The 71580-nt window shown below is 44.2% G+C and overlaps 2 protein-coding genes across 2 annotated transcripts; both read left to right on the top strand.

The window, feature by feature from the left end:
• Positions 1-4737: 4737 nt before the first annotated feature.
• Positions 4738-26124, top strand: C4H1orf158 (chromosome 4 C1orf158 homolog). Its single transcript, XM_027568338.2, has 4 exons — positions 4738-5058; positions 12787-12900; positions 23409-23586; positions 24739-26124. Exons 1-4 carry the CDS (start codon positions 4945-4947, stop codon positions 25023-25025), a joined length of 693 nt encoding a protein of 230 aa, XP_027424139.2. The 5' UTR covers positions 4738-4944; the 3' UTR covers positions 25026-26124.
• An 8860-nt stretch (positions 26125-34984) lies between these two features.
• Positions 34985-38381, top strand: LOC113909423 (melanoma antigen preferentially expressed in tumors-like). Its single transcript, XM_027570532.1, has 3 exons — positions 34985-35010; positions 37062-37382; positions 37817-38381. The coding sequence occupies exons 2-3, from the start codon at positions 37096-37098 to the stop codon at positions 38379-38381; spliced, it is 852 nt and encodes a 283-aa protein (XP_027426333.1). The 5' UTR covers positions 34985-35010; positions 37062-37095.
• The last annotated feature ends 33199 nt before the right edge of the window (positions 38382-71580 follow it).

Raw genomic sequence — 71580 nt, forward strand, 5'->3', positions numbered from 1 at the left:
TATGGGGCTCGATCCCAGGACCCTGGAATCATGACCTGAGCCAAAGGCAGACACTTAACAACTGAGCCACCGAGTCGCCCCTTGACTTATTTCACTTAGCATAATCCCCTCCTGTTCCATCCATGTCGATGCAAATAGTGGGTATTCATCCTTTCAGAATGAAATTCTGACATGTATTACACCATGGATGAACCTTGAACATATTAGGCTAAGTGAAATAAGCAAGACCAAACCAAACCAAACCAAACCAAACCAAACCAAACCAAACCAAACAAAAACCCTGTATGCTTTCACTTATATGAGGCACCTGGAACAGGAAAATTCATAGAAATGGAAAGTAGAACAAGGATTACCAGGGCCTGGGGGAAGTAGAAATGGGGAGCTATTGCTTAATGGATGGGCTAATCAAAAAGCTCTAGATGTGTGGAGTGATGGAAACAAACATACATACCGATGGGGAGAATATAAATTGACATTTTGGACAACTGTTTGGCACTATCTAGCAAAGTTGAAGACACACATACCTTATTACCCAGAAATTCCACTGCTATAGGTACATATCTTAAAGCAGAGGTTTCCAAAACAAGATCCCTGGAGATCCTCAAGCTTCCTTCAGGGGACCTGCAAGGGCAAAACCATTTTCTTTCTTTCTTTTCTTTTTTTTAATTAAACAGGTTTATTTTTTAAGATTTTATTTATTTATTTGAAAGACAGAGAGTGAGAGAGAGCATGAGAGGGGAGAGGGTCAGAGGGAGAAGCAGACTCCCCACCAAGCAGGGAGCCCGATGTGGGACTCGATTCTGGGAACTCCAGGATCATGACCTGAGCTGAAGGCAGTCGCTCAACCAACTGAGCCACCCAGGGGGCAAAACTATTTTCTTAATAATACTAAGAGGTTATTTGTCCCTTTTCACTGTGTCGACATTGGTACTGATAGTGGAGAAGCAGTGGTGGGTGAAGCAGCTGGTGCCCATGCATGATTCAAGGCAGGGGCACCCGTGGGGCTAGAGCCATGTTCTCCACTGCCACACACTTGCAGTAAAATAATTAATAATAATGATGATGATGATGATGATGATAATGATGATGCTAGTTTCACTTAAGGTTGTCCTTGATGAAGAAGTAAAAATTATTAATTTTATTAAATCTTGACCTTTGTGCTGTGTGATGAAACAAAAGGTAGGTGTGAGTAAAACTCTGCTGTTGCATACCCAAGAATGATATTCTCTTGAAAAACAGTACTGAAGTTGTAAGCAGAAGTAGGTAGGTAAATACTGTTTTTACTTGAAGACATGATGGGTAGAAAAACGTGATTATTCAAATTGGAACATCTGGCAGATATTTTCTTAAAAATGAATGAAGTAAGTTTGACACTTCAGGGAAAACTGGACATTAGTTGTTGCCGATGACAGAGTTTTGAGCTTTCAAACTAAAACTAGAATTTTGGAAAAGTTGTATCCATCACTGTGAGCTGGTCAACTTGCTAATGCTTAAAAGCTTTTCTGATGAAACCACTAGTGGTATTAGCAGATGCAATTTTTAAAATATCATATAATATTCAACATTTGGAAGATTTGTAAGGCTCAGTATAATACCAATGTATTTCAAATGACCACCATGATGTTACAAAATCACAAATAACTGAAAGATCTACTCAAAGCACAAGCTCAACCAGTGGATTTTAATGTAACAGAGCTCAAAGAGGTGACTGAATAGTTTCAGATTCCACACTGTAACTAACCTTTAAGAAACTACCACTCATTGAGTTTTGCTGTAGCATCAAAGAATATCAACAATTAGCTGCAAAGCCTATTAAAATATTTCTCTCTCTTCTAACTACAAATCAATACGAAATTAGATTTTCTCCTTTACACAAAACAATATATCACAACACATGGAATTTTTTTGAAATCAACAAATCATAATATATTTATATTAATCTATTGGTTTTGCCCATTTTGTGGTATAAATATCTCCACCATGAATGATTTTGAGCTACCAACGTGATTTTACAGAATGTAATATTGGGAAGAGATGGGCACCGTTGGCTCTCATGAGCTGCTATGACCTGGCTCCAGACCCCAGTACAATTCATATTTTAAAAAGCCCTATTGAGATACCACCTTACACCAGTTAGAATGGCAAAAATTGACAAGGCAAGAAACCACAAATGTTGGAGAGGTTGTGGAGAAAGGGAACCCTCTTACACTGTTGGTGGGAATGCAAGTTGGTACAGCCACTTTGGAAAACAGTGTGGAGGTTCCTCAAAAAGTTAAAAATAGAGCTACCCTATGACCCAGCAATTGCACTACTGGGCATTTATCCCAAAGATACAGATGTAGTGAAAAGAAGGGTCACATGGACCCCAATGTTCATAGCAGCAATGTCCACAATAGCCAAACTGTGGAAAGAGACAAAATGCCCTTCAACAGATGAATGGATAAAGATGTGGTCCATATATACAATGGAATATTCCTCAGCCATCAGAAAGGATGAATACCCAACTTTTGCATCAATATGGATGGAACTGGAGGAGATTATGCTAAGTGAAATAAGTCAGAAAGAGAAAGTCAATTATCATATGGTTTCACTTATTTGTGGGACATAAGGAATAGCTTGGAGGACATTAGGAGAAGGAAGGGAAAAATGAAAGGAGGGAATCGGAGGGGGAAAAGAACCATGAGAGACTGTGGACTCCAGGAATCAAACTGAGGGTTTTAGAGGGGAGGGGTTGTGGGGATGGGTTAGCTTGGTGAAGTGTATTAAAGAAGGTATGTACTGCATCGAGCACTGGGTATTATACGCAAACAACGAATCATGGAACACTACATCAAAAACTAATGATGTAATATATGGTGACTAACAACATAATAAAAAAAAATCTGAAAAAAAATAAAAATAAAAAATTTAGGACCCCTTTGGGTCCTAAATTTTAAGAAACTAGAAATTTGAGAACAACAGCCCTAGAGAAATGGCTGTATCTGGGATCCAGGAGACATGTACAAGAAAGTCAAGGAACCACAGCTACATGCAACATGAGTGAATCTTAAAAATATTAACTATAGGGACACCTGGGTGGCTCAGTCGGTTAAGCGTCTGCCTTCAGCTTAGGTCATGATCCCATCGAGTCCCACATTGTGCTCCCTGCTCTCTGGGGGGAGTCTGCTTCTCCCTCTCCCTCTGCCTCCTCCCTCCACTCATGGTCTGTCTGTCTCTCTTTCTCAAATTAATAAAATCTTAAAAAAATATTAACTGTATTGAGGAAAAGAAACCAGATTCAAATGAATACATCCTATACAGTTCCATTTATACCAACTCCACAAACAGGCAAGGCTAAGCATTAGTGTATACGAATGCATCCTTTGGTGCTCAGCATATTAAAAAAAAATAAGCAAGGAAGTGACAGCTACGGAAGTCAGGTTGGAAAAGGAGGAGGTGTGTGTGGCACTTCTGGGGTACTGGTAGTGTTCTGCTTATTGACCTCCATGCTGATTTTGTGGGGTTTTGCTCTACTGTAATTCATTTATCTGTACATTTATTTTTAATGTACCTGTTCATACTGTGTTACATTTTATAATTAAAAGTTTTTAAAAATGGAATTATACAGAACACATGACTCCCCTGTACTTGGATCAGACGGACATCCCCCCCTTCCTGGCTCTAGCCTGCCCAGACCATTGTCCCTGCCAAATAGAGGTTTGCCATGCTCTGTGGTGTGTCTTCATGTCCTTTCCCCGCCACATGGTTAGTTTCAAGAGGGAACAAATACTTTCTTGGAGTTCCTCTACTTTTGTTTAAAGACTGTTGGAAAAATACATTCTCTGAATTGCCTACTTGAAATTGGATGTCTTCATTTGTGGCAAGTGAGACTACAGCATTCTACTTCTTTAATTCAACCATATTAGAGACACCTTTCTCTGTTAGCATTTTTTAACAACTACAGAGTATTTCATTATATAGATGTACCATAATTTATTGAACCAGCCTTCCCTCAATAGATAGGTTGTTCCTAATTTTTTTTGCTTAGTGAATAAACAAAATAATGGCCTTTCTCCCATTGGACCTCAGTGGGGTCCCTCTGTGGGAATGGGACCCTGGTCTAGTCACTGATGGATTACACACACAGCTCAGTGCCCAAGATGTAGCACGTGTTCAATAAAATGATTGTGAGGTGAATGAAGACTAACCAAATGAACCACATGGTATCAGTTTGAGCACAAAGATAGGATTCTTTGTGGAAGCCCCTTGGGCAAAGGGGCAGATAAGCACTGAGTGGAGCCCAGGGGTCTAGGCCTGAATCATAGTGGATTCAAATCCCAACTCTCCCACATGGGTAACTTTAAACAGCTACTTAATCTCTCCTTGCTTCACTGCTCTCATCTGCAAAATAGGTATAATAGTGGCATCTGCTTCATAGGGCTGCTCTGAGAATTAAATGAGTGACTACATGCAAATGCCTCCACATGGGCCTAGCACATCAGCACTAGAGTAATAGAATTAGTAATAGAATGTGATCATCTCAACTCATCCTCATAAAAGTACCCCAAGGATGATGCCTCTCACAGGGTGACAACACGAAAACAAGGTCCTTCTGGCCCTGCATTTGCGGTGGTTATTTTTGGTTTGATTTGCTTCTATGGGGTTGGTTTTGCTCCTGAAGAATCAGCTTCCCCCTTAAGGAGAGTATTTATACGCACAGCCTATCACCATGGAGACAGTCAACAGTAGGGAATCCGAGATCAAGTCACCTCTCCTTGGAGGCTGAAGATAGACTCTCGGGCCCATTTGTTTTGTGAAACTGGCAGAGTGTCATCATCTATACCCACTCAGAAGGGTGTCTGGAAAGATGAAAAAGACACCCTAAACTCAGCAACTGCGTAACATCTCCCCACTCCTGAAACCTGAAACTGTGGCAAGTCAAAAGACTCAGGGCAAACACTTACCATGCAGTTTTTGACTGCAGTAAGTCCACAGTCCTTCTCTACCCCAAGCTGGAAGGTCGAGAACAAGTATTCAACCCGAGTGCTCACTGGAAACTGGGTGGAAGAGAGAATGAAGGTAAGGAATGGGAGAAAGTGGACAGAGGGCTTGGGGTGGCCTGGCAGGCAGAGATAGGAATGGGGTCATTACTATTTCCAAATTAAGGGTCACAGATGGTTACATCTTAAGAATGTGACATTAGGGTGTCTGTGCTCTTCATAGGGGAGTTACATTCAAGCAATCATCAAGGTCACCATTATATCTTGAAAATGGCATAGCAGAGGTGTCAATATAATTGTGCCTCAGCATTATTTTCAGCGGAGTGTTTCTAGGCTTCTGGTGTTCCCATCCCTAATTGCTCTGCACCTTGATTTGAAGAACATCTGCTATCTCTGGCCTGGCTCTTCCCAGAGTGGGGTACTTGCCAAGGCAGTCTTGCCACTCCCTGCACTGATGTCCAGTGATGACCTGCTGCTCTCTGACACCCATTCCACAACCTTGCCCTGCCTGTGAATTTCAGTTTTTACTTTCAAAACAGAACAAATGGGCTCTTGGTGTCCACATGTACTTTAAAGGCCAACACAAAAATACTTTGCCTGAATTGGCCTACTTGAAATTGAGTATCTTTATTTGTGGTGGCAATCAAGACTGAGTCACTTACATTTCTGCGGAGACATGGAGATATCCTCATGTCTTCTTGGGAAATGGGCAAGAGGACGATATACAATTGGCAATTTTGGTGGGAAAGGGTGGTGGTGACTTCTGAGAACTGGAAAAGGCTGTTTTTGGGGAGAACATTTGCATTCACCACCCCTCTGGCTAGATTTGGTCTGTGGCCATTGTTAGTTCTCATTGCACTTGGCCTTATTTGGGGAGCAGGTGTGTGTAAGAGAAGGTCCAAGGGCAAGAAGAACTGGCTGAGCAGTCCCTCCAGGCTCCTGTGGGCGAGATAGTACCCAAGGATACTATGGGCTGGTCCTACGCCTAGAAGAGATCATATGAAGAGAGCAGAGTTGGAGTGATATGAAAAACACAACAGACTAAGAAGCCCCAGCTCCTTACTCTGACACAGAAATACTTAAGAAACAACTATAGCCTAGCTAAAATAACTATAGAAGAGTTCTGAAAAGCAGTCAGAGGTCCACAGCAACCGAACAAATGCCCAATTTGAAAAAGTCACATTCAAAATGGTAGTAAATTCCATGGTATTTTTACTTGCTCTTTTCACATTTTCTCCTTAGAACAGCATGGTGTCATGTAAGAGAAGCAGTGGCTCAGCTCCCAGTTCCTTCCCTTGAACCCAGAAATAGTGGAGCAACATTTTAATCTGTCTGGAGGCTGCTTGTGGGATTGGTCCCTCTGCTTTGCTTAACTCAGAGTTCAGATAGGGAGAAGTGTCATAGTTCATGTTTCAGGCTAAGAAAAGCAGTTGAAAGCAGGGGTGGTTATAGCTGGTGAAAGCTTCTAGCGGACTACAGACCTGTGAAAGTCTGAGGCCGGAGGTTACAGGTGGAGAAATGCAACAGAACATAAAAGACCTTGAGAAGAAGCAGGGGAGACACTCTTTGGGGAATTAAGGCATTTTAAAGTAGCTGTGTATATAGACTAACTAAAAACGCACACACCGCACACCCACACACACCCACCCACCCACACACACACACACACACACACACACACACCCACACACACACACACACACAGGTTCAGGCAAGATGCATGCTCAGAAAACTCCTGAGAACTTAAGACTTCATTCACCCTGGAACATGTCCTGTTAGTTAGTGGAGATCTTCCCTTAAATGGACTGGACAAAAATCTTAAAACAACCACCTTGAATATGCATAAAGAGCTAAAAGAAAACATGAACAAAGAACTAAAGGAAATCAGGAAAATAATATATGAACAAAATGAGACTATCAATAAAAAATAGAAATTATAAAAAATCAAACAGAAATTATGGAGCTGAAAAATACAGTAACTACATTGAAAAAATTCACTAGAGGTGTTTCACAGTGGACTTGAATAGGCAGAAGAAAGAATCAGAGAACTTGAAGAGAGATCATTTGAAATTTTTGAGTCTGAGGAGACAAAAAAAGGAATAAAGAAATGAGAACAGAGTCTAAGGACTTACGGGTCACCATCATGCAGACCAGTATACACATTATGGGAGAAAAAAGAAAGGGGTAGAAAGAATATTTGAAGAAATAGTGGCTGAAAACTTCCTAAATTTGAAGACATGTGTTTACAAATCCAAGAATCTCTGTGAACTCCAGTAGGAAATATCCAAAGAGACACCCACAAAGACATATTATACTCAACCTGTTGAAAGTCAAAGACAAAAGAATTTGAAAGCAGCAAAATCAAAATGACATATCATGTACAAAGCAGCCTTTATAAGATTTTCAGTAGATTTCTCAGCAGAAACCTTACAAGCCAAAAGGGGGTGGGGTGATATATTTAAAGTGCTAAAAACAAAACAAAACAAAACAAACCATAACATTTATCCACTGAGAATACTATAGCTAGCAAAACCATCCTTCAAAAATGAAGGAGAAACTAAAGCACCCCCAGATAAACCAAAGCTGAAGGAGTTCATTACCACTAGGTCTGCGCTACAAGAAATGGAGCAATGCTAGACAGTAACTAAAAGCCATAAATGAAATAAAGACCTCTGGTAAAGGTAAACATATGGACAAATATAAAAACCACGATTGTTGTAATTTTGGTTTGTAACGCCACTATTTTTATAGGATTTAAAAAACAAATGCATAAAGATAATTATAAATCTATGTTAATGGGTACAAAATATATCAAGATGCAGTTTATGATGTCAGTAACATAAAATGGGAGATGGCAGGGCTGTAACGAAGCAGAGTTTTTATATATGAGCTAAGTCAAGTTGGTGTCCATTTAAATAGGTTGTTAAAAAGATTGTTATAACCTTAGGATGTTATGCGCAATCCCCATGATAACTACAAAGAAAATATGTCTAGAATATACACGAAAGGAAATGAGAAGGAAATAAAAACGTGTCATTGAAAATAATCAACTGAACACAAACAAAGGTAGTAATGGAGGAAATGAGGGACAAAAAAAATGCTGTAAGAAAACAAATAACAAAATGGCAAAAGTAAGTCCTCCCCTGACAGTAATTACTTTAAATGTAAATAGATTAACCTTTCAATCAAAAGACATAGATTGGCAAAATGGTGGGGGGAAACCCAAAACCTACGACGCAACTATATGCCATCTATGAGACTGTCTTTAGATCTAAGGGCATGCATAGGTTGAAAAGGAAAGGACAGAAAAAGTTATCCATCCAAATAGCAACCAAAAGAGAGTGGGTTGGCTATACCAATATCATTTAAAAAATAGACTTTAAGTCAAAAATTGGTATAAGAGCCAAAGAAGGACAGTATATATTGAAGAAAGGATCATGAAGAAATAGAAAATCTGAATAGATCTATAACAAGTAAGAAACAAAAACACCTCTAAAAAACAAGTCCATAACTAGATGGCTTTACTGGTGAATTCTACTTAGCATTTGACTACTATAACATAAAAAAGGCCATATATGAAAAGCCACAGCTAACATCATACTCAATGGTAAAAGACCAAAAATCTTTTCCTCTAAGATCAGGAATAAGACAAGAATGTCTGCTTTGCCAGTTCTATTCAACATAGTATTAAAAGTTCTAGCCAGAGCAATTAGGCAAGAAAAAGAAATAAAAAGCATAGAAATTGGAAAGGAAGAAGTAAAATTATCTCTGTTTGCAGATGACAGGATCTTATATGTACCAAACCCTAGAGACCACACATACACAAACAAAAGAAACAAAAAACCCAGAAAAAAACTGTCAAAACTGATAAATGAATTTGGCAAAGTAGCAAGATACAAAAATCAACATGCAAAACTCGGTTGCATTTCTATACACTGACAATGAACTATCTAAAAGGGGGACTAAAAAAACAATTCTATTTATAATAGCACCAAAAAATTAAAATACTTAGGAATAAACTTAACCACAGAGGCAAAAGACTTATATAATGAAAACTACAAAATATTGTCAAAAGAAATAAAACACAATGTCAATAGATGGAAAGATGTCCTATGTTCATGGATTGGAAGACACAATATCGTTAAGATGTCATACTACCCGGGACGCCTGGGTGGCTCAGTCGGTTAAGCGGCTGCCTTTGGCCCAGGTCATGATTCCAGGGTCCTGGGATCGAGTCCCACATCAGGCTCCCTGCTTCTCTCTCTCTCTCTCTCCCCCTCTGCTTGTGCTCTCTCTGTCAAATAAATAAAATCTTAAAAAAAAAAAGATGTCATACTACCCAAAACGCAATCCCCAAAATCGATTTCCAGTTTCCAAATGGGAAATCAATGCAATCCTTATGATTTTTTTTTTGCAGAAATTAAAAAATCCACCCTAAAATTCATTTGGAACCTCAAGAAACTGAATAACCAAAACGATCTTGAAAAGAAAAGAAGTACAAAGTTGGAGAATTCACATTCTCTGATTTCAAAAATTATTATAAAGCTATAGTAACCAAATATTGGGATACTGGCATAAAGGCAGACATATAAACAAATGGAACAAAATAAAGAGCTCAGAAGTAAGTCCTTCCATATCTGGTCAAACGATTTAAACAGGGCTGGCAAGATCATTCAATGGTGAAAGGACAGTCTTTTCAACAAATGGTGCTGGGAAAACTGCATATCCAAATGTGAAAGAATGAAGTTGGACCCTTACCTTACACTACATATAAAAATTAATTCAAAATGGATCAAAAACCTAGATGTAAGACCTAAAACTGTAAAACTCTTAGAAGAAAACATAAGAAAAAATCTTCATGACATTGAATTTGGTAGTGACTTTTTGTATAGGACACCGAAATCATAGATAACAAAAGAAAAAGAAATAGACAAATTGGACTTTCATCAAAATTGAAGACTTCTTTCATCAAAGAACACTGTCAACAGAGTGAAAAGGTAATTCATGGAATGGGATAAAATGTTTGCAAATATTATATATAATAAAGGATTAATATCCAAAATATATAAAGAACTCCTACAACTCAACAACAACAAAAAAACAAGCAATTAAAAATGGGGAAAAAAACCAAAGAAGACATCCAAATGGCCAAAAGACACATGAAAAAGTGCTCAACATCGCTCGGCATCAGGGAAATCCAAATCAAAACCTCAATGAGATACCACCTCACACCCGTCAGAATGGCTAAAATTAACAAGTCAGGAAACGACAGATGTTGGTGGGGATGCAGAGAAAGGGGAACCCTCCTACACTGTTGGTGGGAATGCAAGCTGGTGCAGCCACTCTGGAAAACAGTATGGAGGTTCCTCAAACAGTTGAAAATAGAGCTACCCTACGATCCAGCAATTGCACTACTGGGTATTTACCCCAAAGATACAAAGGTAGGGATCCGAAGGGGTACGTGCACCCCGATGTTTATAGCAGCAAGGTCCACAATAGCCAAACTGTGGAAAGAGACAAGATGTCCATCGACAGATGAATGGATGAAGAAGATGTGGTATATATACACCATGGAATATTATGCAGCCATCAAAAGGAATGAGATCTTGCCATTTGCAACGACGTGGATAGAACTGGAGGGTGTTATGCTGAGTGAAATAAGTCAATCAGAGAGAGACATGTATCATATGACCTCACTGATATGAGGAATTCTTAATCTTAGGAAACAAACTGAGGGTTGCTGGAGTGGTGGGGGGTGGGAGGGATGGGGTGGCTGGGTGATAGACGTTGGGGAGGGTATGTGCTATGGTGAGCGCTGTGAATTGTGCAAGACTGTTGAATCTCAGATCTGTACCTCTGAAACAAATAATGCAATATATGTTAAGAAAAAAAAAAGAAGAAGATAGCAGGAGGGGAAGAATGAAGGGGAGTAAGTCGGAGGGGGAGACGAACCATGAGAGATGATGGACTCTGAAAAACAAACTGAGGGTTCTAGAGGGGAGGGGGGTGGGGGGATGGGTTAGCCTGGTGATGGGTATTAAAGAGGGCACGTTCTGCGTGGAGCACTGGGTGTTATGCACAAACAATGACTCATGGAACACTACATCAAAAACTAATGATGTAATGTATGGTGATTAACATAACAATAAAAAAATTTAAAGAAAAAAATGGGGAAAAAACCTGAACAGATATTCCTCCAAGTTATGCAAATGGCCAATAAGCACATGAAAAGATGCTCAACATCACTAGTCATTAGGGAAAAGCAAATCAAAACCATAAGATACCACTTCACACCCATTAGGATGGTTATGATAAAAAAAAAAGAAAGAAGAAGAAAGTAGCAGTGTTGGTGAGGATGTGGAGAAACTGGAACACTTGTGCATGATTAGCGGGAATGTAAATGGGGCAGCTGCTGTGGCAGACAGTATGGCAGTTGTTAAAAGCATTAAACATAGGGGCGCCTGGGTGGCTCAGATGGTTACGCATCTGTCTTCGGCTCAGGTCATGATCTCAGGGTCCTGGGATCAAGCCCCACATCGGGCTCCCAGCTCAGTAGGGAGCCTGCTTCTCCCTCTCCTTCTGTCATTCCCTCCATTTGTGCTCTCTGACTCTATCTCTCTGTCAAATAAATAAATAAATAAATCTTAAAAAGAAAAACATTAAACATAGAATGACCATATGACCCAGCAATTCCGTTTCTGGGTTTACACCCAAAAGAACTGAAAGCAGGATTTTGAAGAGAGATCTTCATACATCCATGTTTGTAGCAGCATTATTCACAGTAGCCAAAAGGTAGAATGGATAAGCAAAATGTAGGATATGCCTACGGTAAAATATTACTCAGCCTTTAAAAGGAAGAAAATTCTTACACATGCTACCATGTAGATAAACCTCAAAGACACCATGTTAAGTGAAATAAGCCAGGCGTGGAAAGACAGATACCGTATGATTCCACTTGTATGAAATACCTGGAGTAGTCAAATTCATAGAGACAGAAAACAGAATGGTGGGTGCCATGGGCAGAGGGCGGGAGCCATTTAATGGGTTCAGAGTTTTAGTTTGAGAAGATGAAGAAGTCTTGGAGACAGGTGATGATGATGGTTGCATAACCATATAAGTGTACTCAATGCTACTGAACTGTAGATGTAAAAATGGTTAAAATGGTAAATTTTGTTATGTCTATTTTACCACAATAAATTTTTTAAAAAATGAACCAGGAGGGCGCCTGGGTGGCTCAGTTGGTTAAGCGACTGCCTTCGGCTCAGGTCATGATCCTGGAGTCCCGGGATCGAGTCCCGCATCGGGCTCCCTGCTCAGCAGGGAGTCTGCTTCTCCCTCTGACCCTCTTCCCTCTCGTGCTCTCTGTCTCTCATTCTCTCTCTCTCAAATAAATAAATAAAATCTTAAAAAAAAAAATGAACCAGGAAACATAATATAATGGGGCGGAGTGGGGGAAGAGTGGAACCGGGAAGAGGTGAGGAAAACAAAGAAGAAAAAGAGAGGAAGGAGGCAAGCAGGAGGGGGGAGCAGGGAGAGAGAAGACAAAGGGCACAGGTGCAGAAGGTGAGAAGTGGTCAGGCGACACAAGTAACAGCTTTCCTGAGGTGTGGGATGCCAAGTGCCTGAGCACGGTCCTTTCCAAGCTCTGGAAGGGAGGGGGCAAAATTAAGCTTGCATTGTGAGGATGCCCTGGGCTCTGTGTCTACCCTTTCTCTGCTCAGCTTTCCCTAGCCCAGGAGGGAAAGGGATGCTGCAGCAGTGGGAGAAGCTGCATCACAGAAGTTACCCTGACCATTTCATCTTTCAGTTCACCAAAGCCACGGAGAAAACACCTCAGTGCGTTTACAGAAAAGAGTACGTCCCCTTCCCAGGCCACAGACCAGACCAGATCTCCAGGTGTTATGGCAAGAGGAGAATTGAGGTAAGAGGGAGTGGGGTCCCCACGCCCAGGCCTGGGCTTCCCCCAGTGCTCAGGAGCCACCACCTGCCAGCTTCTTCTAAGCTCAGTTCCCCCCAGGGGACACAGGAGTTGTCTTGTGAGCACTCTCCCCAACCCAGGGGCTGCAGATGGCGTCCACCTTTATTTACAATCTGCCAAATCTCAAACTGGTAGCATCCCCACCCCCCCACCCTGTATCCCAGCACTGTCCTGGATCATTTCCCAGTTCCTCCAGGTTCTCCCAACAGGATGTAGGCAAAGGGTGTGGGAAATAAACAAGCAAGGTAAATACTGAGTTAAGGGGAACATAGAAGTCACATAAGGTCCTCCAAAAGCAAGTAGCGGTGATGCTTGGATGACAGTATTTTGTATCATCTATGCCTCAGCTTCCTGTTCTTTTGTATAAAAAGTCAGGGACCATTCTGCCCTCTCTCACTCATTGAGTGCATGCCCTTGTGTTGCAGGTCCCCGGAGCAGAAAGCAGGGCACTGCGACCTCAGGACATGTCCCCCCACCCGCACCCCCCAACCCCATACCTGCCTAAACTCAGGGTGGGGGCACAGAGTGAGGGGTGGGCACTGTCAGAATGGGAGCATTTTGGAGCTGGAAGGGTTCCAAGAGATTGTTCAGCTCAGCACCCTCACTTGCAGATAAAAGGCGCCCCGGGTGTGGTGAATGTCTTGTCCAAAACTGTGTAGCTGGTTGGTAAGAGACTAAGCAGGTGGCTGATCTGTAACTCAAGCAAGTATCCTCACATCCCTCTTCATTATCTGCTGGAGTGGACTCTGTCTTCTGCATTTGGGAGTCATCTCTGTATAAACAGCACCACATTTTCAGCTCTGTGTTGGCATCCCTGGATTGCACGGATATCCCTGGAGTACACTGGCATCCGCAGACGATGCTGACCCTCTGGGGCTGCTAATTGTTGCCATTAGTGTGCACTGAAGACCGAAATGCATGTTCATAGAAAGAAGTCAAAATAAGAACCCATGATCTGGGGTTCCTGGTCCCCAATCATCAATATATATGAGGTACTTAGCCTAGTTCTCAATACACATTCATGCCCTTCTTAAAGACTTTTGGACTCATTACAAACCCTGATGAAGAGATAACCACACACACATGCACACACACACACACACACACACACAATCTGGTTAAGGGGCCCCTGGGTAGCTCACTCATTTAAGCATCTGATTCTTGATTTTTTGCTCAGGTCATGATCTCGAGGTCATGAGATCCAGCCCGGAGTTGGGCTCTGCGCTTGGCTGGGAATCTGCTTGGGGATTCTCTCTCTTCCTCTCCCTCTGCCCCTCCCCCTGCTCTCTTTCTGTCTCTCTGAAATAATAAATAAATAAATCCTTATGTAATCTGGTTAAAATTAAGAAGCCCTCTACCAACATATACACAAAATAGAACCAAACAATCCGATATCCATTTCCAAGGACTCTGTTCAAATCTCCTGCTTCTGTGCGGGGACCCTGGACATAGCGCTGCCCCACACAGCTGCTTCAACCCATCAGCTCTTTCGGGTACTTCCTCCTGCTCTTCCTCCTAGGACAGCCAGCTCCCATCCCCACTTCACATGTCCTCATTCTTAGACAAATGCATACCTGCTCTTTCAACTGACTATGGATTGATGGGATTAGCATTTCCCAGAGAGGACCCCGCTTTCTGTGCTTTTCCATTAGGGAGGTATATTCGTCGCATTTTTTTTTTGATGTAGTGTTCCATGATTCATTGTTTGTGCATAACACCCAGTGCTCTATGCAGAACGTGCCCTCTTTAATATCCATCACCAGACTAACCCATCCACCCACCCCCCTCCCCTCTAGAACCCTCAGTTTGTTTTTCAGTGTCCATCATCTCTCATGGTTTGTCTCCCCCTCCGATTTACCCCCCTCCATTCTTCCCCTCCTGCTATCTTCTTCTTTTTTTTTCTTAACATATATTGCATTATTTGTTTCAGAGGTACAGATCTGTGATTCAACAGTCTTGCACAATTCACAGCGCTCACCATAGCACATACCCTCCCCAGTGTCTATCACCCAGCCACCCCCTCCCTCCCACCCGCCCCCCCCCACTGCAGCAAAACTCAGTTTGTTTCCTGAGATTAAGAATTCCTCATATCAGTGAGGTCATATGATACATGCCTTTCTCTGATTGACTTATTTCACTCAGCATAACACCCTCCAGTTCCATCCACGTCGTTGCAAATGGCAAGATCTCATTCCTTCTGATGGCTGCCTAATATTCCATGGTGTATATATACCACCTCTTCTTTATCCATTCATCTGTCGATGGACATCTTGTCTCTTTCCACAGTTTGGCTATTGTGGACCTTGCTGCACGTACCCCTTCAGATCCCTACATTTGTATCTTTGTGGTAAATACCCAGTAGTGCAATTGCTGGATCGTATGGTAGCTCTATTTTCAACTTTTTGAGGAACCTCCATATTGTTTTCCAGAGGGGTTGCACCAGCTTGCATTCCCACCAACAGTGTAGGAGGGTTCCCCTTTCTCCACATCCCCGCCAACATCTGTTATTTCCTGACTTGTTAATTTTAGCCATTCTGACGGGTGTGAGGTGGTATCTCATTGAGGTTTTGATTTGGATTTTCCTGATGCCGAGCAGTGTTGAACACTTTTTCATGTGTCTGTTGGCCATTTGGATGTCTTCTTTGGAAAAATGTCTGCTCATGTCTTCTGCCCATTTCTTGATTGGATTCTTTGTTCTTTGGGTGTTGAGTTTGATAAGTTCTTTAAAGATTTTGGATCCTAGCCATTTATCTGATGTCATTTGCAAATATTTTCTCCCATTCTGTCGGTTGTCTTTTGGTTTTGTGGACTGTTTCTTTTGCTGTGCAAAAGCTTTTTATCTTGATGAAATCCCAATAGTTCATTTTTGCCCTTGCTTCCCTTGCCTTTGGCGATGTTTCTAGGAAGAAGTTGCTGCGGCTGAGGTCGAAGAGGTTGCTGCCTGTGTTCTCCTGTAGGATTTTGATGGACTCCTGTCTCACATTTAGGTCTTTCAACCATTTGGAGTCTATTTTTTGTGTGTGGTGTAAGGAAATGGTCCAGTTTCATTCTTCTGCATGTGGTTGTCCAATTTTCCCAAAACCATTTGTTGAAGAGACTGTCTTTTTTCCATTGGACATTCTTTCCTGCTTTGTCAAAGATGAGTTGACCATAGAGTTGAGGGTCCATTTCTGGGCTCTCTATTCTGTTCCATTGATCTATGTGTCTGTTTTTGTGCCAGTACCATACTGTCTTGATGATGACAGCTTTGTAATAGAGCTGGAAGTCCGGAATTGTGATGCCGCCAGCTTTGCTTTTCTTTTTCAAGATTCCTCTGGCTCTTTGGTGTATTTTCTGGTTCCATACAAATTTTAGGATTATTTGTTCCATTTCTTTGAAAAAAGTGGATGGCATTTTGATGGGGATTGCATTGAATGTGTAGATTGCTCTAGGCAGCATTGACATCTTTACAATATTTGTTCTTCCAATCCATGAGCATGGGATGTTTTTCCATTTCTTTGTGTCTTCCTCAATTTCTTTCATGAGTATTTTATAGTTTTCTGAGTACAGATCCTTTGCCTCTTTGGTTAGATTTATTCCTAGGTATCTTATCGTTTTGGGTGCAATTGTAAATGGGATCGACTCCTTGATTTCTCTCTCTTCTGTCTTGTTGTTGGTGTATAGGAATGCCACTGATTTCTGTGCATTGATTTTATAGCCTGTTACTTTACTGAATCCTGTATGAGTTCTAGCAGTTTTGGGGTGGAGTCTTTTGGGTTTTCCACATACAGTATCATCTCATCTGCAAAGAGTGAGAGTTTGACTTCCTCTTTGCTGATTTAGATGCTTTTCATTTCTTTTTGTTGTCTGATTGCTGTGGCTAGGACTTCTAATACTCTGTTGAATAGCAGTGGTGAGAGTGGACATCCCTGCTGCGTTCCTGACCTTAGGGGGAAAGCTCTCAGTTTTTCCCATTGAGAATGATATTCGCTGTAGGTTTTTCATAGATGGCTTTTATGATATTGAGGTATGTACCCTCTATCCCTATACTCTGAAGAGTTTTGATCAAGAAAGGATGCTGTACTTTGTCAAATGCTTTTTCTGCATCTATTGAGAGGATCATATGATTCTTGTTCTTTCTTTTGTTAATGTATTGTATCACGTTGATTGATTTGCAGATGTTGAACCAACCTTGCAGCCCAGGGATAAATCCCACTTGGTCGTGGTGAATAATCCTTTTAATGTACTCTTGGATCCTATTGGCTAGTATTTTGGTGAGAATTTTTGCATCTATGTTCATCAAGGATATTTGTCTGTAATTCTCCTTTTTGATGGGGTCTTTGTCTGGTTTTGGGATCAAGGTAATGGTGGCCTCATAAAATGAGTTTGGAAGTTTTCCTTCCATTTCTATTTTTTGGAACAGTTTCAGAATAGGTATTAATTCTTTAAATGTTTGGTAGAATTCCCCTGGGAAGCCATCTGGCCCTGGGCTTTTGTTTGTTGGGAGATTTTTGATGACTGCTTCAATTTCCTTAGTGGTTATAGGTCTGTTCATGTTTTCTATTTCTTCCTGGTTCAATTTTGGTAGTTGATACATCTCTAGGAATGCACCCCTTTCTTCCAGGTTATCTAATTTGCTGGCATAGAGTTGCTCATAATATGTTCTTATAATTGTTTGTATTTCCTTGGTGTTGGTTGTGATCTCTCCTCTTTCATTCATGATTTTGTTGATTTGGGTCATTTCTCTTTTCTTTTTGATCAGTCTGGCCAGGGGTTTATCAATCTTGTTAATTCTTTCAAAGAATCAGCTCCTAGTTTTGTGGCTCTGTTCTACTGTTCTCTTGGTTTCTATTTCATTGATTTCTGCTCTGATCTTTATTATTTCTCTTCTCCTGCTGGGTTTAGGCTTTATTTGCTGTTTTTTCTCTAGCTCCTTTACGTGTAGGGTTAGGCTGTGTATTTGAGACCTTTCTTGTTTCTTCAGAAAGGCTTGTATTGCTGTATACTTTCCTCTCAGGACTGCCTTTGCTGCATCCCAAGGATTTTGAACGGTTGTGTTTTCATTTTCATTGGTTTCCATGAATTTTTTTAATTCTTCTTTAATTTCCTGGTTGACCCATTCATTCTTTAGTAGGATGCTCTTTAGCCTCCATGTATTTGAGTTCTTTCCGACTTTCCTCTTGTGATTGAGTTCTAGTTTCAAAGCATTGTGGTCTGAAAATATGCAGGGAATGATCCCAATCTTTTGGTACCGGTTGAGACCTGATTTGTGACCTAGGATGTGATCTATTCTGGAGAATGTTCCATGGGCACTAGAGAAGAATGTGTATTCTGTTGCTTTGGGATGGAATGTTCTGAATATGTCTGTGAAGTCCATTTGGTCCAGTGTGTCATTTAAAGTCTTTACTTCATTGTTGATCTTTTGCTTAGATGATCTGTCCATTTCAGTCAGGGGGGTGTTAAAGTCCCCCACTATTATTGTATTGTTGTCAATGTGTTTCTTCGCTTTTGTTATTAATTGCCTTATATAATTGGCTGCTCCCATGTGAGGGGCATAGATATTTACAATTGTTAGATCTTCTTGTTGCATAGACCCTTTATGTAGGATATAGTGTCCTTCCTCATCTCTTATTACAGTCTTTGTTTTAAAATCTAATTTGTCTGATATAAGGATTGCCACCCCAACTTTCTTTAGGTGTCCATTAGCATGGTAAATGGTTTTCCACCCCCTCACTTTCAATGTGGGGGTGTCTTTGGGTCTAAAATGAGTCTCTTGCAGACAGCATATCGATGGGTCTTGTTTTTTAATCCAATCTGATAGCCTGTGTCTTTTCATTGGGGCATTTAGCCCATTTACATTCAGGGTAACTATTGAAAGATAGGAATTTAGTGCCATTGTATTGCCTGTAAGGTGACTCTTACTGTATATTGTCTGTGTTCCTTTCTGGTCTATGCTGCTTTTAGGCTCTCTCTTTGCTTAGAGGAACCCTTTCAAGATTTCTTCGAGGGCTGGTTTCGTGTTTGCAAATTCCTTTAGTTTTTGTTTGTCCTGGAAGCTTTTTATCTCTCCTTCTCTTTTCAATGACAGCCTAGCTGGATATAGTATTCTTGGCTGCATATTTTTCTCGTTTAGTGCTCTGAAGATATCGTGCCAGTCCTTTCTGGCCTGCCAGGTCTCTGTGGATTGGTCTGTTGCCAATCTAATGTTTCTACCATTGTAGGTTACAGTTCTCTTCTCCCGAGCTGCTTTCAGGATTTTCTCTTTGTCTCTGAGACTCATAAGTTTTACTATTAGATGTCAGGGTGTTGACCTATTTTTATTGATTTTGAGAGGGGTTCTCTGTGCCTCCTGGATTTTGATGCCTGTTTCCTCCCCACATTAGGGAAGTTCTCTGCTATAATTTGCTCCAATATACCTTCTGCCCCCCTCTCTCTTTCTTCTTCTGGGATCCCAATTATTCTAATGTTGTTTCGTCTTTATTATCGATTATCTCTCGAATTCTGCCCTCGTGATCCAGCGGTTGTTTATCTCTCTTTTTCTCAGCTTCTTTATTTTCCATCATTTGGTCTTCTATATCGCTGATTCTCTCTTCTGCCTCATTTATCCTAGTAGGTAGTGCCCCCATTTTTGATTGCACCTCATTAATAGCCTTTTTGATTTCGACTTGGTTAGATTTTAGTTCTTTTATTTCTCCAGAAAGGGTTTCTCTAATAACTTCCATGCTTTTTTCAAGCCCAGCTAGTATCTTTAAAATCATGATTCTGAACTCTAGGTCTAACATCGTACTAATGTCCGTATTGAGTAGGTCCCTGGCAGACGGTACTACCTCTTGTTCTTTTTGTTGAGATGATTTTTTTTCATCTTGTCATTTTGTCCAGAGGAGAACAGATGAATGAGAGAACAAAACGCTAACAGGTTAACAAAGTCCCCAGAAAATATACTCTAAACAAATCAGAAAAGACCTGAAACCAGGGGAAAAGAAGGGGAAGAAAGAAAAAAGAAAGAGAAAAAAAAAGAGAGAGAAAGAAAAAGATAAAAACAAAAACAAAAACAAAAAAGCAGAATATGATCAGGCTGGTGCATTGATCAGTGCCACACACTAGATTTTGGGTGTATTTTGGTCTGTTAGAAGAAAGTGCCTCCTAACATTTTAAAGAAAGAAAGACTTAAATATGTACAAAATAAAGGTTGATATGATGAAGGGATGGCAGATGACTGTAAAGATGAAAATTATAAAAAATTTTTAAAAAGGAATTGATAAGAAGGTGTTTGAAAAAAGAAAGAAGAGGATAAAGAAAAAGGAAAGAAAGAAAAAAAGGGGGAGAGAATGTGATCAGGCAGGAGACTAGAACAAAGCCATACACTAGAGATTTAAGGTACATTTTGATATGTTAGAAGGAACTGTATCTCAAAATTTTAAAGAGAGAACCACTTATATATATATGCCAAAAATAAGGGTAACTACTATGAAGGGATAGAATATGACTCTAAAAATGAAAAATAAAAATTTTTTTTTAAAAAAAGGGATTGATAACATGTTGGTTAAAAAAGGGAAAAAGAAAAATTCAAAAAAAAAAGACAGTTAAAAAAATTAACTTTGAAAGACTAATGAATCATGGTAAAAAAGCCATGAATTCTATGTGCAGTATTCCCCTAGCGCTGGAGTTCTCCCGTTCTCCTTGATCAGTAAACTTGGTCTTGGCTCGCTGGCTGTTCGTGCTGATCTTCTGGGGGAGGGGCCTGTTGCCGTGGTTCCCAAATGTCTTTGCGGGAGGCGGAAGCTCCCCGCCCTTGTCGGTCCGGGCTAAGCAGTCTGCTCGGGTTTGCTCTCAGGAGATTTTGTTCCCTGCAAGCTCTCGGTACAGCTTTGGAGGACCAGGGTGACAATGGTGGCCTCCCAATCTCCGCCCAGAGGAGCCGAGAACTCGTGGCCCCGCTCCTCAGTGCGCCCCCAGAGAAAAGCAGTCACTCCCGTCTCCCTGGTCTCCGGCCGCACTCCGTGCTCACCCGGCCTGTGACCGAGCGTTTCTATCTCTGGCACCCCACCCCGTGTGGAGTCTCCAAACCCAGCAGATCCCTGCGGTGCGCTCCCGCGCCGCTCCTCCCGGGGGAGGAAGGGGAGTCTCCCCGGCTCTGCCGCTTGTTGGGTCCCTGCTGGAGGAGCAGTGGCCCGACTGGGCCGCGGATCACAGTTTATGGCCACCCCGAGCTGAGAGCCCGCGCCTCTGCTCTGTCTCTGCAGCCGGCTTCCCCGCTCCGATCCCTGGGAGCTCTGCCGCACTCAGGCTCCCCCGGTCTTTCTGTGACCCCGAGGGTCCTGAGACCACACTGTCCCGCGAGGGTTCCACCCCCCGCTTAGCCACTGAAGCGACATCCCTCCGCGGAGCCGACTTCTAAAAGTTCCGATTTTGTGCTCCGCGGCTCTAGCACTTGCCAGAAGCGGCCGACGGAGGCCCCCTCCCCCGCCGTCTATCCTCCCAATATCGCCTCGGATTCACTTCCCCGCACGTCCTACCTTCCAGAAAGTGGTTGCTTTTCTGTTCAGAGAGTTGTTGCTATTCTTTTCCTCGATCTCCTGTTGAGTTTGTAGGTGTTCAGAATGGTTTGATCCCTATCCAGCTGAATTCCTGAGACCAGACGAAATCCAGGTCTCCTCCTCCTCCGCCATCTTGCTCCCTTCCCCTCCTTGCATTTTTTATGTTCTGAATTTTAGATGGTTTGACATCTTAGGGGCCATGCTAATCCTGGACAGACGGCCCTCCCAGGGCTGGCTAGTTCCTACAGACAGTAAACAGCTTGCCTGGAAGCACGCCTTTGGGATACAAACCAACCAATCCAGAGCCCATACCCCAACCACCTCTTTTATGTAACGTTCACATGCCAAGTCAATATCCCTTTGCCTTAAATCACTCCAGGGCCAGGCACCAATAACCGGAAGCATGTCTTTAGCTGAAATCAAACTCTGCAATCCTAAACTTCTCAAACTTGCTTACCCTGCCTCACCTTGTTCCTTCCCTTGGAAAACACATGGAGGTCCTGGGCCATGCTCTCTCTTTCTCCTGCTCCTTCTTCGACGCTGGTGCTTCCCTATGTGGTCCCGTGTGGTGCCCCCTCCTCTCGGGAATTGAAAGTAATAAACTTTTTTTTTAAGATTTTATTTATTTATTTGACAGAGAGAGACACAATGAGAGCAGGAACACAAGCAGGGGGAGTGGGAGAGGGAGAAGCAGGCTTCCCGCGGAGTAGGGAGCCCGATGTGGGGTTCGATCCCAGGACCCTGAGATCATGACCTGAGCCGAAGGCAGATGCTTAACGACTGAGCCATCCAGGCGCCCCAGTAATAAACTTTCTAAATCGTTTTTTTCCAAGGCAGTTGTCTCTCTGTCACCTGATCATACCTGATCAAAACAAAAATCTCAGGTTCATCATCAAGACAGCAGGGCCGTGCCCCAAGCCAAGAAGAACAGCAAGAAAATCCCTTTCTCCTTTCTCTGCTGTGATGCCTTCTCAGTACTTCCCTGGGTTCATGGGAACCCCTCCAACTTGCTTTCCCTGGCACTGGACCTGTACCAGCGCCACCTGGTGATGTGGATCTTGGGAACCCCTGCCTAATGTCTGTGCCCGACCCCTTCGTCTCCCTTTGGCATTGTGATCTGACTTATTTATGGAACCACCACTTGAAATATTATGTGCACCTGGCATTTCTAGACCAGAGCAGACACAGACCTCCCTGTCTGTTCCAGACAAGAGGACAGGCATGGAAATCCACATTATCCTCCCCTGTAAATCAGCCCAGTCCTCCAAGATTCCCTTCCAGGGCCAAGAGGATTTTCTTCGGAAAGGCACTGATGCAGGCAAACATCCCAGAGTAAGGAGGACATGGCTTTCTTCTTGTAAATAACTCCTACTAAAGAAATCACTCCTCGAGTTTCCAGCCAAGGGAGCCATAAATCCCTTGCAGGAGAAGGCAATTTATGGAGCGTTCTCTGACTCTTCCCATAGTAACTGATTGAAATACAAGGTGCACATGTGATGCTCGGTATTCAACGCCTTTCACTGGCCATGGCAATAGGCACTTGGATGGAGGAGCCTGGAGACACATCAGAGGGTGTAATTTCAGATCACAAGGGCAGCAGTGAGATGGGTCTGTCTCTTCCTATTCAGCTGGGTGTCCTGCCTTTCATTTTAATGTGTCCCCGTAGCCCATTCTAGGGATGAATTGACTTGGCATGCGTTGGGGGCTCCCAGACAGAGAACTGACTGCCGAGAAGCTGGGATGTGTGTGTGAAGGTGAGCTGTGTCCCGGTGGGCCAGACAACTGTGTCTCCCAGGTGGCGGCCCGGGGGGCTCAGGCAATAACACTCGCCATCAGCTTCACACACCTCCGAGGCGGCAGCTTCTGCCTCCGTCTGCCGCCATGTGGATGCCTTGCTCCGATCGGTTAACACGCCCACTGTGTCTGTCCCTCCAGGGGCTCCCGTACAAACACCTGATCACGCACCACCAGGAGCCCTCCCACCGCCATCTGATCAGCACCTATGATGACCATTACAACCGGCACAATTACAACCCCGGCCTGCCCCCACGACGTACCTGGAGTGGACATAAGATGCTGTGGCTCCCAGAGAAATCCGACTTCGTCCTTCTCGGTATTCGTATAATTCAGGATTTCGCCCTGTGCTGGGCGGTAAGGGGTCCACAGCTGCCCTAGGGCTGTGGATGCTGAAAGACTCACACAGAGAGCATTAGTGTGACCCAAGAGGGGGGAGAATCCTATTGACCCGCAAGGCTGCTGTTTGCCACGGAGGTGATATTTGCTGTGTGGAGAAGCCCTCACCTGTGCGCCATGCCGGTCTGGGTTTACTGGGAGCACGGGTGGCAGGAACAGCCTCACTGCCCTCAGATCCATCATTTGCATGAACAGTGATGACTGGTGCATAGCACCTGGGGGACACAGGAGTGACAAACAGGGAGGAATTCCTGCCCTTGGGAGAGTTGTCATTCCAGTGTGTCCCAGATAAGACAGTGTTAATGGATAACTTAAGATCTGGCAAGTAAAATCATTCTGAACCACCATATATGTGCCATGAAGCAAAGACACCAGGTAAGGAACACAAAGTGAGGCAGGTATTTATGAATCTCCTTTGGGTGGAATGATGAGGGATGGTCTTTCTGGAAGACAGAGTTGAGTTGAGAAGGAGGGAGCCATATAGGAATTGGGGGGGTGGGGGAGAATTCCAGGGGAGGAAATAGCAAGTGAAGACGCTCCGCAGCAGGAAGAGCACTTCGGGGCTCATAGGCCACCAAGAGGAGTGTGGATTTTGTCCTTCCAGCAGCAACAGGACTTTGAAGGGATTTTTGTTAAGAGAGTGCCTTGATCTGATTTACATTTCAAGCTACCCTCCTTCTTTGCATCCAACTTTTTGTACTCCCTACATTCAATGCAAAGGGACCTGCTTCTGATGCTGAGTGGCTTGTCACTCTGCATTACTTTTGCAAGGGTTTCTCCTAGGGATCAGTCTCACAAGCCTGCATTGCACCCTTCCCTGCTAGGGTAGGACAGCCCCACAGGAGCCGGCAGGCCACCCTCCACCAGTCGAGGGGCTGACTTTTCCGAGGCCTATGTAGCAGCGCCTGGTTCCTCCTGAGCACGCGGGGAGCCTGCCCCACCCTGAGCCAACACTCCTGCAAGCCCTTCTTCCCTCCGGAGCCAGCCTCGGTCCCGGATATTGCAGCCCTGGAAAACACATTCTTCTGGCAGGTCCACGCCCCATTCACCCAGACCCTGGTTTCTTTTGCAGCTCCCCCTACAAACTATGGACTCTATGAAGAGCTGCAGCAGAGATGGCTCGCACCCAAGGCTGCCCCGAGGGAGAGCATTTACACCTCGTCATACCCCAGACCACCACTCTATGCTTTGTCCCGGCGGGAACATGCCATCCCCGTCCCTCCCCCCTCATCTGCACCCTGTCCCACGCTTCTGAGAGCTGCCAGGCCACGGGCAGTGCAGGCAGAGCCAACCGGAGCCCCACTGTGCTGTCCGACTGGCCAGGCAGCAGGCAGCCTGCAGACACACCCAGAGTTTTAAATCCAGCCCCGCCGAGGGGCCCTTAGAATCATGGTCTGTGTTTGAAGGTTTCCGCCCCTCCTCCAAACCCTCAGTCTCCTTTCTTTTCCATCCCACAAGTAAAGCTCTTTGACAGAATGGAGTGTCACGTATATGCAGAATTGTGCAGAATGGCAGAAGGCCCTCTTCCTTGTTTCACATGAGGGGAAACTGAGGCCCAGAAAGGTAACATGATTCCTGCAAGTTCTCACAGTGGGGTACCTACCCTCCAGGAGTGTCTGGTCCATGCAGAAGGCGATCTGACCACGAGACCCACCGCAGAGCTCCGTGACATAGTAGAACATGGTTACAGGAGGGCACCCCGTGGGAGCTGGCCGTCAGGGAGGGGTCCAGCCTGTCCTTGCCTCCCCAGGGGTGCGCTGAACCCAGGGTTCAGAGGAAGCAAGACACACAGCATCTCCCTTCCACCTCTGAGCTCTCAAATTCTTTTCTGGGTTTGAGGATGGGGAATTTTTCAGCCAGTGTTTCAGAATGAGGATGGACCTGCGGACAGAAGATCCGGGGTGCTGTCCTGGTTCAGGGACTTGGTGCTCTCCTCACCAAGGATGGAGTCCCCCGGGCACATTCTGCCCCCTGATGTGGAGTCCAGCCTCCAGATGAGCACGGCCAGCCCGCATCTGCCCTGTCAGGGCGGTGTCCGAATGGCCTTCTTTGCCTTCTGCCTCCACCCCGATTATCTGCATTCATTACTGTAGGCTCCGCGCTCGGTGTGTAGTTGGTGCTGAATCATCCTTGGCTGGATGAACGAATGAACCATTGTCTCTTCTGGGGCTCTTCTCTGGACCCACGCTCACCCCGATCACCACGACCCAGTCCTGTTCCACCCTCTGAGCCCACATCTAGCTGCTTCCCCACACCCCTGCCCCAAGGTGGACCTCTGTCCAGACCCCAACCCATCTTGATGCCTAAAGACCCCTTATTCTTCCCAGAACTCAGCTACTCCCACTTCTGAGTCAGAGAAAAGTGAGCCCCCCAACACTCCCCCCCAGAATCCTTCTGCCAGCATCAGAGAGGAGGTCACCTCTCTGCTCCTCCCTCCTTTAGAAACTGGCCGTCCATCCGTGGCAGGGCATCAATACAATTCTGAGGCCCTGCCAGCTCATCTCACAACCACCACTACAAATGGTTGTTTTTTCTGTTTGGGAGAAAAAGAAATGAATAGAAGTATTTTTCCATGAATCTTTTCCTTACATTTTTGGCACCTACTACCACATTCTAGCAAATAATCAAGAAAAAAAAAAAACAAAGGCAAGAAAAAAACGGAATTAATATTCATTCTCGGTTGAACAAGCAGTTCAACAAAAGCCAGGATCTGGGCCTAAATGAGATTATCTCATTGATGTATTGCTACCGTCATCCATGGTAGGTGCCCCAAGGTAGGGATTATAAACGTCATTTCTGTTTACAGAAATGGGAACAAAGAACAGAGACAATAGAGATTAATTGGCTGGCCCGACACTGCACACGTAATGAATCCTAGAGCTGGGATTTGAACCTAGGCGGGCTGGTCACAGAGCATGCATGCCTAGCCCTTGTGCAAAACTGTCTCTTCAAAGAAATAAAAGCCTTGAGACCAGCTGGACGGGTCGGTCTGCTGTGCATTCGGCTCAGGGACACATGTGTGGTTGGCTGTGATTCTGGACCAGAAATAATGTGACTCAAAGTAAAGATTGGCTTTGGACCGTCCCTTTCAAGGACACCTGCCGGCCCCAGGCCTCCTCTAGGTTGACCTCAGCACACTCTAGAGCCGTCACTCACTCCTCCAAGAGTCTGTTCACTGACCCCCGTCTTCCCTACCAGACTCAAAGTCCCCTCAAGTCAGAGCCTGGCACACACGAGGGGGGTGGGCAGGGAGAGGAAGGGAGTAAAGGAGGCTGGGCCAGGAGAAGAGCTCCAAGTGGTTGCTGTGGGCTGGCACCCCGCTGGGCCCTCCTCAGCCCGCCAGCAGCCACTTGGCTGTCCCATAAACGTCCTTTGAGCCATGGTCGAACAGGGCACTGACATCACAGAGCCTTCCGTCAGGCAGGGGAGAGGGATCTTAAACAAATACAGGACAGGACAGAGTGATGTTGGGGACAGGTTTACGGAATTCGGGACCTTGGCGGCCAGCGTGCCATGAGGGAGATCAGTGGGGGTGTACTGAAGGAAAGGGGTCTTGAGAGCAATAATGGGGGCATGGAGCCGTGATCTATCAGGGAAGCCTTCCCCAAAGAAGGGGTATTTAGGCAGAGGCCCGAACACTGCCGGGGGGCAGGGGGGCAGGGGACTAGCCAGGTGCAGGGGCGGGTGGGGAGGGCAGAGGGGGTGGCCTAGATCGCAGGAAGAGCATGTGTGAGGCTCCGTGTTGGGAAGGAGCTTAGCAGGTTTGTTAAATGCCTGAAGGATGGTGTATGGGTTCCCTACCCCTGCTGTAACAAATACCACAAACTTAGTGGCCTAAAGCAACACAAGTTTATTCTCCTACAGTTCCGGAGGTGCGAAGTCCACAATGGGTTCTTCTGGGGGCTCTAGGGGTGAATGGGTTCCTTGCCTTTTTCTGCTTCGAGGGGACACCTACACTCCTCGACTCATGGTCTCCCCTCTCTCTCTCCAGAGCTGCAAGCAGCATAGCATCTTCTGTCTCCACCTCCCTCCTGGGAGGACCCTTGTCAATACATGGGGTCCTGGATCATCCACGATAATCCCTCCATCTCAAATCCTTAGTCACATCAGCAAAGTTCTTTTGGAATATAAACTAACAAATTGAGAGGTTCGGGGTATGAGGATGCAGGCATTGATTCAGTGTGGGGGGTGCATGTTTCGTCTGGAGCCTGGATGCAAGGCAGGAGTCCTGTGCACTCCATCACTTAACCCCCGAGACATATCTAGTCCTTTCCAGGGGACTGGGAAGGTGAAGGGGCAATGGTGGGGGTGGGGGGTGGGGGTGAAGGAGCCCAAGCCCTGTGGCTGCCTGCATGGGTCAGCGCTCCTTGGCCTTCCACACACACTGATTAAAAAGTGGCTTTAGGAGCGCCTGTGTGGCTCAGTCAGTTAAGCGTCCGACTCTTGATTTTGGCTCAGGTCATGATCTTGGAGTCGTGGGATCGAACCCCGAGTCCGGCTCTGTGCTCAGCAGGGAGTCTACTTGAGATTCTCTCTCTCTCCCCACCATCTCTCTCTCTCTCTCTCTCTAAAAAATAATAAATAAATAATAAAATAAAAAGGGAGAGAGAGACTGTATAAACACTACAGTGACCGGAAGTACTGGAATCGGACTAATAAGAATTTGAAAATCAGATTGAAACACTGTAACCAGATTAACAAATTGGGCTCCACAACCCGTAGCAGTGGCCCCGGTGAAACCAGGGGGGCGGATCACCCAATCTTTTCCAAAGGAGTGGAAAGGAGAGTGAGGATATTTTCCCCACATCCCTACTTCAGCTCGCTTCTCACACTTGAGTGGCATCAGCATGGCTGGGCAGGGGCGGGGTTCTTGCCCTCTGAGTTTGTGGATCAGTAGGTCTGGGGTGGGGCCAAGAAGTCACATTCCCAGCAAGTTCTCCGGTGACAAAATCTCTGCTGATGCTGCTGGTCTGGGGAACATACTTTGGGAACTACTACTCTAGGAGGCTGCCTTCTTATTTGACTTGGGCAATTTCTTTGGAATAACAGATTCTGGCATGAAAACAGTGTTGCAAACACCTGGACCTGACTTTCTCTAAGGCTTCCCAACAACAGCAGGAGCCTACGTCCCCAGGATGTATTTACAAAGTATAAAGTGAGCAGTCGGTCTCCAGGTGCCGGGACAGCACAGTGAAAGGTTCAAGAGCACTGACCACTGTGCCTTAGAATTCCAGTTTCACCGCGGACAGGCTGTGTGACCTTGAAGTTACTGCCCCTCTCTGAATCTCTCTTCCTCTAGCAATGGGTACAGTAACTATCTCTAATGCAGAGAGAAATACGGAGCCCAGAGCTTGGTACATAATAAATCCTCCGTAAATGGTGGCAACTATTGTTCAACAAAAACAACAGTCGAGAAAACAGCCAAGGTCATGGAGGACAGCTGAGACCTGAGGCAGAGTATACAAGATGCTCCTCACCGCGGAACCCGGCACTTTTTCGGAGCCAAGCCCCAGAGGCACCCTCGGTGCTGTCCCTCTGGCTGGGACAAGCCTGCCCCCTGCTGGCCAATTTGACACCAATATACAGGTAGCTATGGTTTCAGGCTCAGGGTTTCTCTGGGATTGGCACTAACTGCAGATGTGGAAAATAATTCAAAAACCAGATTTTCTGATTGTTCTTGGAAAACATCTGGCAGCTGGTGGTGAGCCTGGGTGTACCGATGCTTAGAGAATTCAAGCATGAATTTTTTTTTAAGTTTTTATTTTGATCACTCAGTGCTCATCACGAAAAGTGCATTCCTTAATCCTCAGCCCCTATTTCCCCCATTCCCCCACACACCACCTCCCCTCTGGCAATCATTAGTTTGTTCTCTATAGTTAAGAATCTGTTTCTTGGTTTCTCTCTCTCTTTTTCCTTTTGCTTGTTTGTTTTGTTTCTTAAATTCTAAATATGAGTGAAATCATATGGTATTTGTCTTTGTTTTATTTCACTTAGCCTAATACTCTTTAGCTCCATCCACGTCATTGCAAATGGCAAAATTTCATTCTTTTAAATGGCTCAATAATATTCCACTGTGTATATACAACACATCTTCTTTATCCATTCATCAGTCAATGGACACTTGGGCTGCTTCCATAATTTGGGTATTGTAAATAATGCTGCTATAAACATAGGGGTGCATGTACCCATTTGCATTAGTGTTTTTGTATTCTTTGGGTAAATACCCAGTAGTGCAATGACTGGGTCATAGGGTAGATCTATTTTTAACTTTTTGAGGAACTTCCATACTGTTTTCCAGAGTGGCTGCTCCAGTTTACATTCCCACCAACAGTTCAAAAGCGTTCCTTTTTCTCCAAAATCCATGCCAACATTTGTTTCTAGTTTTTTTTTTTAATTTTAGTCATTCTGACATGTGTGAGGTGATGTCTCATTATAGTTTTGATTTGCATTTTCCTGATGCTGAATGATGTTGAGCATCTTTTCATGCATCTGTTGGCCATCTGGATGCCTTCTTTGGAGAAATGTCTGTTCATGTCTTCTGCCCACTTTTTGACTGGATTATTATTATTTTTTTTTTTTTTGGTGTTGAGTTGTATAAGTTCTTTATACATTTTGGATGCTAAACCTTTATCAGATATGTCATTTGAAACTATCTTCTCCCATTCAGTAGGTTGTCTTTCAGTTTTGTTGATTGTTTCCTTTGCTGTGCAGACGCTTTTTATTTTGATGAAGTCCAAGAGTTTTATTTTTGCTTTTGTTTCTCTTGCCTCATGAGACATATCTAGAAAAATGTTGCTATGCTCAATGTCAGAGAATTTATTGCCTGTACTCTCTTCTAGGATTTTTATGGTTTCAGTTCTCACATTTAGGTCTTTAATCCATTTTGAGTTTATTTTTGTGTATGGTGAAAGAAAGTGGTCCAGTTTCATTCTTTTGCATGTAGCTGTCTGGTTTTCTCAACACCATTTGTTGAAGAGACTGTCTTTTTCCCATTGGGTATTCTTTCCTGCTTTGTCAAAGGTTAATTGTGAGTTTATTTCTGGATTTTCTGTTCTGTTCTATTGATCAGTGTATCTAGTTTTGTGCCAGTACCATACTGTTTTGATTACTACAGCTTTGTAATATAACTTGAAGTCCAGAATTGTGATACCTCCAGGTTTGCTTTTCTTTTTCAAGATTGCTTTGGCTATTCAGGGTCTTTTGTGGTTCCATACAAGTTTTAGGATTGTTTGTTCTAACTCTGTGAAAAATGCTGTTGGTATTTTCATAGAAATTGCATTGAATGTGTAGATCGCTTTGGGTGTATGGACATTTTAACAATGTTTCTTCTTCCAATCCATGAGCATGGAATATCTTTCCATTTGTTTGTGTCATCTTCAATTTCTTTCATCAGCATTTTATAGTTTTCAGAGTACTGGTCTTTCACCTCCTTGGGTAAGTTCGTTCCTAGGTATTTTATTATTTTTAGTATGATTATAAATGGGATTGTTTTCTAGGTTTCTCTTTCTGCTGCTTCATTATTACTGTATAAAAATACAACAGATTTCTGTAGATTGATTTTTTATCCTGTGACTTTACTGAATTCATTTATCAGTTCTAGCAGCTTTTTGGTGGTGTCTCTGGAGTTTTCTATATAGACTATATAGTCTTTTGGTTTTTCATGTCATACACAAATCGCAAAAGTTTTACTTCTTCCTATCAATTTGGATGCATTTATTTCTTTTTGTTGTCTGATTGCTGTGGCTAGGACTTCCAGTACTATGTTGAATAAAAGTGGTGAGAGTGGACAGCTTTGTCCTGTTCCTGACCTTAGGGGGAAAGCTCTCAGTTTTTCACCATTGAATATGATGTTAGCTGTGGGTTTTTCATATATGACTTCTATTGTGCTGAGATATGTTCCCTCTAAACCTACTTTGTTGATGGTTTTTCTCATGAATGGATGTTGTACTTTGTCAAAAGCTTCTTCTGCATCTATTGAAATGATCATATATATGGTTTTTATCCTTTCTTTTATTGATGTGATATATCACGCTGATGGATTTTGCAAATATTTAACCACCCTTGCATCTCAAGAATAAATCCTACTTGATCGTGGTGAATGTTTTTTAAAATATATTGTTGGATTTGGTTGCAAGTATTTTGTTGAGGATTTTTGCATCCATGTTCATCAGAGATATCGGCCTGTAGTTCTCTTTTCTTGTGGTGGTGTCTTCATCTGGTTTTGGTGTCAGGGTAATGCTGGCCTGATTCAATTTCTTTGCTGGTAATTGATCTATTCAAATTTTCTATTTCTTCATGTTTCAGTTTTGGTAGGTTACATGTTTCTAGGAATTTATCCATTCCTTCCAGTTTGTCCAATTTGTTGGCCTATAGTTTTCAATAATATTCTCCTATAATTATTTGTATTTTTGTGGTGTTTGCTGTTATTTCTCCTCTCTTGTTTGTGATTTTATTTATTTGGCTCTTTTCTCTTTTCTTTGTGATAAGTCTGGCTAGGGATTTATCAATTTTATTAATTTTTTCAAAGCACCAGCTCCTGGTTTTGTTGATCTGTTCTATTGCTTTTTTAATTTCTATATCATTTATTTCTGCTCTAATCTTTATTATTTCCCTTCTACTGCTGGCTTTTGGCTTTCTTTGTTGTGCTTTTTCTAACCCCTTTAGATGCAAGATTTGGTTGTTGAAGATTTTTCTTGTTTCTTCTTTTTTTTTTAAGATCTTATTTATTTATTTATTTGAGAGAGAGGGAGTGAGAAGGCACAAGATGGGGGAGTGTCAGAGGGAGAGGCAGATTCCCTGCTGAGCGGGGAGCCTGATGTGGGGCTTGATCCTGGGACTCCAGGATCATGACCTGAGCCAAAGGCAGACGCTTAACTCACTGAGCCACCCAGGCGCCCCAGATTTTTCTTGCTTCTTGAGGTAGCCTTATATTGCTATATGCTTCCCTCTTAGGACCACCTTTGCTGTATCCCAAAGGTTTTGGACTGTTTTGTTTTCATTTTCATTTGTTTCCATGAAGATGTAGGTCAAAGGGTACACGTTTTCAGTTATAAGAAGAATAAGTAAACACTTGTAATGAATCAAGGAGGGGGTGTGAGGGGATGGTATAAGGTATTGGGTATTGGGGGGACGTCCAGTGTACCAAGACTTTGCAGTGCATGTGTTCGCAGAATCCCCCATCCCCCAGGCTCCTGCAGTCCTCAGCCCTAGACATTGGAGGATTTTTCCCACAAGGGGAAGTCCAGGGCCTCCCAAAACACTGAGGTTCCCTGGGCTCCACCTTTGTTCTCTCTCACCAACAGCCTGTTGGGCCTTGGTTTTACTTGCATGTACCATGACCTTCCTTTGGCTTGCAGGAGTTGTGACGTCACTTGGCTGACACAGACATGGGGCCAGACCCCATGTGGTCTCATTTTCTCCTGGAAAGCCAAATTGTCCAAGTCCAAAGAGACCATAATGAGTGAGGAGACCAAACAGCCCATTTTTGGCCTGATGCCAAGGCCCAGCTCCCCCACACCTGGCCCCTCAGCTTTGCACCCAGAATGGATGTTTGCCATCCTCTCTCTCTGGACTTTCCCCCAGCCTAATTCTGTGTCCTTGGAGTGGGGGTTGCCTCTGGAACCTCACTAGTGAGTGCAAACAAAGCCAGGCCTTTGGGAACTCTCAGCCCCCAAATCCAGTGTCATAGCGTCCCCATTGGCCTCAGCCTTGAAGGGACACAGCCCTGTGAGAGCCAGAGGACTTGTTCTCCTGCTCAGCTGACACTTCCCTCCTTCTCTGTCATTCTGGGCTCTGCACCAGCTCCTCTGTGGCCTTTCCCTGCTCTTGCTTTTCTCCCTTCTCTTGGTTCCTCTGGCCCTACCCCACCTGGAGGGAGCCAGCAAACATCCTCCCCACCCCATGCTTCTACAAGCTAGTCCTCTGGGCTTAATTGTCTGGACCCAGGGTGATTTGCCATCAAATCTTTGTTGGTGAGGAAGAAAGAGAACAGCCTCTTGTTTAGGGCAAGATACTGGTGGATCTAAAGTGGAAATGGAGAGGGCAAGTAGGGTTAAAAGAGATTTGGGCTTTTAAAAAGACACAGAAGGCAAGACATTTCAGGATAAGAAGAGATTTGCCTTGGGAGAGAAAAAACATTTATTGGATCCCAGGAGAACTTTGTCAGCTCAAGGGCTGGGCCAAGAGAACCAGAGGGGAGAGCCACTGCATGGGGCCTGGTCCCTAGAGCCTTTCACCAGCCTGACACCTCTAGGAAGACCAGAAGAGTCAGGGTCCTCCTCTGCAACCCCAAAGGGATCACTTTCCAGCATTTTCTGGAATCTTCTTTGGATCTGTGCCTTGTGGCTAGTCATATTTTCCAAAATAGCCCAGTAGAGCTTGAGAAGAATTTCTTGATTTCTGCTGATACCGTTGGAAGGGTCTCCATGCTCCATGGTTTTCTGTTTTTCTTTTAAGATCTTATTTATTTATTTGAGAGAGAGAATGAACAGTGGGGAGGAGGAGAGGGAGAGAGAGAAGCAGACTCCCTGATGAGCAGGAAGCCCAACTCTGGGCTTGATCCCAGGACCCAGAGATCATGTCCTGAACTGAAGGCAAACGCTTAACCGACTGAGCCACCCGGGCATCCCTGATTCCATTTTTCTAGGGGAAGTACTCTTTCCCTCCTGGGAGAGTCTGAAGGCAGAATCTCCCTCCTTGCCCTCAAGAATGACAGCGTGTTTAGTTCAGCCACTCCCTTGTTAACGTCTCAACTCTCCCCAGAGAAGTGTCTTTCAATCTCCTTGCTCCCTAAGGAAAATAACCCATATTTTACCATCTTGGGTTATTCATGGGGTCCCACTGGGATCACCCAGCTCTGTCCTGCCCAGCGCCCACCCCCACTTCTCATTGTGACTTTGTTGTTTTTTTTTTTAAGATTTTATTTATTTATCTGACAGAGAGAGACACAGCGAGAGAGGGAACACAAGCAGGGAGAGTGGGAGAGGGAGAAGCAGGCTTCCCGCTGAGCAGGGAGCCCGAAGCGGGGCTCGATCCCAGGACCCTGGGATCATGACCTGAGCCGAAGGCAGACGCTTAACGACTGAGACACCCAGGCGCCCCCTCATTGTAACTTTGATTTGCTCTCCTTCAGAGGAGTGTTATGGCCTGGAGAAGCAGCCACATCCTCAACTGCACCACCCTTGCTCCCTGAGTGGACTTCTCATCTGCTATATTATCTGACATAACACCTAGGTGACAACTTGATTCAGAGACTTGTTTTCTTTGATACCACTGTCTTCATGAAGCTGTTTCAACCCTGGAACATCATGATAATTCTAATGTGGTCGGAGATCCCCCAACAATGATGCTCTTTAATGTCAGAAATAGATCAGACTTCCCTGTCTCACACCCAGGACTACAACTAAACCCTATCAGTAAAACTCAGTCAATTTTTGTGGAGCGAACCAATGAATGAGTCCTTGACTTCCCCTCCCTAATCCTTTCCCCTTCCTGAATAGGTATATGAGTCAATTAATCTAGAGAAAAGCAAAGACCCAAATCAGGATTAACCGGATGGAGATTGAGGAATCTCATCAAGTATTGTTTTCCATTTGGAAGTCAGTGGTTGAAAGGGGTGGGGGAGAAGTGATAAGAAAGATGTATAAAAGCCTCAGGCACCAAAGAAGAGATGCAGAGCCCTCCATCCCTGGAGCCACCCACCTGGGTTCTCCACCGGGTCTGAGGCCTAAGGACCTGGCCATCTGCGTCAGAGCTGGTAAGTTGCCGTCCCAGCAAAGGACATTCCCATCTGAACTAGGGCAGCCAGTCCTGCGTGGTGACATGAAGCCGAGGATGGCACAAAGTTTTCCTTTTTCTTTCTTAGATGAACAGATTTAAGGCTTTGGTTTTGCCTAAATCCCAAACATTTTTATCTTGTGCTTTGGTTCATGTCATTCTTAATGCCTTAACCAGGCAGACTTTTTTTTTTTTAATGAAAAATATCTCACCGTTTCACTGTGAATTGTACAAGACTGATAGAATCACGGATCTGTACTTCTGAAACAAATAATGCAATATATGTTAAGAAAAAAAAAAGAAGAAGATAGCAGGAGGGGAAGAATGAAGGGGAGTAAGTCGGAGGGGGAGACGAACCATGAGAGACGATGGACTCTGAAAAACAAACTGAGGGTTCTAGAGGGGAGGGGGTGGGGGGATGGGTTAGCCTGGTGATGGGTATTAAAGAGCGCACGTTCTGCGTGGAGCACTGGGTGTTATGCACAAACAATGAATCGTGGAACACTACATCAAAAACTAATGATGTAATGTATGGTGATTAACATAACAATAAAAAATTATTATAAAAAGAATCTATTAAGGGGCATGAAATAAAATTTGAGTTAAGTGTAAAAGCATCGTTTTGTTTGAACAAGAAGTCTGCATTTTGTAAAAAATAATAAATCTCACCGTTTGGAATTTTATTTTTTGATATTTTAAATAGTTTGTGCCCTTAGATTATCACTCATATACTTCATGGCTTTGTGATTTTACTAGTTTTTGCTTTTTTAACTAAAAGCTTAAAAACATCCCATATGATATTTTTGAAGAGCGGAGACTTTGTTCTGACTGCGAACTATTACTTCCCCTGAACTCCTTCCCAAAATGATAATGCTAATATAGTGCATGAAAATGTACATTTCAATATTTTCCATTGCTGCTCCCCAATTCTATATAATACTGTTTCATGGTTTTTAGAATTTCTCATTTAAGTGAGGGGGTGCCTGGGTGGTTCAGTCGGTTAAGCGTCTGCCTTCAGCTTAGGTCATGATCTCAGGGTCCTGGGATCGAGTCCTGTGTGGGGCTCTCCACTCACTGGGGAGTATGCTTGTCCCTCATCCTCTGCCCGCCCCCCAAAATAAATAAATCTTTTAAATAAAATAAAAAATTTTAAAGTGAAAATGAATAGCACCCATTTTAGAGGTATCACCTTAATGTTTCCCAGTCGGGTTAACAGTGGGAACTGAGGATGCGTTAGGCCACACGACACTCCCATTCCTGTTTTTAGGGCCTAGAGTGATGGTCTAAAAGATTCCCCCCCCAAAAATGGGGGTCAGCTCTCGGGCTTCTGAGTACCCACTTCCCAGTGACACTGGAATCAAGCCAAGTAGTGGGTGGAACCGCATGGGCTGGTTGCTGCATTTCCTTCTCCTGGGTGCTTGTGAGACGCTCTGTCCTGATGCTGGCAGGGGCAGAGTGATGGCTCCATGGCCACAGAGCCCAGAGTGGAACTGGGGTAAGCTGAGGCTCTTCTACCATTTCCAGAGCAGTGACTCTGGCCCTGAGTTGGTTCCTCTGAAGGATGGGGAGGAGACGGGCATGCCCAGGCTTGGCCTGAGAAGGATGTCTTGTTCCCTTGACATTTCCACAGGATTCCTTTCAGAGCAGATTCAGGATGAGCATCGAGGCCCCACCCAGACTCCTGGAACTGGCGGGAAAGAGCCTGCTAAAGGACAAGGCCTTGGCCATTGCTGCTCTGGAGTATCTGCCCTCAGAGCTCTTCCCGCCACTGTTCATGGTGGCCTTTGCTGGGAGATACAACAAGACCCTGAAGGCGATGGTGTGTGCCTGGCCCTTTGCCCACCTCCCTCTGGGGGGCCTGATGCAGACACCTCACCAGGCGATCTTACAAGCAGCGATCAGTGGGCTTGGCGTCTTGCTTGCCCAGAAGGTTCGCCCCAGGTAAGGCTCATCCACATAGCCTGGGAAGGTCCTGGGTGTCCTGGAAGAAGCAGCTGGGGTCACAGAAAGTAGATGGTCAGTTGGTGGATGAGAGGCTTCTGATGATGGCAATGAAGGCGCTCAGAGGCCTTGGCCATTGCTGAGCTCACTGTGGGAGATGCCTTCTGGAGGTGCAGGGTTGCTTAAGATGCAGGAGCGCCTGAGAGAACATGCCCCCCACCTCCCCATGATACTTCCAGGTACTAGAAGTGGAGACAAGGGGAGATGGATGGGAAAAGAAAATAGAGAAAAGTGAGGCAGGGAGGGAAGAAGGCGAGGGAGCAGCTGATGTCTTCTCACAGGTGGGAAGTCTAACTACTGCCTAAATTGAGACTCATGGTCTCATCCACACTGATCTTAAAAGCATCTCGGCCAAGCTCCTGTTTTCCCCACAGGAGGTGGAAACTGCAGGTGCTGGATTTACGGAATACTGGTCAGAACTTCTGGAGAGTGTGGTCTGGAGCCAGGGCCCATGTGTACCCACTGATGGGACCAGTGGCCAAGGACGGTGTAAGGATGAGGCAGCCCTTGGCTCCACTGGTCGTGTCCATAGACCTGTGCCTCAGGGGCAGGACCCAGGATGAATGCCTCACCTACCTCCTTAGGTGGGCCACACAGAGAAGTTCACTCCACCTGTGCTGTAAGAAGCTGAAGATTTTTACAATGGCCATCCAAAATATTAAGAAGGTCCTGAATATGGTGCAGTTGGACAGTATCCTGGAGGTGGAAGTGAACTGCACTTGGAAGCTGTCCACCCTGGAAATGTTTGCTCCTTACCTGGGCCAGATGAGTAATGTGCGGAGACTCGTGTGCTCCCATATCCACGCGACGCCCTCCAAGGAGGAGAAGCAGCATGTCACCCAATTCACCTCTCAGTTCCTCCAGCTGCACCACCTACAGAAGCTCTCTATGGATTCTCCCTCCTTCCTGGAGGGCTGCCTGGATCAGATGCTCAGGTGAGAGGTGGCAACCCCTGGTGGTGTCACCGTGAATGCGAGACTGGGATGTCAGGTGCACTGTCTCACTTGCTGCTCTATCCTGAGTGTGGTATCACACAACCATCCACATAAAGTTTCAGGGTTATGGAAAGAGACACCTTGCCAGGAAGCTACGCACTGGAGGGGGGCTCAGATATAGTGAGGGTGGGTTTGTGAATTCTTCCTTAGGAAGAGACGTCCAAGTTTAGATGACTTAGGGAAATAGGAAAGGGAAGAGGGCATTCAAGAGGGGAATCCACAGCACACCTGAGCATCTCCAAAGAGAAGCCCTGCGCTCAGCAGCTTCATGAACATGCACGAGTCTGTAAAAGGTTTTGTGCTCCAGGTCCAGGAATGAACATGGGGAATGCGCAATTCTGGAGGTAAGGGAGTGGGAGAAGAAAGAATCGTGAAAAGTGAGACAATGTCTTGGCCGGGTTTTCTGGACGAACCAATAGAATGTGTACTGACATATTAGAATGGGCTCATGTGGTCATGGCCGAAGTCCCACTCTCTTGTCTTCTGTGAGCTGGAGAACCAGCAAAGCCGGTGGTATAACTCAGTCCAAGGCTGAAGGCCTGAAAACCAGGGGAGCGGATGGTGTAACTCCTAGTCTGAAACCAAAGACCTGAGAACTGGGGGACCCCTGGTGTAAACCCCAGAGTTTGAAGGCTTAGAAGTCAGGAGCTCCGGTGTTCATGGGCAAGAAGAGAATTTGCCCTTCTTTCCCCTTTTTGTTCCATTCTGATCCCCAAGGAGTTGAACGATGCCAGGAATCTCTAACCTCAGTCTACTGATTCAAATGCTAATCTCTTCCAGAAACACCCTTACAGACATACCCAGGATTGATGTTTTACCAGCTACCTGGGCATCTTTTAGTCAAGGTGACACACAAAAAAAGCATCACAGTGACTCAAAGAAATGCACCCAAATGAAGGCTCCCTGCTGAGGATTCAGGGGCTGGTGTTGCTAGTGGGAGGTCCGTAGGCAAGAGCCTCCGTTTCCCTCTGAAAGGAGTTTTCCCTGTATAATGATGCACACCCACCCACCTTATCCAATTCTTGTAGGATCCAATGAGATGATGCAGGTGGAGGGCTTGGCATACAGTAAGAGCTCAATAAATGAGTCTTTCCCTTCACTCCTCAAATAGAGAACAGGACACAGGGCATGCCATAGGACTCAGCTTTCATATGGGTCACCAATGAATCATGATTCACGCAGGCGGCTTCAGCGGCCGGCACAGGGAGAGGGAGGGCGTATAAAAGACTGATTTCTCGCTCGAGACTTTCCAAGCCTCGGGACTTGTATGCCACCTGCTGGTAGATCCAGGTGATACAAGCTGGACTATACCGTTTACTACCTTAAGAAATCTGTCATGAAATGCTATTTGAGTCTAAATATCTGTTTTGTGATATATATAAATATCAAATATATAAATTGCTTTTAAAGATTGTAAAAAGAAATTTGGTGTTTTTAAAGAACGCATGCAGATATATCAAAAAAGCATTTAACTTCCTTTGGTGCCTGTAAACAAATGAGACTTTATTTTTTTTAATTTAATTTTTTTATGTTAGAATGTTAGTCACCATACAATACATCATCAGTTTTTGATGTAGTGATCCATGATTCATTGTTTTCGTATAACACCCAGTGCTCCGTGCATTACGTGCCCTACAAATGAGACTTTAAAACTGAGTTTTAAAAAAATCAATGAACAGGGTGCCTGGGTGACTCAGTTGGTTGAGCGTCTGCCTTTGGCTCAGGTCTTGATCTCGGAGTCCAGGGATCGAGCCCCACATCGGGCTCCCTGCTGAGCGGGGAGTCTGCTTCTCCCTCTGACCCTCTCCCCTCTCATGCTCTCTCTCTTTCAAATAAATAAAACCTTTTTTTTAAAAGATTTTATTTATTTATTTCAGAGAGAGAGAGAATGAGAGACAGAGAGCACGAGGGGGAAGGGGGTCAGAGGGAGAAGCAGACTCCCTGCCGAGCAGGGAGCCCGATGCGGGACTCGATCCCGGGACTCCAGGATCATGACCTGAGCCGAAGGCAGTCGCTTAAACCAACTGAGCCACCCAGGCGCCCTCAAATAAATAAAATCTTTAAAAAAAAATAAAAATCAATGAACAAGAATTGTTTCCTCTATAAAAATAAATAAATACATTTAGAATCATAAAATTTTAGAGCTGGAAGGTTACAGTTAAATTTTTAAAAGGAGACTTTATCTTTTTAGAGCAGTTTTAGGTTCACAGTAAAATTGAATAGAATGTAGTTTCCATCTGACTCCTACCCTCCCCCGCCCCCCACAAGGTGCAGCCTCCCCACCAGAGTGGGACACATATCTTGGTTGCTTACAGATTTTGGCAATTACGACTAAAGCTGCTCTAAGCATCTGAATGTAGGTTTGGGTGTGGACGTAAGTTTTCACCTCATTTGGATAGATGGCAAGGAGCAAGATTGCTGGATCATATGATAAGGATATGTATTAAATTATTTTTTTCCTTTGACAACCTTACCTGTTAGAGATTGCCCTATAAAGGGCAGGGGCTGTGTCTCTGTCACCCTGTGGTCCCAAGCAGAGCACAGAGCCTGGCATGTGGTTGCAAATGCTTATAAACTGCATGGTGCCTGGAAATCTTTATTATCAGTTTATAGCTAAATGTTATTTTCCACTAAAATGCAAATTTAGGGAAAGCCAACATTAGCAGACTACCAATAATATAACTAAGTTGGATATGGAAGGAATAGCGGGTGGGATTCTGCGGTCACTATATTTGTACAGGTAAATGGTACATGAGGGCGGACTTGCCTTGTTTTCCATACTTTGTATGGTTTTGCCCAAGTAATACAACATTCTCAATGTAAACCATTCCGTGAATGCAGACAGAACAGACGTCTCCCTGAACTTTCCCTTCATCTCAGACCCCTTTCCAGAGGGTTCAGTTTTGCGTACCTTCTTCCAGACTTTTCTGTCTTTTTATATATTTATATGTGCATATATAAATGTCCGGTCTCCCCTTTCCTTATAGAAATAGTGTCTTGGTGTGATTTTGATCATCTTCCTTTTTCTCACTTAAGTATATAGGTCTTAAAGTTTTGCTCTTCTTGTTATCTGGCATATGATTCCATAAAATGATTGGTCCATAGTTTAACCCCTTGCCTATTTATGTAAATTTAGTTTGTCCCCCCCTGCCCCCCCCTTCTTTTGCTATTACCAACCACATAGCAATAAAAATCCTTGCACACAGCACAAAGCTTCTCTCTGGCTTCTCAAGGTTTTCTCCCTGCGTTTAGCCCCATCTTTCCTGAACCACTTATTTCAACATCTCGGCTGGATTATTCTCATCAATTGATGAACAGGCTCTCCACTATTTTTCACTTTAAAAAAAGAAGAAAAGAAGAGCCTCCCTTGCCTTCCCATCCTCCCCCAGCTCTTGTTTCTTTTCTTTTCCTTTGTAACAAAACTTCTCTAAAGAGTCCTCGGCACTCCCTATGTCTGCCTTCATATTTCATAGATGCACACTGTAATTTTTATTATGAAACATTCCAAATACATGGGAAAGTATAATGAGTAATATACAAAAGACATGGGTACCCACACCCAGCTTTACACTTACAATATCCACATTTTGCCATGTTTGCTTTAGATTTTTTAAGCCTATTACAACTTGATATGTCACAGATGACTCTCCCTGGGGAGCTCTCCCCCATCATCCCTAAAGCCCTGTCTCTCCTTCCTTCCTAGAGCTAATCACTAGCTTAACTTTGTTGTATGTTATTACCATGCATGTTTTAATAACATTTTTATACATATGTATCCATGAATAAGGGATATTATTTCAGCTGTTGGTAAAATTTACATAAATGTCATACTTTATCTTTCTTTAACGTGTTTTTGGGGGGCTGAGATTTTGGTTTTGAGATTTATCAATATGTATTCATGTAGATTTTAAAACCAAGTATATTGTGCTATGACTTAATGATAGGAAACTATATACATTTAAAGTCTACAGTTTGCTAAGTTTTGAGAAATATGTACATCTGTGGAACCAGCACCACAATAAAAGTATATTTCCCTCACCCCCAAAAGTTCTGGCCGCTCTTTGCTGTCCCTGACCCCCGCCCTCAACCCGCTAACAACTGATCTGTGAGATTTTTCATGTAGTTGTTGTGGGGTGTTTTTTTTTTTTCACTACAGGGATGCATTTTCCAGAATGTATTATAAGTTGAATCATAATGCTGCCTTGTCTTCTGTGTCTAGCTTCTTTGAGCATCATCCTTTGAGGACCATTATCCTGTGTGTATTAGTGATTCTTTCCTCTTTATTACTGTATAGTGTCCATTGTATGGACATACCACACGTTTATCTACTCACATCTTGGTGGACATTTGTGTTGTTTCCGGTTTGTGGCTGTTATGGAAAAAGCTGCTGCATAAATTATATACAATTCTTTGTGTGAACATACTTCATTTCTCTTGGGTAAATACCTAGAAGGGAGGGCAGGTTTGAACAATGAGCTTATGCTTATCTTTATAAGAAATTACATTTCCCTGGTAACTAAAGATGTTGAGCACCTTTTCGTGTGCTTACTTGGCATTCGTGTGTCTTCTTTTGTGAAGTGTCTATTCAAATGTTTTGCCCAATTCTTTTGGTTTTATTATTATTGAGTTATAAGAATTTTTTAATATATTCCCAACACAAGTCCTTGTTAGATATATGTATTGTAGATATTTCTTCCAGTCTGTACCTTGTCTTTATTTTTTCAGTGGTATCCTCAGAAGATCAAAAATTTTTAATTTTAATAAAGTCGGATTTATCGATTTTCTCTTTTATCATTTGTGCTTTTGTGCCTTATTTGAAAAATCTTTGTTCACTCCAAGGTTGCAAAGATTTTATGCTGTTTTCTTCTAGAAGTTTTATAATTTCAGCTTTTACATGTAGATCTATGATCTATTTCAGGTTAATTTTTATGTATGGTGTGGGATAAACTTTGATTTTTTTTTTTTGTTCCCATGTGGATATACAGTTGTTCTCAGACCACTTTTTTTTTTTAAGATTTTTTTAATTTATTTGTCAGAGAGAGAGCGAGAGCACAAGCAGGGGGAGGGGCAGGCAGAGGGAGAAGCAGACTCCCCCACTGAGCAGGGAGCCTGATGTGGGACTCGATCCCAGGACCCTCGGATCATGACCTGAGCCGCTTAACCGACTGAGCCACCCAGGTGCCCTCAGGCCACTTGTTCTAAAGACTTTTCTGTCCCCACTGAGTCACTTTGGCACCTTATCAAACTGACCATATATATGCAGTCTACTTACAGATTCTCTGTGGTGTTCCATTAATCTGCATGCTGGCATGATTACTGTATCTTTATAGTAAGTCTTGAAATCAGGTAGACTGAGTCTTCCAAAATGCTCTTTTATAAAATTGCTTTGGCTATACAACGTCGTTTGCATGTCTATATACATTTTATTTTTTTATTTTTTTTTTAAGATTTTATTTTATAATTTATTTGAGAGAGAGAGAATGAGAGATAGAGAGCACGAGAGGGAAGAGGGTCAGAGGGAGAAGCAGACTCCCCGCAGAGCAGGGAGCCTGATGTGGGACTCGATCCCGGGACTCCAGGATCATGACCTGAGCTGAAGGCAGTTGCTTAACCAACTGAGCCACCCAGGCGCCCTGTCTATATACATTTTAGAATAAGCCTCTCAACTTCTACCAAAAAGCCTAATGGAAGTTTTATTAGGATCCCATTGAATTTATAGATTTGGGGAGAATTGACATCTTAACAGTATTGAGTCTTTTAATGCATGATTATTGTGTGTCTCTCCATTTATTTAGGTATTCTTTCATTTTTTTAAAAAGATTTTACTTATTTGACAGAGAGACAGAGAGAGAGAGAGAGAGAGCCAAGTAGGCAGAGCGGCAGGCAGAGGGAGAGGGAGAAGCAGGCTCCCCCTGAGCAGAGAGCCCAATGCGGGGCTGGATCCCAGGACGCTGGGATCATGACCTGAGCCCAAGGCAGACGCTTAACTGACAGAACCATCCAGGCGCCCTAAGTATTCTTTCATTTCTTTCAGCACTGTATTATAGTTTTCAGTGCACAGTTCTCAAATATATTTTATTAAATTTACCTTTAAGTATTTCTTGCTTTTAGATGCTTTTGCAAATGGAATTTCTATTTCAATTTCCAATTGTTTGTTGCTAGTAGGTAGCATAGAGATACAATCGACTTTTATATGTTGACCGTGTATCCTATGACTTTGCTAAATTTACTTAGTTCTAGAAGTTTTGCTTTGGATTCCGTAAGCTTTTCTATATAAATGTTCATGTTGTTTGCAAACAAAGACCATTACTTCTTTCTTTTTACTTTGTATGACTTTTCTTTCATTTCATTTCATTGCCTTGTTGCAGTGGCTAGGACCCCCAGAACAATGTTGAATAAAAAATGTGAGTGTACACATCCTTCTTTGTGTCTGATCTAAGGAGAAAGCATTCAGTCTTTCATGATTAAGAATGAATTTGGCTTAAAAAAAAAAGAATAAATTTGGCTATACATTTTTTCTGAGAATGGCCTTTATCCTACTGAAGAATTATCTTTTATTGCTATTTTAATAAGAGTTTAAAAAAATCATGAATGCATAATTGAATTTTGCAAATGATTTTCTTGCACTTAATGAGATGATCATATGGGATATTTTTGCTTTTGTTCCATTGATATGGTTGAATGATTTTCTTTTCTTTTTTTTTTGTTTTGTTTTGTTTTTTAACTTTTATTGTTATGTTAATCACCATACATTACATCATTAGTTTTTGATGTAGTGTTCCATGATTCATTGTTTGTGCATAACACCCAGTGCCCCACACAGAACGTGCCCTCTTTAATACCCATCACCAGGCTAACCCATCCCCCCAACCCCCTCCCCTCTAGAACCCTCAGTTTGTTTTTCAGAGTCCATCGTCTCTCATGGTTCGTCTCCCCCTCCGACTTACTCCCCTTCATTCTTCCCCTCCTGCTATCTTCTTCTTTTTCTTTTTTCTTAACATATGTTGCATTATTTGTTTCAGAAGTACAGATCTGTGATCCAACAGTCTTGCACAATTCACAGTGCTCACCATAGTACATACCCTCCCCAATGTCTATCACCCAGCCACCCCATCCCTTCCCACCCCCCACCACTCCAGCAACACTCAGTTTGTTTCCTGAGATTAAGAATTCCTCATATCAGTGAGGTCAAATGATACATGTCTTTCTCTGATTGACTTATTTCACTCAGCATAACACCCTCCAGTTCCATCCATGTCATTGCAAATGGCAAGATCCCATTCCTTTTGATGGCTGCATAATATTCCATTGTGTATATATACTACTTCTTCTTTATCCATTCATCTGTCGATGGACATTTTGGCTCTTTCCACAGTTTGGCTATTCTGGACATTGCTGCTATAAACATTGGGGTGCACGTACCCCTTCGGATCCCTACATTTGTATCTTTGTGCTAAATACCCAGTAGTGCAATTGCTGGATCATAGGGTAGCTCTATTTTCAACTGTTTGAGGAACCTCCATACTGTTTTCCAGAGAGGTTGCACCAGCTTGCATTCCAACAGTGTAGGAGGGTTCCCCTTTCTCCGCATCCCCGCCAACATCTGTCATTTCCTGACTTGTTAATTTTAGCCATTCTGACTGGTGTGAGGTGGTTTCTCATTGAGGTTTTGATTTGGATTTCCCTGATGCCGAGCGGTGTTGAGCACTTTTTCATGTGTCTGTTGGCCATTTGGATGTCTTCTTTGGAAAAATGTCTGTTCATGTCTTCTGCCCATATCTTGATTGGATTATTTGTTCTCTGGGTGTTGAGTTTGATAAGTTCTTTATAGATTTTGGATACTAGCCCTATATCTGATATGTCATTTGCAAATATTTTCTCCCATTCTGTCGGTTGTCTTCTGGTTTTGTGGAATGTTTCTTTTACTGTGCAAAAGCTTTTTATCTTGATGAAATCCCAATAGTTCATTTTTGCCCTTGCTTCCCTTGCCTTTGGTGATATTTCTAGGAAGAAGTTGCTGTGGCTGAGGTCGAAGAGGTTGCTGCCTGTGTTCTCCTTTAGGATTTTGATGGACTCCTGTCTCATGTATAGGTCTTTCAACCATTTGGAGTCTATTTTTGTGTGTGGTGTAAGGAAATGGTCCAGTTTCATTCTTCTGCATGGGGCTGTCCAATTTTCCCAACACCATTTGTTGAAGAGACTGTCTTTTTTCCATTGGACATTCTTTCCTGCTTTGTCAAAGATGAGCTGACCATAGAGTTGAGGGTTCATTTCTGGGCTCTCTATTCTGTTCCATTGATCTATGTGTCTGTTTTTGTGCCAGTACCATACTGTCTTGATGATGACAGCTTTGTAATAGAGCTGAAAGTCCGGAATCGTGATGCTGCCAGCTTTGCTTTTCTTTTTCAACATTCCTCTGGCTATTCGGGGTCTCTTCTGGTTCCATACAAATTTTCGGATTATTTGTTCCCTTTCTTTGAAAAAAGTGGATGGCATTTTGATGGGGATTGCATTGAATGTGTAGATTGCTCTAGGTAGCACTGACATCTTCACAATGTTCATTCTCCCAATCCGTGAACATGGAATGTTTTTCCATTTCTTTGTGTCTTCTTCAATTACTTTCATGAGTATTTTATAGTTTTCTGAGTACAGATCCTTTGCCTCCTTGGTTAAATTTGTTCCTAGGTATCTTATGGTTTGGGGTGCAATTGTAAATGAGATCGACTCCTTGATTTGTCTCTCTTCTGTCTTGTTGTTGGTGTATAGGAATGCCACTGATTTCTGTGCATTGATTTTATATCCTGCTACCTTACTGAATTCCTGTATGAGTTCTAGCAGTTTTGGGGTGGAGTCTTTTGGGTTTTCCACACACAGTATCATCTCATCTGCAAAGAGTGAGAGTTTGACTTCCTCTTTGCCAATTTGGATGCCTTTGATTTCTTTTTGTTGTCTGATTGCTGTGGCTAGGCCTTCTAATACTCTGTTGAATAGCAGTGGTGAGAGTGGACATCCCTGCCGCGTTCCTGACCTTAGGGGAAAAGCTCTCAGTTTTTCCCATTGAGAATGATATTCGCTGTAGGTTTTTCATAGATGGCTTTTATGATATTGAGGTATGTACCCTCTATCCCTATACTCCGAAGAGTTTTGATCAAGAAAGGATGCTGTACTTTGTCAAATGCTTCTTCCTGCATCTATTGAGAGGATCATATGATTCTTGTTCTTTCTTTTGTTAATGTGTTGTATCACGTTGATTGATTTGTGGATGTTGAACCAACCTTGCAGCCCAGGGATAAATCCTACTTGGTTATGGTGAATAATCCTTTTAATGTACTGTTGGATCCTATTGGCTAGGATTTTGGTGAGAATTTTTGCATCTATGTTCATCAAGGATATTGGTCTGTAATTCTCCTTTTTGATGGGGTCTTTTTCTGGTTTGGGGATCAAGGTAATGCTGGCCTCATAAAATGAGTTTAGAAGTTTTCCTTCCATTTCTATTTTTTGGAACAGTTTCGGGAGAATAGGTATTAATTCTTCTTTAAATGTCTGATGGGATTCCCCTGGGAAGCCATCTGGCCCTGGGCTTTTGTTTGTTGGGAGATTTTTGATGACTGCTTCAATTTCCTTAGTGGTTATAGATCTGTTCAGGTTTTCTATTTCTTCCTGGTTCAATTTTGGTAGTTGATACATCTCTAGGAATGCACCCATTTCTTCCAGGTTATCTAATTTGCTGGCATAGAGTTGCTCATAATATGTTCTTATACTTGTTTGTATTTCTTTGGTGTTGGTTGTGATCTCTCCTCTTTCATTCATGATTTTGTTGATTTGGGTCACTTCTCTTTTCTTTTTGATAAGTCTGGCCAGGGGTTTATCAATCTTGTTAATTCTTTCAAAGAACCAGCTCCTAGTTTCATGGATCTGTTCTACTGTTCTCTTGGTTTCTATTTCATTGATTTCTGCTCTGATCTTTATTATTTCTCTTCTCCTGCTGGGTTTAGGCTTTATTTGCTGTTTTTTCTCTAGCTCTTTTAGGTGTAGGGTTAGGTTGTGTATTTGAGACCTTTCTTGTTTCTTCAGAAAGGCTTGTATTGCTATGTACTTTCCTCTCAGGACTGCCTTTGCTGTCTCCCAAAGATTTTGAACAGTTGTGTTTTCATTTTCATTGGTTTCCATGAATTTTTTTAATTCTTCTTTAATTTCCTGGTTGACCCATTCATTCTTAGTAGGGTGCTCTTTAGCCTCCATGTATTTGAGTTCTTTCCGACTTTCCTTTTGTGATTGAGTTCTAGTTTCAAAGCATTGTGCTCTGAAAATATGCAGGGAATGATCCCAATCTTTTGTTACCGGTTGAGACCTGATTTGTGACCTAGGATGTGATCAATTCTGGAGAATGTTCCATGGGCACTAGAGAAGAATGTGTATTCCGTTGCTTTGGGATGGAATGTTCTGAATATGTGAAGTCCATTTGGTCCAGGGTGTCATTTAAAGTCTTTATTTCCTTGTTGATCTTTTGCTTAGATGATCTGTCCATTTCAGTCAGGGGGGTGTTAACGTCCCCCACTATTACTGTATTGTTGTCAATGTGTTTGTTTCTTCACTTTTGTTATTAATTGCCTTATGTAATTGGCTGCTCCCATGTTCGGGGCATAGATATTTACAATTGTTAGATCTTCTTGTTGGATAGACCCTTGAAGTAGGATATAGTGTCCTTCTTCATCTCTTCTTACAGTCTTTGTTTTAAAATCTAATTTGTCTGATATAAGGACTGCCACCCCAGCTTTCTTTTGGTGTCCATTAGCATGGTAAATGGCTTTCCACCCCCTCACTTTCAGTGTGGGGGTGTCTCTGGGTCTAAAATGAGTCTCTTGCAGAGAGCATATCGATGGGTCTTGTTTTTTAATCCAATCTGATAGCCTGTGTCTTTTCATTGGGGCATTGAGCCCATTTACATTCAGGGTAACTATTGAAAGATAGGAATTTAGTGCCATTGTATTGCCTGTAAGGTTACTTTATATTGTCTGTGTTCCTTTCTGGTCTATGCTGCTTTTAGGCTCTCTCTTTGCTTAGAGGACCCCTTTCAATATTTCTTCGAGGGCTGGTTTCGTGTTTGCAAATTCCTTTAGTTTTTGTTTGTCCTGGAAGCTTTTTATCTCTCCTCTTTTCAATGACAGCCTGGCTGGATATAGTATTCTTGGCTGCATATTTTTCTCGTTTAGTGCTCTGAAGATATCATGCCCGTCCTTTCTGGCCTGCCAGGCCTCTGTGGATTGGTCTGTTGCCAATCTAATGTTTCTACCATTGTAGGTTACAGTTCTCTTCTCCCGAGCTGCTTTCAGGATTTTCTCTTTGTCTCTGAGACTCGTAAGTTTTACTATTAGATGTCGGGGTGTTGACCTATTTTTATTGATTTTGAGAGGGGTTCTCTGTGCCTCCTGGATTTTGATGCCTGTTTCCTCCCCACATTAGGGAAGTTCTCTGCTATAATTTGCTCCAATATACCTTCTGCCCCTCTCTCTCTTTCTTCTTCCTCTGGGATCCCAATTATTCTAATGTTGTTTTGTCTTTATTATCGCTTATCTTTCGAATTCTGCCCTCGTGATCCTGTAGTTGTTTCTCTCTCTTTTTCTCAGCCTCTTTACTTTCCATCATTTGGTCTTCTATATCGCTGATTCTCTCTTCTGCCTCATTTATCCTAGCAGTTAGTGCCCCCATTTTTGATTGCACCTCATTAATAGCCTTTTTGATTTCGACTTGGTTAGATTTCAGTTCTTTTATTTCTCCAGAAAGGGTTTCTCTAATAACTTCCACGCTTTTTTCAAGCCCAGCTAGTATCTTTAAAGTCATGATTCTGAACTCTAGGTCTGACATCGTACTAATGTCCGTATTGAGTAGGTCCCTGGCTGATGGTACTACCTCTTGTTTTTGCTGAGGTGATGTTTTTCGTCTTGTCATTTTGTCCAGAGGAGACTAGATGAATGAGAGAACAAAATGCTAACAGGTTAACAACGTCCCCAGCACATATACTCTATACAAATCAGAAAAGACCTGAAACCAGGGGAAAAGAAAGGGAAAGAAAGAAAAAAGAAAGAAAAAAAAGAAAAAGAAAAAGATAAAAACAAAAACAGAACAATACAAAGAAAAAACAGAATATGATCAAATATGATCAGGCTAGTGCATAGATCAGTGCCACACACTAGATTTTGGGAGTATTTTGGTCTGTTAGAAAAAAGTGCCTCCTAAAATTTTAAAGGAAGAAATACTTATATATGTACAAAATAAGGGTTGATACAATGAAGGGATGGAAGACGACTGTAAAGATGAAAATTATAAAAGATTTTATAAAAGGAATTGATAAGAAGTTGTTTGAAAAAAGAAAGAAGATTTAAAAAAAAAAAAAGGTAAGGATTGTGATCAGGCAGGAGACTAGAACAAAGGCATACACTAGTGATTTAGGGTATATTTTGATCTGTTAGAAGAAACTGTATCTCAAAATTTTAAAGAGAGAACAACTTATATATATATGTCAAAAATAAGGGTAACTACTATGAAGGGATAGAATATGACTCTAAAAATGAAAAATAAAAAAATTTTTTAAAAAAAGGGATTGATAAGATGTTGGTTGAAAAAGGGAAAAAGAAAAATTAAAAAAAAACAGTTAAAAAAATTAACTTTGAAAAACTAATGAATCATGGTAAAAAAAAAAAAGCCATGAAGTCTATGTGCAGTATTCCCCTAGCGCTGGAGTTCTCCCGTTCTCCTTGATCGGTAAACCTGGTCTTGCCTTGCTGGCTGTTCGTGCTGATCTTCTGGGGGAGGGGCCTGTTGCTGTGGTTCCCAAATGTCTTTGCCGGAGGCGGAATAGCCCCACCCTTGTCGGTCCGGGCTAAGCAAGCTGCTCGGGTTTGCTCTCAGGAGCTTTTGTTCCCTGCAAGCTCTCCGTACAGCTTTGGAGGACGAGAGTGAAAATGGTGGCCTCCCAATCTCCACCCGGAGGAGCCGAGACCTCGGGGCCCCGCTCCTCAGTGCGCCCCCAGAGAAAAGCAGTCACTCCCGTCTCCCCGGTCTCCGGCCGCACTCCGTGCTCACCCGGCCTGTGACGGAGCGTTTCTATCTCTGGCACCCGACCCCGTGTGGAGTCTCCAAACCCAGCAGATCCCTGCGGTGCGCTCCCGCGCTGCTCCTCCTGGGGGAGGAAGGGGAGTCTCCCCGGCTCTGCCGCTTGTTGGGTCCCTGCTGGAGGAGCAGTGGCCCGACTGGGCCGCGGATCACAGTTTATGGCAACCCCGAGCTGAGAGCCCGCGCCTCGGCTCCGTCTCTGCAGCCGGCTTCCCCGCTCCGATCCCTGGGAGCTCTGCCGCACTCAGGCTCCCCTGGTCTTTCTGTGACCCCGAGGGTCCTGAGACCACACTGTCCCGCGAGGGTTCCACCCCCCGCTTAGCTGCTGGAGCGACGTCCCTCCGCGGAGCCGACTTCTAAAAGGTCCGATTTTGTGCTCCGCGGCTCTAGCACTTGCCAGAAGCGGCCGACGGAGGCCCCCTCCCCCACCGTCTATCCTCCCGAATATCGCCTCGGATTCACTTCTCCGCACGTCCTACCTTCCAGAAAGTGGTCGCTTCTCTGTTCAGAGAGTTGTTGCTACTCTCCTCTTCGGTCTCCTGTTGAGTTCATAGGTGTTCAGAATGGCTTGATGCCTATTCAGCTGAATTCCTGAGACCAGACGAAATCCAGGTCTCCTACTCCCCGACATCTTGCCTGCATACCTCTGTTGAATGATTTTCAAATGTGAAGCCAGTCTTGCGTTCTTGGGATACAACTCTTTTGGTCATTATGTCATTGAAAGAGATTTAGGGGGACGGAATTGGCAGAGGCAGGGGATGGGTAGGTGGGCATGAGTCTTCACTTTACTATTATTTTTTTATACTTTTTATTATTACTGTATACAAACTATACGTGTGTATATATATGTATTACATATAGTCTTGTATGTATATTTCATAATAAAAATGTATTATAACAAAAATACCAACAACTATATGCTAATAAATTTGGAAACCAAAACCAAAAGGGTAAATTTCTGGAAAACTATGAAACGGTAAAACTGGTGAAAAAAGAAACAGAAACTAGAATAGACAAAGCATTTGAAATGGTAACCAGAGAGACCTCCAGCCCTCCACCAAAGCTCTGGGCTCAGACACTCTCCATGTGATTTTCCCCACACTTTTGGGTAGTTCTGTCTTAAACAAGATGTTCCAGAAAATAGACTAAGAGAGAAAGCTGAGAAATTCATTTTATGAGGAAAGCTGTAACCCATATTTCAAAACCAAATAAGGACATTAAAAGGAAAGTAACTTATAGGTCCATTTGGTAAAAATTCTTAATTCAGCTAACTGATCCAACAGAGTATTAAAAAGTAATACATCATGATCAAGTGAGGTTTACTCCAGGATTGTAAAACAACCTCTGAAAAATCTACCAGTGTAATTCACCACATTGAGAGACGAAGGAAGGAAAATTACTGGCTCAGTCCTCATGGGCTGTGTGACCTTATACAACGTGCTTAATTTCTCTGTGCCTCAGTTCACTCACCCACAAAATGGGAATAGTAACGAGATCCACCTTACAGAGTTGCAACAGTGTAACAGTGTAACTATTGTTATTATTATATCTTAAAAAGATGTTGCCAAGTGAAAAAATTAAATAAGAGAACAGGGTCTGTAGTTAGGGTGATTATAATTCCAACAGGGTATCCCAGTTCTGGAAGTATTAATAACGGCACTTCCATTCACCCTCCAAGTGTCCTGGATTGGGCAACTAGTTGTAGGATCACTCTGTAACACTATACCCTATACCATTTATGTGAGTTAAAAAAATATATGCACAGAATGACACTACATGTTTATATGGAGACATGCAAATTCAAGGTTAGATCAAATAGTAGAGTGCTTATCTACGGTAGGGAGGGGAGTGGAAATGGGCAATGGGAATAAAAGGGAATAGATGTAGATGTATAATTATACCCTCTCAAGAGAGAAGGCTCTCATGGACCAGTTACAACAATGAGCTATGAACGAAGAATCTAGAATATAGTTCAGTTCTGCTCTTGAGTTAGGAAGAAAGATGGAGGAGGGAAAATGCGAATAAAAGAGATAAAAGAGAGAGAAGAAAAGAAGTAAAATACAAAGTTAGGGTCTCTATCCTGTCAAACAATAGAAAAATTTTAATGCCAACTAGCCCTCTCCCATTTTGCATTATGTTAACATTACTGAGTTGGGTTTTAATTACCCCTTGTTTTGTACCCCAAATTTGTCATTATTTCTGTTTCACATAGTTGAAGCTGGTTTAGATTAACAGTGTGTTTTCTGATGTCTTTATTTACCATCTCTTTTTGAATCTCAGACCTCTTTATAGATGTGATTTACTTTTTCATTCAACAGAGCTGGAAAACTCTCAATCCTTATCTTAAAAGGCTTTTGTTGCACCTCCTTGAAAAGTTTTCCTGAATTTAGAATTCTAAGATGGCAATTACATTCTTAGTGATTTTAAGGTCCTATTCCTATTTGAGGGACTTCTGGTTTCCATTGGTGGGGCTGAGAAGCCAGCTGTAAAGGCAATTATCATTCCCATGTAGTCACTTGTTTTTTCTCTTGGGCACTTTTAAGATAAGCCCTTTGTCTTTGGTGTTCTGGATTTCATATAGTTTATCTAGGAATTTCTTTTTCTTTATTTTGCTTGGAATTTATTGGGGGCACCTGGGTAGCTCAGTTGGTTAAGCATCTGACTCTTGATTTCAGCTCAGGTCATGATCTCATGGTCTTGAGATCAAGCCCTGCATCAGGATCCACACGGAGCATGGAGCCTGCTTGGGATTCTCTCTCTCCCTCCCTCTCTGCCCCTCCCTGCTCATGCTCTCTCTCCGTCTCTCTCTTTCAAAAAAAAAAAATTAAAACAAAAATAAATATTCTGCTTGTGATTTATTTGCCTTCCTGAATCTGAGGATTGCTCTCTTTCACCAATTCTGAGAAAACTGTAGTCTTTATCTCTTGGATAAAGAGTTTCAAAGAGTTCTGTTTGCTTCTATCTTTTTAACATTTGTTTTTCTTTTTTTACTAGCATCTTTTCTTAAGTGTTTGATTCCTTTATGTTTTTGTTCATTTCTAACATCTTATTGTAGAGTCATTTCTGGACTGTTCTATTACTAGAAGTTTCCAGGATTCTAATCCTCCTGATTATTATGGTTTGCTGACCCTAGCTCTAGGTGAGATGTTTTAGAATGAGTGTTATAATTTTGGTTTGTGGACTCATCTTCACCAGGGCTTCGTTTGTGGGAATGTCTTCTAGCTTGTGTTATTGGATCATCCCCCAAGGTCAGTTTGCAGCTTTGATTTTTCCAAGTGTCCCAGTGACATCAGTGGCATGGGACAAATTGTAATTTTGTTATTTCTCATCTTGGAGCTTCCTAGACCACACAGTGAATATAAAATAGGCCCCAAACCTACCCCAGGAACAGGCTGTAGGATTGAATTTATGAAGGGAGGTAATTTTTTTTTTCCTACCCAGAACCATCCCTGCACTGGCAGGTGGACTTTTAGAATCCATCCTTTCACTGAAGGTAAATCTTGATGGCCCAGTTTTATGTAGTGATATTAATTCCAGTTGCCTGTGCTTTGCAGGCTAGTTTCCTACTGGTCCCCCATGTGGATCTTAAAACCCACGCTGCTAAGTTACCGGGCTGTTAATGACCCCTGCACCACATCTTCCTTTGCCTCTGGCAGCCCTTATGTTGGCTCACATTCTTACCACCCTAGTTTCAAGCTGTTTTGTTCTGACATGTAAATGCTTCCTTTCCCACCCCACCCGATGGGCTCAGCTGGGCTTTAAAAGGATTGTGTATTATAGTTTTCCAGGATTCCTAAATTTATTGTTAGGTGTCTGTGGAAGAATTGGAAGTCTGACAGGTCCTGATTTTTGTGCATTAATCTCGGACCTGCTCATTTTACAGAACTGCATATTAGTCCAAATGACTAATTGGTGGATTCTCTTGGGTTTTCTGTATAGACAATCATACCATCTACATTATTAATTTCAAATATTTATACCTATGATTCTTTTTCCTTTTCTTATAAAACTGGCTTAGGACCCCTAGGGCAATATTGAATCATAGCAAAGTTAGCAGACATATTATAGCTGTGTGCTATAATATATATATTATGTATATAACATATATATGTAATATATAATGCTGCTGTTGATTCACTAGTAATTATGATATTTGCTAGAGGTTTCTGGAACATGCCCTTTATTAACAAAACTTCTCTGAAGTTGTTATATTTAAGATTTACTAAATACCTCTAGTGATGTTAAATGATCTCCCTAAAGCTATTGTAAACCAGAATTTTTACTTCAGGTATAACATATGTAACATAGAAATACAAGTGATGACACTGTGGAGCTTCCCACAGAGACATCAGGGACTGGGTTTATTCTGAGTTAGACCACTGTTGAATCTACTTCCCTAAAGGGTGCAAGCACTGTCAGGGCTGGTCTTTTTCACCTCTCTGGGCTCTTGGTTGCCCTTACCACTGTCCTCCAGAGATGTCCAATCCTGACCCACTCAGTTTCATATTAACATATGGCCATTGCTGGTAGAAGAGCTTCCTCGTGAGAAAGTTCGTTCATTCCCCACGTGAACAGCATTGGAACTCAGTTTTTGCAACCCTCCCACCCCATGTGATGAGAAAATGCCCTAATTGTTCATTGTCAGGTTCTGTGCTTTCAGACAAAAAAGGATTTCTGCAAAGATAATGGAGATGAATTTTATCAGTGTCGGTCAGGGTGACTTTTTCTTGGGTACCTGTAAATCTGTAGGGGTTCAGAACAGATGTGCCACTTGGGCAAGTAGATTATTTTGAGCTGAAATCAATCAAACTTCTAGGGAAGCTCAAAAGATTTAGGAAAAAACTTTGATCTTCCCCCTAACTTCTTAAAAGAATTTTGATAGAGGACCTGCTCCAGGATGAGAGCTGCACCATAATATGAATTAGGGATAGTAAACCCGGAGGCATTTAGCAATCAAAGTCTGATTGCTAAAATTCCTCTGTGTCCCATTGTTTCTCTGCAGACTAGCAAATATTTGCTTACCAAGCATATATTTTTTTCTCTTCCTGTGAATCATTTCCTTCCCTTCAAAGTACCAGACTCCTACTCGCTTCTCCTTAATTTAAGATGGCATATATTCTCCATTTTACCTTTCTTTCTTTGAACCTCTTGTGTATGTTCATTCCATATATACAAAATTAAATTTGATTTTCTCCAGTTAACCTCTCTCAAGTCAACTTAATTCTTAGGTCAGCCAGAAGAATCTTGAAGGCTAGAAGAAAATTTTTCCACCCCAGCACAGCCAAATGTTTTAGGTCGGGTTCCCTAGAAGTAGAGCCTGCTACAGGGGTGCAAGTGCACAGGGGAGCTGACCAAGGCGGGGGGTCTCAGGAGAAGAGTGTGAAGGACATGGGACAGGACAGAGGAAGGAGCCAAGTAAGGACATGGTCCCAGCTGGAGCCAGCTTCCACCTGACCACACAAGGGCTCTGGAATGTAGACTGTGACACAGCATGAGTCCCACCTGGAGGCCAGGGGGGCTTCCTTTTGTTCTCCTTTGTCATTGAGTTTATGGCTGTGTGGTGCCCGGGTCAGGACTGACAAGGTAACTCCACTTCTGGTGGAGGTGGTTCTCTAGAAGAAGCAGGAGCTGGGAGCTCTTAGCAATCAATACTCACAGCAGTGGCAGATGGGTGTGCCCAGCACAAGGGTCTGGATGGCACACTGACGGTTCACTACATCTAGTCAAACCTAGCTAAGGAGACAGTTGTATGGGCACTGTTGAGTGATCAGGAAGTGGACACCAGGTTTTCTGGACAAAAAGATGATGGCAGTGGTGCCAAAAGTCAACATTGCTCCAGGAATTTAGAACCTGGGCACTCAGCCCATTGGAGAGAGGAGCAAAGTGCAAAAGGGAGACAAAATTTTGAGAAGACTCTTTAAGAAAAATTAACAGTGTGCTGGAGTTAATCGCTGCTCACTCAAATCGTTCTTTAAACATATACATATTCATGAGCAGGCATTGGAAGAGGTTGTCTGAAAGTTAACTCGCTGTCAAAATGTAGCATTTTTCTTCCACTTAACACTGTGGCCTGCCTTCATGACTCCACATCTCCACACAATCCAAAGGCTCCAGGATGAGAAATATTCTATTAAATTTCCATCATGGGCTGGGCTTGGAGCCAGCTTCCTATTTGACAGTGAAATCTGTTAGAACAGATCCATGACCCACTTTGATGTGGTTACAGACGGAGGGCTCAACCTCCTTGAAAATTCAAATCCCTCTTTGGTCCCTGGAGGGAGAAAGTTAGTGCAATGACTCCAGCTCACCCGCCGTATTTGTCTGAAAAGTCTTCAGCCTCATAAGACCCCTTCTTCCTCAGGAAAAAAGAAATGACAACAAGAGGATAGGATGTTTTGAAGATGTACTACCTTTCTCCCTTTGTTCTTTCCTTAAGTGAGGCAGACGTGCATTATTTTTAATTATTTGGTTAGTACAGAGCATTCACCTTGTCTGGTTTGAAGCCTTGGGTGTGTGTGTGTGTGTGTGCGCGTGTGTGTGATTGCCTCTTTTTAGCACTAAGAATCAAGTCCAAGATGCTGCATGAGACAAAGAAGAAATGGAGAAGGTGTTAGGGGGTTTTATCTGCCAAATACATGTAGGAAAGTAAAGGGGAAAATTTAGCTTTGAGGAATCGAATGCCACATCCAAGGTCAGAGAGAAAAATCAAAATTGTAAACACATTTTAGTTTGATGCTCTTATAACCAGTCCTTTTTTTTTTTTTTTTAACTTCCTTTAGCTTAATTCAGATACTGCCGGAGGTTCATGACTATTTTCTCTCATAATCAAGAAATGTTACAGAAGAGTAGTTAATAGTAGGGCTTTTTTTCCCCAGAGCAGCTCAAAATTGATTTTCCACGTTGTTATTCACTGGGGCTGTCTTAAACAGGATCTGGTCAGTGTGATAAATAAAGTAATTAAGTCAGCAGCTTGTCTCCCACCCCCAAATCCTCTGTACATGGATTTGGCCAAACCCTTCCAGTTTCTCAACAATTCTTTTTGCTATCAAATCATTTCTTCCTTGTCCGGAGCAGTTTCTGCCTCCTGAATAAATACGTATACAGCAGGTTGGCTTGTCTGAACGCAGCTTGAATGGACTTAGGTGCTGCCTTCTCACCGACTGGGAGGCATGTCAGCAAGAGATAAATCACAGAGCTGTCACCTCCCATAGCAGCACATTGAAAGGGACATTAACTCGCCTCCAAACAAGACAGAGGTGACCCTTCCCTCTCAGGGTAAAACCTCCCACGGCCAGAGGCTGGGATGGGAGTTGGTACAAGGAGCCTTAACTGGCTGCATGATCTTGGCTCTGGGGGGTGGAAGGAGACAGGCAGGGGTCTGTCCTCTCCTACCCCACCACGCCCTTTACTAGAACAGCTCCTTCTCATCCTCCAGGTCTCAGCTGCACTGCCACCTGCTCAGAGAAGCCCTCCCTGACCACCTCTGCTCTTCCCCATCACTCTTGATGCTGGTTTCCCTCCCCGACAGAAGAAGCATAGCACGATCTGTAATGATGTTCTGCATTCTTGTTCTTTCTAGATGACCAGCTCCAGGAGGGCATGAGACCTTACTGTCTCATTTATCAACATTGACCCCACAGCGACCCCATGTCCACTCCATGTAGGTGCTCAATACATATTGTTGATACTGAGTCTAAAGGGGTAATGGCCGGTCATCCCACTTCCCCCTGCCTCCATGCTCACACCCAAGTGGGAAGGCACAGGAGGTTGGTGTGTGCAGGTCCACATGTCAGTGTGGTGCCAATACCGCCAGGACCAGAGACAGTGGCTTGCACCATCTTGGTGCCCAGCCCTGCTTGAAATGGCCATGGGGCTGCGCTGCAGGCTTTGAGGATGGGGTGGAGGTGAAGGAGGAAGAAGGGAAGGAGGCGAGAAATGTGGAGGGGAGGGAGAAAGGGGAGGGCCGGTGTCCTCCAGGTTTCCTCCAGGAAGCCTGAGGAGTGGGCTCTCCGGGGAGGTGGGGGCTGGACACACGATGGGTCATGGTTCAGGTCAGCAATTCTCTGAGATCTCCTTGGGCTGGAGTCTTTGGTCAGCCTTACTCTTGTCACGCCATGGATTCCAGGAGAGGCCTAGGCTGATCACATCATTCATGCATTCATTCATTTCCTCTGGTTTCATGGGGTGCAGGCAGTATGACTTTCAGTTTTTAGCTCCCTGAGGGGGACCCTACTGGAAAGGGTCAGGGGTCCTCTCGGGTTACCTTCGGGGGCAGAAAAATGAGGCCGTTCTTGAACTCGGTCCCCAAACCCCACCTGCTCCCACCGTAGGGACACACATAGAATCTACACAGGGTATTGCCACATTTGTCCAGCGAATATCTGCTGGCTGTTGGGTCCCTGGTTAAGTGCTATGGAAGTTCAGAGAGGTATGAGGTCTAAGCCCGGCCTTAGGTGCTCCATTCATTCATTCATTCATTCATTCCACAAACTAAGCGTCTACCATTTGCCCAGCACTGCACTGGAGCCGGGGTACGAGGCGGTCAAGACAAACGTGCCTGTACTCACAGTTTATAGTCTAATGAGGGGGACAGCCTGACAGCTAGATAACATTCAAAGCAGTTCAAGCTGTCAGAAAGAGCTCAGGGGAGGGGAGATGGGGAAGAAGGCAGAGGACATTCAGGGCTGGGCATCTGGAGGCCAGGGAAGACCTCTCTGAGGAAGTGCTCTTCAAGCTGATTGATGAGAAGCCAGCCCTCTCAACACCCCAGGAAAGAGCAGTCAAGGCTGGGGAAGATCATGTACAAATCAAGTTCCGGGGGCAGGAAAGACCTGGCACATTCCAGAACCTGATGGAAGGTGTTCCTGGCGTGAGGGAGGTAGGCCGGAGAGGCAGCAGGCCCACTAGCCCATGGGCAAGGGGTCAGGTTTGTTTTGAGAGTAATGGAAGAGCCTTGATAGGTTTTGAGGTCTCTATGCAGGAGGCCATGAGATCGATTATTTAGACGGCTCTGGCTCCTGGGTGGAACTGGACTGGAGGGGCATCCAGGTAATCAGTTCATTAGAAGGCCAAGGGGTGATGCCGGTATGGGTTGGGATGTAGGATGCTCTGGCTGTCTGTGGTTCTGGAACAAACTGAAACTCAGTGGTGTAAATCAACAGCCATTTTGGGGTGTTCATGGTTCAGGATTCGGGTGGGTGCAGCAGGATCCCCTGTCTGCTCCCCAGTGTCTCACATGGGGAGCCTTGACCAGCTCGACTGGTGCCATGTGTCTGTGGCTTATTCTCGCCATGAGGTGTCCACGGCGCAGGAATGTCCAGGTGGCTTCTGGTTTCCCCAGTCTGGCTCCATGGTGCTCCTGAACTCTTCCTCACCCTCTCATGTGGCCTGTCACCCACCAGGGCCACCCCTCATGGCTGAGCTTCCCACAACATGGTGGTCTCAGGGGAGTTGACCTTCCAATATAACGCTTGTTTGAAGGGGCATGAAGCAGAGCCTGCCAGTCCCCCGGAATTGGCCCAGCGTCACTCCCCCATATTCTATTCCTCAGAGCAGTCTCAGGGTCCCCAGCACTCACCACTGACCTCATCTTTTGATGGGGATATGGCAAAGTCACATTGCTGAGGGGTAGATGCAGTGGGAGATACCACTGAAGCCATTTTTGGAAACTTCAATCTGCCACATATAACGGAGAAGAGAGAAGTGGACAAATCCAAGGTGCTTTTATGTTTTTTTAGGAGGTAGAAGAATTGGAGATTTGAACATGTATGTGTGGAAAACTGAATCTAGGTAGTAATGCTTCATAAAATAATTTTTTTTTTCAAGTTCAGAGGAGGGAGAGATTACTTGTGTCTAGAGGCAGGACAGGCTACCACATTTGGTTTTGCAGGTTGTGCACTGCATAACTCTGGGGGATGACATGCACCACGGTATGCAACATGCCCTGTTGGAGGAGAATCCAGAAACCTCCATGGAGGAAGTGGCATTTGAGATGCGGGATCTCGGCAGGTGGAAGAGGTTGGTAGATGGCAGAAGGAATCGTGTGAGGGCATCAACGAGGGGAGAGTACTGGGTGCTTACGGGTGTAGGAGGGCTCTGATTTGGCAGGAGTGTAGTAAGGGGAAGGGCAATAATATGGGACACGGCTCACAAAAGGGCTTGTGGGAAGATCACAGGAGGCCCCGAACGCCAGGCTGCAACTGTGTTTTATTCTTTACACCATGGGCCAGATGTAGTCCGTGGCCTGTTTGGATACGGCCTGTAGACTAAGGGTGGTTTTCACATTTCTAAAGAGCTGTAAAAACAAAACAGAAAAATGAAAAAGAAAACAATACAGCAGAAAGAGTGAGTGGCCAGCTTAGCTGAAAATATTCACTGTCCGACCCTGTACAGAAAGAGTCTTGGGAAGTTCTTGCGTGCCCTTGACCAGTAGTGACCAGGGACAGGAGACGTGTAGCTTGGACGTGGGAGGAGAGAGAGGCCAGGAGGCCAGGTGCCCGGAGCTCTGGTCAGCCAGCTCACGCGGGGGGGCTGGCTGGGTTCCCAGCCCCCCCGCCAGCACCTGCTGATGTCGCCTCCTCCACGGCTGATACTGTTGACTTCTTCAGTATCAGGGGTTGAAGGATGACGCACCCTCCCTGGAGATGGGGGACATCCCATGCTCCACCTGCACGGAGAGTTCTGCGTCAGGTTCTATTTGAAGATTTTTTTAATGATTTTTTTTTTTTTTTGCTAAAAATAGATACAGTTGCAAATCATTGGTAGAGAGGACAGGGTCTTCTTTTCATCCTAGGAAACCCGAGGAACTGTTTCTGACAATGGACTCACTGGTACGGAAGAATTATGTCTTCCTGCCCATCCCCTCCAAAGCTATTGGCTTCTGGATGGTTCTGGGGGGCATGGTGGGGTAGGGTGGTGTAATGGGAAAGATATGGCCACTGACTGCTGTCTCACTGGGCACGTGGCTTCCCAGTCAGTGTCTCCAAGGGAAAAACAGGGATAATGGAACCTGTGTGCCACGGCAGTTTGGAAACTTTATAGAAAGTACCTCGCTCAAAAGCTAATTATTTATCCTCGCCATATCACCCCAGGACATATCTCTGTAGGCATTTGACTTGCAGAATCCCAGGGTTGGAAGGGACCCGAGCGACGTGAAATCTGTCCGTGACACCCTCTGGTTCACCCACGGCCAAGCCCCACAGGAAATCCAGTGGGCAAGGCAGCCCATTCCACATGGGAGTCAAAATCCCAATGACTAGAGATACTGAGGATCATTCAGAGACACCATTTTCTGCTTGCTGGCTCTGCGTTGCCCACGGCGATTCTAATTTTGCTTCTATTTCAATATTTCCTCTGAGTCTGCTTTGCCACACAAAACAATAGAAGCTCCTTCTGCATTTGCTGTCTGCTCTTTTTCGTTCTTCCAAAGGCAAATGTCTTTCTGTTCTTTTCACTGGGGCCTGCTTGTGAAGGGACCTGTGGGCCGGCTCCTGGGGCAGTGGGTGGGGAGGGGCCAGCTGCCTGCTTTGTGTAAAGATGAAGGAGTGCGGTCTTCCGTGAGCCAGATGGAGGGAGGGCAGATGGTAGCAATCAATCCTCGGATATATATAACTGTCCGCCTGCCAAGGAGCCCGCCCCACCCCGACTGTCCACTCTGTGGCTCACGCTGGGGGCCCAGGCCGCCCTGCTCACTTCTCCCTGCTCCAGGCCTCTCAGCAGGGGCTGGGCCCAAAGAGGGGAGAGGGAGCTCTGGGATCCTCTGCTCAGCAGAGTTTGACACTTGACCTCTCTGAGCATCACTCTCTACTTGGCAACCTTCATCCTGGCTCCCGAGTTTACTCCAACTCTCTCTTATTCAGCCTGATGGGAGCAGGAGGGAAAACTCAGGTTGGACAGAAGTGAGTTCAAGTCTACCTTCTGGCTGTGCAACTTAGGGGGAGCCACTTAACCTCTCTGAGCTAGTTTTCTTGTCTGTCAAATGAGCATAATTGTCCTTGAGGATTAAATAATATTGTGTGCGTGTAGTCAATTCTTGTTATTTCTGGTACTTACATTCCACGAAGTGCATGAAATGCTGAACGGGTCAATACTGAATCATTGCCTCTAGCGGAAATGTACAGTTAGGTTCCTTGGGACTTCCGGTCACAACATTTTTGTCAGCTTACCAATACATAACCTTGTTTTATGTGTGTTTCTGTCTCCAGACACCTTATTTGATAAATACTGTAGATTCATAACGTCGGCCTCATGGCCTACCACACTATAACTCAGACCAGAACAAAGTTTATCCAACACACATATCTTCTCTAAGGTTCATCCAAACCCTTGCATCTAGGAACACCAGACCACACTTCAACACCACGCTTGGGGGCCGTTTTAAACAACAAAATCACCAAAAAAAAAAAAAACCTGCAAATGCAAAAATGCAAGAAAAAAAAAGCGGCAGTAAATAGACCATGCGAGGTTGAGATGTGAGAGCATGAGACAGGAGGGCAGAGTGTCACCCTGGGCCCACGCCAGCTGGGAGTCCCCACACCGGGTTACTCTAATATTCGGTCACTCTGAGTGCAGGCATGCCTCGGAATGACTACAAAAGTGCTGTAAGTACTGATTTGGGGCTTACAAATAAATTTTAGCAAGCAAAAAACTTGAAAATATGGATCCACTGAGCCTATGCTTTCCCTGCTCAGAGCCCCAGTCCTAAGTGACACCTGAGGCAGAAGTCGGGGGTTGCGGGGCAGGGAACTTCCCACTTGCCTCCCATACTATTCTCCCTTTCTTCCTTAGTGAATAAAACATTTTAGCTGGTCACGTGACCCCCTCCCCTTTCATTTCCCAGCCTCCCTTCAAAGTCATGGCCTGCCTGGTGACCAAGTTCCAAGCAATAAGAGATAGGCAGAAATGTTGGTGGAACTTCTGGTAGATCCCCTTAGGAGGCAGTGGCATGTCCTTCCCCTCTGTCCCTCCTTCTTGTTGGCTGGGATGCTGAAGTGATGGCAGGAGCTCAGGCAGACATCTTGGACCATGAGGTGGAAGCCAGGTGCTGCGGATGACAGAGCCACATTGAGAAAAAACTTGGATTCCTGGAATTGTGGAATGGTCAGACAATCCTCAATTGACTGGCTACCTGATCGGAGAGAGACATAAGCCACTCTCTTGTTCAAGCTATGTTATCTGTTTTTGTTATTGTTGTCATTTGCTTGTTTGTTGTCATGTATAGCCAAACTTCGTCCCAAACCTAATCCCAAGTGACACAAGAAGGTTCCCATCCTGCCTCACCATTGACCAGCTCTGTAACTTCACTGTGGTCACTTCACCTCTTTGTGCCTCTGCATATCCACAAAGCAGCAGAGGGAGAAATTAGGAGAAATTAAGTAACTTTCTCATTCTAAAATTCTCTGATTCTAATCAGTCTGAAATACATGCATTCACAGGGTAATTTTCCTAAGGGAGGTGGAAGCAGAGATGTGGTTGTCATGGAGACACCCCAGCGATGCTGCCCAATGTGAATCAGCAGTGGAGAAGATGCTTGACGCACGTGTGATGAACAAATGACCAGAGGGACCTGTGCCAGGAGCGAGGGCCAGCTTGGGGTTGGGAAGTCTGGTGGGCTTTCCACTCAATCTGAAGGGTGGAAGCCACAGCAAAGGAAACAGTCAACAAAACCCAAAGACAACTGACAGAATGGGAGAAGATATTTGCAATGCCTTATCAGATAAAGGGCTAGTATCCAAAATCTATAAAGAACTTATCCAACTCAAAACCCACAGAACAAATAATCTAATCAAAATGGGCAGAAGATATGAACAGACATTTCTCCAAAGAAGACATCCAAATGGCCAACAGACACATGAAAAAGTGCTCCACATCACTCGGCATCAGGGAAATACTGATCAAAACCTCAATGAGATACCACCTCACACCGGCCAGAATGGCTAAAATCAACAGGTCAGGAAATGACAGATGTTGGCGGGGATGCGGAGAAAGGGGAACCCTCCTACACTGTTGGTGGGGATGCAAGCTGGTGCAACCCCTCTGGAAAACAGTAGGGAGGTTCCTCAAACAGTTGAAAATGGAGCTACTACCCTATGACCCAGCAATTGCACTGCTAGGTATTTACCCCAAAGATACAAATGTAGTGATCTGAAGGGTCACGTGCACCCCGATGTTCATAGCAGCAATGTCCACAATAGCCAAACTGTGGAAAGAGCCTAGATGTCCATCAACAGATGAATGGATAAAGACAATGTTGTATATATATTCAATGGAATATTATGCAGCCATCCAAAAAAATGAAATCTTGCCATTTGCAACGACGTGGATGGAACTAGAGGGTATTATGCTGAGCGAAATAAGTCAGTCAGAGAAAGACAATTATCATATGATCTCACTGATCTGTGGAATTTGAGAAAGAAGGCAGAGGATCATAGGGGAAGGGAGGGAAAAATGAAACAAGATGAAACCAGAGAGGGAGACAAACCATAAGAGACTCTTAATCTCAGGAAACAAACAGGGTTGCTGGAGTGGTGGGGGGTGGGAGGGATGGGGTGGCTGGGTGATGGACACTGGGGAGGGTATGTGCTGTGGTGAGCGCTGTGAATTGTGTAAGACTGATGAATCACAGGCCTGTACCCCTGAAACAAATAACATATTATATGTTAATTTTTTAAAAAAAGAAGGGTGGTAGCCTTGTCATGGCCCAAGGAAGCCACTGTTCTTGCCCAGCCTCAGGAACCACAGGACCGAACACAGTAGATGGTGGAAGCAGGGGTTTAAGTGAATAAACCAGAGGTGGCCCCAACTGGACCAGGCAGAGATGTCCGGAAGACTGCAGTCTGGGGTACCTGGGGAAATAGACCCTAAGTATAGCCCAGCCAATGCCCTCGCTCCTAGCAGCAAGGGGGTCTTCCCCAGTAGGGGGAGCTATGTGCCTCCCCCTAAAGTTGGAATTTCAGACCAAGGTAAGGGTTTCTGTGTTCAGGTGGGCCTAGACCCAGGAGCTCCCTTACCCATACAGACATGTCCTCTCTGTTTTAAAAGTTTCAGCTCTGGGGCACCTGGGTGGCTCAGTCAGTTGAACGTCTGACTCTTGATTTCGGCTCCAGTCGTGATCTCAGGTCGTGGGATCAGGCTCTGTGCTCAACTCCCCGCCACCCCCTCCATCCCCTGCCTGCTTGCTCACACACACACACACACACACACACACACACACACACACACACAATTCTCTCTCTTGCGCTCTCTGAAAAAAAAATCAGCTCTAACTTCTAATTTAAATTTTTTTTTAATTTTTATTTATTTGAGAGAGAGAGAGAGCGAGCACAAGTGGGGGGGAGCACAGAGGGAGAAGCAGACACCCCGCTGAGCAGGGAGCCCAACGCAGGGCTGGATCCCAGGACCCCAAGATCATGACCTGAGCTGAAAGCAGATGCCTAACCAACGGAGCCACCCAGGTCTCCCTCAGCTCTAACTTTTTTAAAAACAATGTTCATCCAAGACTTGGCAAACACTTTCGGAGAGGTAAGCTGCCTGCTTTTTCTACAGAGGACCGTGGAACCATCAGAAACAGGGTGTGAGGTTAGCTCTGCCAAGGAGATACAAAAGCATTCCTGTTTTTGTTTGTTTCTCTCTCTCCTTTACTTTCTTTCCTTCCTTTTTTTTCAAATATATTTCACTTCTTTTCTAGGGCAGGGGCTGTACCTTGCTGCCTCTCTGATTACCCACTGCACTCTTTATATTCCTCACCCAGAATCCTAGCAGAAAGGAAGGCAGGCTGGCAACAAATCGACCCTGAGATTTCAATTGATCCTTTCTGTGTCTGCAAGACTGGAGTGGAATTCTCTTTCCGGAGCTCTTGGGCACTCAGGGTCATGAGCGTGCGGGCTAGTCCACAAGCAGGGTCTGCCGTCTGTGAGGTCACTCAGTGTCACAGAGGGTCCCTAGAGGGTCCAATCCCTGAGACTGGAGTCTCAAAGCTCTCTCTTTCTATAAGTTAAGAACTAAGAGAGACAGATTTTTCAGACTTAGAGACAGCTGCCACCCTTGGAAAAACCCCAGGCATCTAGGACACAGGCAGGAAGGTACTAGAAGAGGTGTGCTGTGTCCTCAATCCCAGGAGAGAAGACGTGGAGTTCACCAGGTAGTAGCCCCTAGGGGATCTGGTGTCTGTTTACCCACGGAAGAAACTGAGACCCAGAGACACTGAATGTCCTGCTTAAGATCAAAGGGCATTCAGGACAACTCAGCAACCAAAAGGCATGACCTCTGATACAAGCAACAACATGGATCAGTCTCCAAATGGTCGTGCAGAGTGAAGAGGAAGCCCAACCAAAAAGAATTCCTAGTCTCTGGTTCTGTGGGCGAGCTCTCTTGTTCAACTATAGACCCCAAGAGTTAAAACCAGAAATAGACAAGACCACTTTACTCATGCTCCAGGGAAAACCCATCATTCTTATTTCTTATCACACCTTGTTGAGACACTGACGATGTTTTGCAATGACATTTTGGAATATCCCAATCGCCAGCCCAGAAAAGCCCTGATAGCAAGGGAATGCCTAGAAGACCACACCTACACGCCCCCTTCCCTGCCTGTGATCATGTGCTGAACACATACGAACCCCTACCTGTGATCACGCGCTCTCCACCTGCTCTCTCACTCCTACCCTGCTGAACCTCTCCCTACAAAATTCTAAATGTCTATCTTGTGGGCAGAGAAGTCGGTTGATAAGGCTCAAGCCTGCCACTGTCCCCAGCAGCCGGCACCAGAAATGAATTTCTCCCTTCCTCTTTTCCAAACCCTCGTCTCTTGCGTTATTAGCTTGCGATGAGTTTATCCGAGTTTCTTCAGCAAGAGTGTTGGCAAAGCTTTGCTTTTGATTTGTCCAGCCCCTTCGGGAATCCCCAGGGTAGGGCCGTTGGCTGTAACATTGAGCCAAGACTTACCTCTTCGTTTCCGGAGTCAGCAGCTATGCTAGATGGATTGGTAACAGTACCATTTATTAAAACTTTAGAAAATGCAAATTAATCTATAGTGACAAAGCTGATCATGGTTGCCTGGGGCTGGAGAGGGGTGGTGTGAAGGATGAAGGCCATGTTCATGATCTTGATGGTGGTGATGATTGCATGGGGATGGACAGATAGATAAAAACTTATCAAGTTATATTCTTTAAGCATCCCATTTATTACATGTCAATCATACTTCAACAAAGTTGTTTACAAAAAACTCTTCCATGACCTACACCCGCACCCCCCCCAATCACATTCAGATAGCAGATCTAAGAGTCGACTCCAATCTCTTGATCCTGAGGGCTTTCTGGCCAAGATGTCTTTCTCTTTCTCAGTCACTCTATATTCGCGTGCTATGAAGAAAAGCAAGTCACCACGAACCTTAACGGCTTAAAACAACATAAAACAACACCCACATATCATCTTTGGGTTTCTGTGGGTCAGGAGTCCTCATGTGCTTTAGCCAGGTCCTCCGCTCGGGGTCTCACGAGGCTGCAGTTGAGATGTCAGCCAGGACTGGGGTCTCCTCTGAGGTTTAGTGTCCTGCTCTGAGCTCCTGGGGCAGAATTTATGTCCCTGCTTCCTCCAGCCGGCAGGAGAGTCTCTCTCTTCAAGATCCTCCTTTAAAAACCCACTGGGGACAGTCTCCCTTGTGATGAACCCAAAGTCAACAGCTGCAAAATCCTGTCACCTTTAGTGTTCAAATGTAACCTAATCACACTAGCAAAATCCCATCATTTTTTCAGTCTTGGCCAGACTCAAAGGGAGGGGTTGTACGGGGTCTGCACACCAGGGGATGGGAATCTTGGGGGCCATCTGAGGACCCTGGTTGCCTGCTATATCTCTGTCCAGCAATGCACAAGCAAACCAGTAAAGAAGACATACAGACGTGCTTCGGAGGGAAGGACAAAGCGGCTTGGAGTCACAATCTGATGACATCCTCAACCCCATCCCCACACCCCACTTGCTTTTTACTTCCCTCCCGGTTCAGCATTCTAATGAGCTATTGTATTAAAGGACCCCCCCATGATTGGGGGGCCCCAGTCCCCTCAGCTGGCTTGGAGTAGCTCTTGGAACTCCCACCTGGATAGGAGATAAGGAGACCCGGGAAGCAGGTCAAAGCTGGAACAGCACTGGACAATAAGATCATATTTCTGGGGAACAATGACTATAATGTCAAAGGAAGCCAGAGGTGTGGCTGGGTTTTAAAATAAGGAGCCTTGAGCTTGGAGCCAGGGAAATAAGATCAAGGAGCTTGTTTGGGGTCAAAGAGGTAGAGAGTACAAGTGGGCAGGGGGTTCTATGCCCTGCCTTCTTTTCTTTTTTTTTTTTTAAGATTTTATTTATTTATTTGACAGAGAGAGACACAGCGAGAGAGGGAACACAAGCAGGGGGAGTGGGAGAGGGAGAAGCAGGCTTCCTGCCGAGCAGGGAGCCCAACCCGGGGCTCGATCCCAGGACCCTGGGATCATGACCTGAGCCGAAGGCAGATGCTTAACGACTGAGCCACCCAGGCGCCCCATGCCCTGCCTTATTTTCAATGTTGTTGAAATTCACATAACATAAAATTAATCATTGAAAGTGTATAATCCAGTGGCATTTAGGGGCATCTGGGTAGCTCAGTCGGTTAAGCATCCAACTCTTCATTCTGACTCAGGTCATGGTCTCAGGGTTGTGAGATCAAGCCCCTGGTTGGGTTCCATGCTGGGTGTGGAGCCTGCTGGATATTCCCTCTCTCCCTCTCCCTCTGCCCCTCCCCACCCCCTCTCTCTCCCTCTCTAAAAAAAAAAAAAAAGTGTACAGTCCTATAATCCAGTGCCATTTAGTACATTCACATTGTGGCACAACCATCACCTCTATCGAGTCCCCAAACATTTTCATCACCCTGTAACGCATTCTCGGGGTGATGCTCTGTGCTGGGAGAGGATGGGAAATCAGCCCAATTTAAAGGATGTGAGCCCATTCTCCAGCAATGGGGAAGGCAGGGTCCATTCACACCCTCAAAGTAGATGCTACATCAGGGGTTGAAAATGACAGTTTCCTCTGCCTTTTTACTGATTTTAAAAAAGAAATCCACCAGCCAAGGCCTGTGAACCTGTGTAAACCCCTCCTGGAAGGACCGTATTTACATATCTATTTGGATTTAGAGACTAAGTTTATGAGGAAAGAAAAGGGAAGGACTTACGAGTCACATTCCTTGTTCAGTCTTTCATCCCAAGACGGTTTGAAGAAACATCCCTGTCACTCATGAGGATTCAGTAAGACTGAGAATATGCCTGGGGAAAGGCCAAGATTTCCTTCCCAAAGCCTCGTCCGGAGCTTGACATATGCCTGTCTCGGTTCGGTTAATCTGAGAAAATCCTCCCCTTACACAGGAGAAAATCCCTGGGCAGGCCCCATATATCAGAGCATTTGGAAGGTGCTGGTTGGAATGTCAGAGCCTGGGTTCCAAAGCTGGTGCAGTTCACAGCAGGGAGCGGCCAACCGCCATCGTCCAGACAGGCACTGACCACAAGCACCCATCAGCGTTTGCCCCTGTAACAAACCACCTGCTCCCTTAGCCTCCCTATCGCCAAGGGCACACTGCTCCCCTAAACTCTGCCTGCCCTGGACAGGGAAGGACTTCACAATCCGAATGTGACATCCAGGGAATTCCCAGAATTAGCTACTCAATGATTTCTGCCTAACTGATGGGCAGCCTGGGATCTCTTCCTCTTCCAATGCCCTCCCCCACCCCCCACCCACCGCACTGTTCTCCTACGACTTGCTATAAGCTGAAGAGACATCAGAAAGCCTGGAGGTTCAGTGAATGTCAGGATCCTTTCTGCTTTGTGGAATGTTACTCAAGATCCTTCAGTGGCTCTGTAGGGCACAACATGGTGGGCCAAAAACTCCTCTGTTTATCTGTCAAGGACCCTACTGGAATGTAAAGTGACTGCTTATAACAGGGCCATCTTTTGAGGGTTGCTGAATACGCCCACCTCCGGGTTTCCACCCACTCCCCAGTTAGAAGAACGCTCTGGACC

Source organism: Zalophus californianus, chromosome 4 (genome assembly GCF_009762305.2).
Source record: "Zalophus californianus isolate mZalCal1 chromosome 4, mZalCal1.pri.v2, whole genome shotgun sequence".
Lineage (NCBI taxonomy): Eukaryota > Metazoa > Chordata > Mammalia > Carnivora > Otariidae > Zalophus > Zalophus californianus.

What these genes read in the sequence shown, in the direction of transcription:
- C4H1orf158 (XM_027568338.2), top strand. Translation starts at nt 4,945, where the DNA reads ATGCAGTTTTTGACTGCAGTAAGTCCACAGTCCTTCTCTACCCCAAGC. An exon ending in GGGTGGAAGAGAGAATGAAG is followed by an intron (nt 5,059 to 12,786) that starts GTAAGGAATGGG and finishes TTCATCTTTCAG; the next exon opens with TTCACCAAAGCCACGGAGAA. An exon ending in ATGGCAAGAGGAGAATTGAG is followed by an intron (nt 12,901 to 23,408) that starts GTAAGAGGGAGT and finishes CTGTCCCTCCAG; the next exon opens with GGGCTCCCGTACAAACACCT.
- LOC113909423 (XM_027570532.1), top strand. Translation starts at nt 37,096, where the DNA reads ATGAGCATCGAGGCCCCACCCAGACTCCTGGAACTGGCGGGAAAGAGC. An exon ending in GCCCAGAAGGTTCGCCCCAG is followed by an intron (nt 37,383 to 37,816) that starts GTAAGGCTCATC and finishes TTTTCCCCACAG; the next exon opens with GAGGTGGAAACTGCAGGTGC.